At 37.9% G+C, this 72,089-nt stretch overlaps 2 protein-coding genes across 7 annotated transcripts; one reads left to right on the top strand and one right to left on the bottom strand.

Annotated features, from left to right (window-relative positions):
- The first annotated feature begins 21,362 nt into the window (after positions 1-21,362).
- On the top strand, positions 21,363-53,870 carry LOC129889097 (1-acyl-sn-glycerol-3-phosphate acyltransferase 2-like). Of its 2 annotated transcripts, none has more exons than XM_055964238.1 (11): positions 21,363-21,579; positions 21,820-21,942; positions 28,944-28,983; positions 29,089-29,162; positions 46,367-46,426; positions 46,825-46,902; positions 47,168-47,326; positions 52,037-52,162; positions 52,984-53,076; positions 53,239-53,325; positions 53,401-53,870. In XM_055964238.1, the coding sequence occupies exons 1-11, from the start codon at positions 21,499-21,501 to the stop codon at positions 53,614-53,616; spliced, it is 1,137 nt and encodes a 378-aa protein (XP_055820213.1). In that variant the 5' UTR covers positions 21,363-21,498; the 3' UTR covers positions 53,617-53,870. The 2 variants fall into 2 exon arrangements, with proteins under 2 accessions (XP_055820213.1, XP_055820214.1); XM_055964239.1 differs by having other exon boundaries at positions 53,435-53,525.
- A 1,257-nt stretch (positions 53,871-55,127) lies between these two features.
- Positions 55,128-67,805, bottom strand: LOC129889096 (protein FAR-RED IMPAIRED RESPONSE 1). 5 transcript variants are annotated; one of them, XM_055964235.1, is made up of 13 exons: positions 67,379-67,804; positions 63,893-66,102; positions 63,746-63,802; positions 63,459-63,527; positions 63,260-63,328; positions 63,103-63,171; positions 62,973-63,017; positions 62,777-62,894; positions 62,625-62,680; positions 61,651-61,807; positions 61,287-61,345; positions 56,531-56,722; positions 55,128-55,307 (listed from the first exon to the last, which is right to left on the bottom strand). In XM_055964235.1, the coding sequence occupies exons 2-8, from the start codon at positions 66,041-66,043 to the stop codon at positions 62,838-62,840; spliced, it is 2,517 nt and encodes an 838-aa protein (XP_055820210.1). In that variant the 5' UTR covers positions 66,044-66,102; positions 67,379-67,804; the 3' UTR covers positions 55,128-55,307; positions 56,531-56,722; positions 61,287-61,345; positions 61,651-61,807; positions 62,625-62,680; positions 62,777-62,837. The 5 variants fall into 5 exon arrangements, with proteins under 5 accessions (XP_055820210.1, XP_055820212.1, XP_055820207.1 ...); XM_055964237.1 differs by having other exon boundaries at positions 61,651-62,680; positions 63,260-63,322; positions 67,379-67,805; XM_055964232.1 differs by having other exon boundaries at positions 61,651-62,680.
- Between the last annotated feature and the right edge of the window lie 4,284 nt (positions 67,806-72,089).

Here is a 72,089-nt window from a genome sequence, read left to right as displayed (position 1 = left end):
CCTACATAAAGCAGAGTAAGCCAAGAGAAGGACGGACTATGATTGGAATTGGGCGCACTTTGTACGAATTATACTAGAATGATTATGCAACCTACGAATAACAGTATGCCAAGAGTAAGACTAGATGATTAGTCGATAAAAGAAGTCAGTAGTAACAATGTGATTGCTATATTCGAATACATTAAGGGAAAGTATAAGATGGTTTGAGGCCAACCTTCAAGGTATAATCAGTACTATGGACAAAAGCTATAGTGGAGCCCTACCACTAACTGAAGGAAGTAGAAAATGATACGGGTTTACATACAAACTAGTATGGCGAAACAAAGGCATCTCCCAGGCTGCTTTAAGCTCCTACACATTCATGTAAAAGGTGCAATGTGATGTGTGGTAAGAGAACTAGAAAGAAAATTTAATTAAAAGTGAAGTAGGACACGCCTAGAGCATTACAAGTTGGATTAAAAGAAATTATATGACAGCCTAAATAAAATTGAGCATCAGAAGCCTGGTAGCCTATTACGGGAGATGAAAATCTTGACTGGGATATAGACAGCAATTAATATGGATTGTAATACAGGCTTACCTCGCATTCTATGAAAGTATGAGTTCATATAGATTATTGTGGATAAGCTTACAACATCGGCCCATTTCCTCCAGCTAAGACTACATAGTCAACTGAGGGATATACGAGACTGTGTATCAGAGGAATAGTAGGATTTCACGAATTCCCCATATCTATTACCTCAGATAGGGAAGTTCAATTTACGGCTAACTTCTGGGAACATAGGTGAATCTTGGTACAGCATTTCACCCTAGAGTAATGGGCAGGCCAAGCGCACTATGCAAATGCTAGAAAATATGTTGCGGGCTTGGATTATTAACTATAAAGGTAGCTGGAGTGACCACTTATCACTTATTGAAGTTGCTTATAATAGCATCCAAATGGCATCATAAAAAAGCTTCGTATGGCAGAGCACCTATTAGGTGGTTTAAAGTTAATAAAGGTACACTAATGAGCCCGGGAATGAGCCAACAAGCTATTGATAAAGTGAAGCTCATTCAGGAGAACCTATTAACAGTCCAGAATCGATAGAAGTCATACTCAGATAATCGACATCGACCTTTCAAGGTCAGAATTGAGGATTAGGTATTCGTGAAAGCATCACCAGTACAAGGTGTAATGGGACTCGATAAAAAAGAAAAACTTGGCCTTTATCAGATTATTCATAGAATAGGAAAGGTTACCTATGAGTTGGACCTACCACCCAATTTGAAGTAACACATTCAATTTTCACGGATCAACGCTCCGCAAATATATAAGCGACCCTTCCAAAATATTTCCTGTGGATGAGGTCCACATAAAAGAGAAGTTATCCTACGAGGAATAACCTATCACCATCTTGGATCTGCAGATCAGAAGATTGCAAGCTAAGGATGTGGCTCCCGTCAAAGTATGGTGACGAAATGAGCACACAGAAGAGATGACCTGGGAAAGCTGGAAAAAAATTCAAAAAAATATTTGTACCTAGTCCCTATGCCTATAGGTAATCTACCCTCTTAAATAGATTATATGGGTTAATAAAAGGCCTATGGACAGCAACTAGTATGGAGGAATCCTGAAGCACTCGTGAGACCTTATGATACTAGTTAACATTCGAGGACGAATATTCTAAAGGGGGAAGGATGTTATACCCCTTACCCTTGTGCTTCAGAATATCTTCTTAAGCTTCTTAAAGGTTGCCCTGTGACACAGATTATTTATAACATTATTAAATAACTTTAAGGAAGGGAGGACGTAATGCCCCATAAGAGCGAAGGTTGGAAATAGGGTTATAAGGATTTGAAACGAGTTGGGGGCCAAAATAACAAGTCGTGGGACTCGACTTACTTGCATAAGCTACTAACTAGGAAGTATTACATATTAAGCTACTGGAATACATGTTGAGCTTCCGTAGTAAGGATTGCATAGGCTCCTAAAGTAAGACGAGATTACGAACCCACAGAAGAGATGAAAGGAGGCATAACACCTACTCGGAAGCAAGTAGGTGATGCACCTACTTGGACTAAGTAGGTGATGCACCAACTTGGACCAAGTAGGTGATACACCTACATAAGGTGGGTCCCACACTACCACATGGCAGCAAAGGAGTGGGCGCATGATTGAAGTGGCGCCTTAGGGGGCTGCAATGTGTCACCCCTAGGGGATGCCATGTATCACACCCAAAGAAAGGATACATATGCTTAATCTTATGAGTAAGCTTTCATTTTAAGCATTTTGGACTTGGAAAAGTTGAGAGAAAACTTGAGGAAGAGAAGAGAAAGTCACGGCAGCCACAAGAATAAGGTAAGCCCTCTATTTTTGATCCATGAATTAATTATTTAAGGTATCCTAGGATTATATAACGGTGTTGAATAGAGTAAATTAATTATTTGGGGCAGCAGGAAGTGCAGCGAATAGCCCCACCAATTTTTAGCACATTAAGGGGTTTCCGAAGTTGATTTTTAGCAAAGTATGGCTTGGTTCTCTTCTCCCACATTTTGGTAAGGGTTTGGACATGTTATGAAGGTATAAATATGGATTGGAAACATTAAAATATACATGTTATGACTAAAGAATGTTGCAGGTCATGTAGGGGCTGATTTGACGCAATTTTAACGGGTTAAAGTTTGGCTAAAGTCGTTGTTATTGTGGTGTTGTGTTGGGCATTGTTTTGTAGTGTTGCAGGGATGGAACATGACAAAAAATGACTTTATATGCTGCTGGTTTCAGCCACATGACACCCCATTTCGTGTGGTTAAAGGTTTTACGAAATAGAAATTAAAAACTCTATTTTGGTATCGTTGTTTTAAGCGAGTTGTTTGGAGTCTGTATTGTGTAATGTTGAAGTGGTTTACTTGTGTACAAGCTACTGATTATTGTTGTTGGTTGGCTATAGTAGTTGAGGTTGTAATTTGAAGTTCAGATAGGGCGAATTATAGAGGAGATGCTGCCTGAATTCTGTTAACTTCTAACTACCTAATACACTCGTCGAGACTAGTCGAGAAAGGCGAATAAGGAATTGGTTCCTATTGATAGTTGGTGGTAGAATTGCAAGTTGGAAAGTATAAGGTTACTAACCTTAGTATTACCTTCATGTTAAATAGGTTAAAGAAGTAACGAAGCGAGCTTGGATGCGAGTAATCCATAACAGGTATGTAAGGTTATCCCTTCTTTTCTTTGGCATGTCTTAGATATAAGTTACGATTGATATGTATATGAAATGTGAGGATAATTCCACTCATAAAACTCCAAGTATGATTCATAAGTCTTATCCACTTCTTGATGTTAAAACTCCTGCAATAGCTGAGTTGTTGCTTTTAAGTCTTCTATGAGATGAAAAATAGTACATGTAAAGCCTGTCTCTTCTTTTCTTTGGAATGGCTTAATTGTAGGTGAAATGATATATGATATGGGTTTAGAGGTAATTCCATTTATGGGCTCCGAGTATAAATCGTGACTTGTAGTTACTTCTGAACATTAAAAGTCTTAAAGTAGTTAAACTACTATTCTCGAGCCTTCTATATAGTGAATAGTAAGTGGAGATGTCAGCTCCTCTTCCTAAAGGCTCTACAGTGATAAATGTTTTTGATTGCATAAATTGTGTCTTTGCTTGCATGAGCTATGTGGTATTGTCTTGATGCATGTCTGTGATTCCTGAGGCCCCAATTGATGTAATTCCTAATTATATCTAAAGGGTACTTCGAATAATACTTTCTTGGTCTTCAGGTGACGGTTCACTTTTGTCACGACCCAACTCCGTAGGCCGCGATAGGTGCCCGAATGGGTCACACACATGTACCCCTGCCAACTATACATAACCCATCTCCTGTCTATACTCAAAATGCACTAATAGGTAAAACAAAACATACAAGCCGACAAGGCTGTTATAACCTATAGGGTCGTTTCATAATACACATATACATGAGCCGACAAGGCCGCCACGACACAAGGAATGCCCCAAATCATAAGTTATATCAGTACAGTTGTACATACATACATATACAACCTATAGACCACTCATATACAGCTCATGTACAACTCACGTACACATACAACCCACATACGTACAACCCACATCTGTACCCACAGACCTCTAAGAGTAAGAAAAGCAGTAACATAAGGCGGGACAGGGCCCCCACCGTACCCGTTAACAAAATAAATATATACATTAAGGTTTAGTACCCAAAGTGAGGCTCCAGCACAATGGAGCACTTCTGGACTGTTGAGTGGGACTTCTACGCTGGAGGATCCCCAGACTGTGTACCTGTACCTGCGGGCATGAATGCAGCCCCCCCGAAGAAAGGGGGTCAGTACGATATACGTACTAAGTATGTAAAACATAACATAATACAACTGGAAGTATATCTGAAATAGAGAAGTAGAGGATAAAATATCGAATTAAAAACCTGTACCTGTACTCTGTGAATCATAAAAACATGCATGCTCAAATTATACCATATAGCCGGCCCTTTCAGGGATCCGGTGAATCATATCTGCAGTATCAGGCCCCATGCCATTGCCACCTTATTACAACACATCATTATCATATATATACATAGGTATGCCGGCCCTTTAGCGAGGGGCTCGGTGGATAATGCAGTGAATTTCATGAATCTGATAACCGGCCTGGGACTCGGAGAAGAAGTGTTACAGTATACACAAGTAGAGTAGTGAGAAACAAAATACAGTTCAAATCATTATCTGAGACTCAATGAAGTCGTCAAGCGAATCATCACTTGGAGGTCAGGATGTAATTGTTTCAAGTGCCCTCTAACTGTCACTCGGGGCTATATCAGTTAGGATCTCAGGGACCCTAGACGCATACTAAAGTAAGTCCAATTCACTTATGGAACCAGAACATTTGTTATCAAATAGTTTTAAGACTTGGAGTCTATACTTTCGTACCTCTTTAACATATAGAAGTTTCCAGGGAAATAGTTTAACTACCATAGAGTTCAACATCCAGTAGTAATTAAGAGATACTTAAGAATGAAATTACCCCGGAGTTCGTATCACATTCATCTTACAACTAGGACATGCCAACAGAAGAAAGAGAAAGAGCTTTACTTACCTATGCCAAAATATGTCAAGAGAAAGCTTCACATACCTCTTACGGGTTACTCGTCATCCCGTTTGCCTCATCGTTTTGTGAACCTAGGTAACATGGAAGCAACACGAGTATCAACATCCTTAAACTTTTCAGCATCTTACATTAGCTATGAGTATTCATAAAGTTCATTTCCTCGCTCGCCTTCCCGACTAGTTCCTTAGTTAATTAAGGAGTTAACGGAAATCGGACAGCACCTCCCTTATAATGTGCCCTATCCGAATTCCCAATTATGTCCTTAATACCTACATCCAACCAAAAATATAACCAGCAGCTCATATATATATAAAACATGGCAATATTACACAATATAAAGTCCAAACGACTCGCTTGAAATTACGATATCCAAAATAGAGTTTCTAGTTTCTATTTTGTAAAACCTTTAACCGTACGAAGCAGGGGGTCATGTGGATGTAACCAGCAGATCCCCCACCTCATTTAGAACATTTTTAGTCCCTGAAACACGCCACCACACAACCAGCAGCATCCCCCACACGCACAATACCTTATTTTGACAATAATTTAATTATAACAATTCCAATTTAGTTTATTTCGAACGTCGAGTATTTCCATGACTTTCTTAAACTTCCAGCAGCCTACAAGGTGTATAATATACCCTATAATGACACCATAAACATCAAATTGGAAGGGAATACCTTACCTTTCCCGAAATTGGTCAAAATTCACTAAAATTGCGCCTTGGAACTTCTTTAGCGCGCTTTAAACGCCGTGGCTGCTTTCTGTCCGTTTTGGGCTGCACCAAACCATGATTTTATACTACGAATACCTACATATCATCGTGGTATATTCTATACAATTAATTTACAGAGAAAAATTGGGACTTACTTATTTTTTCCCCTTGGCCGCCCTCTTTTTCTCTCTAGTTTAGGGTTTTTGGTTTTTCTTTTGCCTTGGCTGATTTTTGGGTTATGAACTGAAGTATATCTTACATATACTTACATATGGGTGGTCCTAAGAGATGACACATGTCATCCCCTAAGGGGGACACGTGTCCAGCCCCTATTGGGCCACCGTGTCCATGCAAGCAAGGAGGGGCTGCCACGTGGAAGTGGGGCCCACCTCCCCCAAGCAGGTGGGTCACCTACTTGACCCCAAGCAGGTGGGTCATCTGCTTGCTTGAGGTGCTATAATGTGTCACTCCTCCATTGGCTGCCACGTGTCCTCTTTTCCTCTTCCTCGTGGGTTCGTAATCTCTTCTTATTTTAAGAGCCTATGTAACCCATGCTACGCAAGCTTGGTACATCCTTAAGTAGCTTAGGTATGTAAGACTTCTAAGTTAGTAGCTTACATAGGTAAATCAAGTCCTACAACTCATCACTTGGCCTCCAATCCCTTCCGACTTCACTTGACCCTATTTCCAACCTTCTCCATTGTGGGGTATCAAATTCTCCCTTCCTCAGAGTTATTTGATGTGTGTGGATAGTAGGGGTCTCATGGCCATTTTCAAGAAGGTTAGGAACACGTCTCAAGGTTCAAAAGTGCGGGGTGTAGCAACTTGACTGCTTTATTGAGTCTCAGAGGGTGACTTATTGCATATGGTTTCTCACTACTCTACTCGTGCATGCTGTAATCCTTTTTTCTCCGCATCCCACGATGGGCTAGATAATATATTGAGTGCAGCTTTACTACTTATTTCACCGAGTCTCAGGCCGAGTACGTATAATTCCATATATGAGAAGATGATTTCGTACATAAGGCATGGTAATATGTTATGACGATATAATTATTCATCGAGTCCCAGGCCGGGTACGATAAATGATGGTATGTATTGTAATATGATGGTACGTGTGTGATGGTATGTGTGGCGAAATAAGGAAGGGGAACCGAGTCCCTCACTAGAGGGCTGGGTACATATGTATATAATGCTGGTATGCTATAGATGTACCCCACTCCCTTCACTGAGTCCCTCACTAAAGGGCCGCATACTTTGTGTAGGCATGCATATGGAAATATAATGATACATTTGTGACCCCGAGCCCCATAATGAACAGCATGTAATGTGATAACCTATACGATAAGATTATACCGTATGCGATGATATAATGTCATATACAATAATGTGATGAAGTGACATACATGATGCTATGATGACATGTTAAGATTATGAAATGATTATGACACCAAGTTCACTAGAGGGCCGGGTACAGCGTATGAGAATGTATATAACTACATGTCCTAAGATGCAGGTACAGTGAGTTGTTAAATGTTATATTTATTTCCTGCATCCCTATTTCAGTTGTTATGTCAGTTATGTTATGTTATGCTTTATATACTTAGTACATATATCGTACTGACCCTCCTTTCTTTGGGGGGTGCATTTCATGCCCGCAGGTACAGATGTTCATTTCGGAGATCTGCCGGCTTAGGATTTCTACTCAGCCATGTTGGAAGTGCTACATTGTTCTGGAGCCTAGCTTTTTGGGTACTAGTCCTCCTATGTATATATTTGTTTGTTCAAGGGTACGGTGGGAGCCTTGTCCCGCCATATGTTACCACTACTATTCTTAGAGGTCTGTAGACATGTGTGTGTGGGTTGTTTTTAAGTTTGTTTCAATTATGCCTATATGACGTGTAGTAAGTGTTGTTATATTATGGCAGCCTTATCGGCTTGCGTGCCCTTTTGTGTTATGATACAAATAAAAGAGGCTACATGTATAAGAAGATGTTATGACTCATTGGGGTGCTTAGGTATAGTTTTTATATATAATAGGTGTGTATACGGGGGTCCAGATTGGAACCCGGTCATGGCCTATGGGGTTGGGTCGTGACACATTCATTCCACTATATTCATGCTAGCTTAATTCACATTCGAGGATGAATGTTCCCAAGGGGGAGATATTGTAAGACCCTGAATGTTTGAAAGTCGAAAAACAGAATGTAAGGATGAAATGTTAGAAAAAATTCACCTGTTAAGGTTCACGAAGCCCATCACCTGCCGTATTCAGCACCACAGCTCGTGGAAGGGAGTCATAGTAGTGTTAGGGAATGAAAGTGAGATCATGAGAGGACCACGATCGGGTTCATGAACCATAGTCATGGTCACGGACCATCAAGTGGTCCGTGGAAGCCAATAATCTAAACTATAAAGTGGTTCAGCATCACGAGGGCCACTATGGCCCGTAGAATCCATCACGGCCAGTAGTTCCCTTCCGTAAAGAGTCCTTGTCCAAATTTGGCCAAGGCAATCTTCAGGACCACCCCACGACTTGTGGAGCTTTTCACGAATCGTGAAGATGGTCCATCTAGGGGTTCATTTTTATCTTAGGGGTATTAAGTTCAATTCTTTAGTGTGGGGATATATTTGAAGATGTTTTAAGGTCACAAGAATCCTTTAGCACATACTTAAATTGAAAGCTTCCATGTTGATTGAGTTTTGATGTAAGATTTTACATAGGTCAACTTCAAACAAGCATATCTCCAAGATTATGCAGAAATAGGTGGCCCATGACCTATCAAATTAAAGTTCTTTGTTTCCTCTTTTCAACGCCATCAAGATTGCCTTATTTGGAATTTGGAGTAATTTAGTGAAGCCATGTCAGCCAGTCGCATATTCACGACCACCCAGCACGGACCTTGAAGACCTTCAAGGGCTGTGAAGGCTTCTATGAAGGCTTGCTGATATATTTTTTCAGCAATTTTCTGCATGCGTCCCAAGGTTAATTTGGTCCTTTTCAAAGTCTTTTAACCCTATTCTAAGTCATTTTTGGGAGTTTTGAAGGAATATATCATCCCACAAACTAGTTTTCCCCTCATTCTTACCCAATTCTCAAATCATAAATGTTACACCCCATACTTTTGTACCTTGGAAGGTTCCTAAGTTACTTAAGCTTCTTAAGTTTGTTGAAAGATTCCTAAGTTCTTGAAATCTTCTTAGAAGTTACCATGTGAGCCAGATAGGCTATAACGCTATCAACCAACTCTAAGGAAAGGAGAATATGATTGTTATACCCCGTACTTTCGTACCTTGGGACATTGTATTAAGTCTCGTAGAAAATGTCATATGATCTAGATTATCTACCATGCTATCAAATAATTCTAAGAAAGGGAGGACATGACACCCCATAAGACTGAAGATTGGAAATAGGGTTAAAAAAGAATCCAGAAGGAGTTGGAGGCTAAGTAATGAGTCGCAGGACTCAATGTACTTACGTAAGCTACCGACTTAGATGTCTTACATAACTAAGCTACTGGAGTACATATCGAGCTTACGTAGCAAGGATTACATAGGCTCTTAAAGTGAGATGAGATTATGAACCCACGGAAGAGGCGAAAGGAGGCGTAGCACCTACTCGAAAGCAATTAGGTGATGCACCTACTTAGAAGCAAGCAGGTGATGCACCTACTTAGACCAAGTAGGTGACACACCTACTTAAGGTGGGTCCCACATGGCCATGTGGCAGCCCCTAATAGGTTGCATGGATGAAGTGGCCCAATGAGAGTTGATGCACCTACTTGGACCAAGTAGGTTGATGCACCTACTTGGACCAAGTAGGTGACACACCTACTTAAGATAGGTCCCACATGGCCATGTGGCAGCCCCTAATAGGTTGCATGGATGAAGTGGCCCAATGAGAGTTTGACACATGTCACCCTTAGGGGCTGACACGTGTCACTTCTAAAAAAGGATATATATGTTCCCTTTGATGACTGTCATCTTATATTCATTTTACACTTAGAAAAAAATAGAGAGAGTTGAGAGAAAAACTAGAGAAGCCAAGGGAGGGAGCTACGTGTTGGCAAAGACAAAAAGGTAAGGCCCAATTTTATTCCATGAATTAATTATTTCAGGTATCCTACGGTGATATATAGGTGTTTAATAATGAAAATTTTCGATTTGGGGCAACGAGGAGGTTTTTGTTCTTGTTAACAAATCCATTTTTGAATGATACTACTATTAGTAATACTAGTATAACTCCTTGTGTAAAGCTTCATTTTAAGTGATTCAAGATGTTTTGGAAAGATATTTCATAGGGATATAACTTTCATGAGCCTCTAAAACCTAGTTTTGCTTTTCTCTGCTCGAAAAAGGGTGATGAAGTGGAGGTGTTGCCCAGATTTTGTTTTGGAAATCCTACATGACTGTTGTTGGTATTTTAGGCATATTTTTTTGTACAAAATTGTTGTAGAGGTGATTCAAAATTTTATGCGACCTTAAGACACATGTCTATAACTTTCCATGAGGGCACAAATCTTTTTTCCCTCAATTACCCCTTCGAAACTAAGAGACAAAATAAGATAGTAGGTTGTCCAGAATTCACGTTTTGATAGTTTTGGCGAGTTTGATCAGTTTAACGTAAGGTAAGGTCTTTTATTTCAATTTGGAGTTTATTATGTTGTTATGAAGTGTATTACATGTCGTGTGGTGGTTGGAAATGTAAAAATATCATAGAGATGCTTGACGTTAGAAATAACCTAATTTGGAGTCGCTATAGCTAAATTGTAGTCGAAATAAGGTATTGTGAGTGTGGGGTGATGATGAAAGTATGTGGTGTTGTGTTTTAGGGCCTAAAAGTATGCTAAAACAGGTTTGGGAGCTGCTGGTTGCAGCCACACAACCCTCCGCTTTGCACAGTTAAAGGTTTTATGAAATAAAGATTAAAGACCCTATTTTGGTATTGTGATGTTAAGCAAGTTGTTTGGAGCCTATGTTGTGTAATGTTGCCATGTTTTATGTGTATATGAACTACAGGTTATTTTTATTGGTTGGCTTTAGTAACTAGGTATGTAATTGGAAATTCGGATACGGCATGTTATAGGGGAAGTGCTGCCCGATTTCCGGTAACACCTTAACTAACTAAAAAGCTAGTCGAGAAGACAAGCGAGGAAATGAGTTCTATAAATACTCGTGTGCAACTTAAGATGCTGAAAGGTCAAGGGTTGTTGATACTCATATTGCTTTCATGTTAAATAGGGGCAAGGACGACTAGGCGAACGGAAGAAGGAGTAAGCCGTAAGAGGTATGTGAAGCTTTCTCTTGGCATATTTTTGGCATAAGTATGTAAAGCCATTCTTCTTTCTTTCTGGCATGTCTTAGATATAAGTTACGAATGGTTTGTATATGAGACATGGGGATAATTCCATTCATAAAGCTCCGAGTATAGTTCATAATTCTTATCTATTTCGTGATGGTAGAACTCTTGTAATAGTTGAGCTATTGCCTTTTTAAGGCTGTTATATGATAAAATGTAATGCAGGTAAAGCATCTGTTTCCATTCTTTTGGCATGTCGTAGTTTTAGGTGTGATGTGTATATGAAATATGGGGACACACCTACTCAGAAAACTTTGAATATGACTCACGACTCCTACCTACCAATTGAGGTGAGAGCTCTTATGTTAATTAAGTTAGTGTCTCCCACTATCTCCTCAATGATGAAACATAGAGGGTATGTAAAGCTATCTCCTTTCTTTTGGCATATCCTTGATAGAAGTGCAAGGTGTATATATATGTGTGCAAGTTGGGGATGATCCCATGCGTAAATCCCCGAGCATACTTCCTGATTCATATCCACTTCTGGATACTAGAACTCCCGCAATAGTTGAGTTATTACCTCTCAAACTCCTATAGGATGGGAAGTGATAAATATGTCAAGCCTATCCCTTCCTTCTTTCGACCTGGCTCAAGGATAGATGATATATGACACAGGCTCTAGAGTAATTCTATTCTTTAGCTCTGAATGTGATTCATGTCTCTTACTCACTTCCGGGTGTCAAACATTTAAAGTAGTTGAGCTACCTTCCCTGAACCGTCTATATGTCGATTAGTAGTGGGATGTAAAGCTCCCTTCTAAAAGAATCTGGGATGACAGATGTCCCTGATTTCCTTAAGCCAGTTGGCATTACCCTAAAATATGTCTACAACTCCTAAGACTTCATTTAATGTATCCCTAGGGGCACTCAAAGGGCACCTGAGATGATTATTGTCCTGATTCCCGAATGATAGTCTATATGACTACCTTATTAAGTTTCAGATAATAATCCATCTATGCGTGGTTAATAATGACACCGAGTCCCATAAAGGGCTGGGTACGGTATATGATAATGACACTGAGTCCTATAAAAGGCTGGGTATGATATATGATAATAACACCGAGTCTCATAAAGGGCCAGGTACAGTATATGATGATTATGACACTGAGTCCCCTAGTAGGCCAGGTACAGTATATGATGATATGATTATAACACCGAGACCCATAATGGGCCGGGTATGGTATGATAAGATATGATGGTATGAGAGGGTAACGGTATGATATAGATGCACATTACTCTCTTGACCGAGTCCCTCACTAAAGGGCCGGATATGATAGATAGGCATGTATATGAAAACCTAATGATGTATTTGTAATGTATGAGATAATGCCATATATGATTGTATGATGCCGCATATGAAGATATGATGACACCGAGCCCCATTACGGGCTGGGTAAACTGTTACACTTGTGTCCTGCCTCCTTATTTTAGTTGTTGTCTTAATTATGATATTTTATGCTTTATATACTCAGTACATGTATCATATTGACCCTCTTTCTTCGAAGGGCTGCATTTCATGCCCGTAGGTACAGGTACACATATTGGGGATCTGTTAGCTTAGGATTTCCACTCAGCTATATTAGAAGTGCTCCACTATTCCGGAGCCTAGCTTTTGGTGCTGATCTTTTAAAGTACATATTGGTTTATTCAGGGGTACGGAGGAGGCCCTGTCCTGCCATATAATACCATTACTATTTTTAGAGCTTTGTAGACATATGTTAGTGGGTTGTTTATGAGTTTATTTCAATTGTGCCTATATGGCATGTTGTAAATATTTTTATATTATAGCAGCCTGGTCGGCTTGCATGACCTTTCATGGTACGATACGAATGAAAGAGGCTATATGTACATGAAAAAGTTTTAACTCAGTGGGGTTTTAGTTAGTAGTATCTCTTGTTTATAGTTCGATTTGACTATAGTTGATAGGTATGTATATGGGGGTCCAGGTCGGACCCCAGTCGTGGCCCACGGGGTTGGGTCATGACAGTGATACCCCATGGCAGGGAAAATTGGAAATAAAGTTATAGGAATTCGAGAGGAATTAAAGGCCAAGTAGTGAGTCGTAGGACCCGACTTACTTGTGTAAGCTATTACTTTGGATGTGTTACATATGTAAGCTACCAACTAGGAAATTTTACATACTTAAGCTACTTGAGTACGTACCAAGCTTACGTAGCAAGGATTACATAGATTCGTAAAAGAAGGCGAGATTACGAACCCACGAGGGGGGGAAAGAAGGTGACACATAGCAGTATGAGAGAGTTCCATGTGGAAGTAGCTGGAGAAAGGGGGTGGGCCCCACATGCCATATGGGAGCCCCGGATTGGAGGAGGTGATGTGTTGGCCCAATGAGGTCTTGACATGTGTCACCATTTAGGGCTTGACATGTGTCACCACTTAGGGCTTGACATGTGTCACCCCTTTAGGTGGACTATATATGTGTGTCTTAAGACTTATCAAAGTTCCATACATTTCTAGAAAACCCAAGAATAAGAGAGAAAGGAAGAGAAGAAACTAGAGAGGTAGAGAGAGAAGGCCAGTGATTTGGAGAGGAAAAAGGTAAGTTCTCCGATTTTATTCCATGAATTAATTATCTAGGGTAGACCATAATGTTATGAAGGTATTGTTAATGTAAATATATGGTTTGTATAATCCCCAAAATGTTAACAAACAACCCCGAAGTTTCAGCTACACTAAAGGAAATTTCGAGGCTAGTTCTGGTAAGTTTTGGCGAGTTTTGGGTAAGGTAAAGTTTTCCCTTTCGAAATGGAGTTTATGATGATTTTATGAGGTATATTACATGTATTAAATGAGGTTGGAAGTGTAAAAATTTCATAAGGACACTTGACATTAGAAACAAACTAAATTGAAGTCGTTATAGCTAAATCGAAGTCGAGTAGTGTATTATGATTATGGTGCTACATTTGCAGCTGGTTTGGTGGTGTGTTGCGGGGATGAAAAGTGTTCTAAAAAGGGTGTGAGTTATGGTGGTTTCAGCCACACAACCCCCCGTTTGGTATGGTTAAAGATTTTACGAAATAAAGGTTAAAAACTCTATTTTGATGTTGTAGTTTTGAGCTAGTGGTTTGGAGTTGTATTGAGTAATGTTGAAGTGATTTACTTGTATATATGCTTCTGGTTGTTTTTTTGGTATGGTTGTTGACATGGTGGCTGAGTTGAAATCTCAGGGATATTGAAGTTATAGGAGAGATGCTGCCTGATTTTTGGTAACTTAAGAACTAGTAATGAACTACTCGAGAGAAATGGATAAGGAAATGACCTCTATGGAGACTTGGTTGTAGAGTTGGAATTGGAAAGTGAAAGGTCATTAACCATAGTATTACTTTCATTTTAAATAGGTTCAAGAGACGATGAGGCAAACATATTAGGAGTAATCTGTAAGAGGTATGTAAGCTAACCGTTCCTTCTTTGGGCATGTCTTTGGCATAAGTATGTAAAGCTAAGTGTTCTTTCTCTTGACATGTTTTGACATAAGTATATAAAGCTAATCTTCCTTTTTGGTATGGTTTTTATGAAACAAGTATATGACTTTTATATGATTCCAAGGAAGTTCCTATTTGTAGAGCCACTAGGATGGCCAACTTCTTGATTTTCCAAAAGATATTTTATCGTGCCTATATACATGTATATGATTCCAAAAGTTCTATTTTGATATAACTCATAGTGATATTCAAAAGGTACTTGATACGAATCTTGTCTTGATTTTTGAATAATAGCTCATTTTGTTAACTCCATCGAGTCTCAAACATGATTTAAAGTGCATTTAGTTTCTCACTACTCCACTCGTGGATGCCTCAATGCTTCCTTCACCAAGCTCGGGTCAGGTTTTGATATCGTGCATACTTCGCTGCATCATTCGTCGTGCCCTGACGTGAGGGGGCAGGTACGCCTTGTACATGGGTTTGATTTGTGGAGTTATGATGTGCCATGTACACATATGATATGATATGATCTGATATGACCATCTAATATGGTATGATTTGTTACAGAGATATTCTCTATTCTAGATTTATGATGTATTGTGGTGCCAGTGATGGAGCGGCGACCACGATTTGTTCATTGAGTCCCATAATGGGGTCGGATATGGCATATGTTTTTCTGCATACATTATCTGTGGTTATGAAAAGTATTTTGATATTCTGGATATTTTGCTTATTTTTGCACCTTCTGTTCTGGTAATGGCTTTACCTATTACAGTCCATGCTTTACATACTCGATACATTGTCCTATTGACCCCCTTTCTTCGGGGGATGCTTACATGCCCGCAGGTATAGACGCTCAGTTTGTTGATCCGCTCGCTTAGGACATTCACCAGTTGGTTGGTAGGGCTCCTTTGTCTAGAGCTCTATTTTGGTACTAACTTTTCTGTTGTACATTTGTACATATTGGTTAAGGGTACGACGGGGCCCTGTTCCGTCATATGAATAGGCTACCATTCTGTAGAGGTCTGTAGACTTGTGATATGGGTTATGTATATATATTTTGGGTTTTGTGTTCCGTGATGGCCTTAATGGCCCTCTTGTGCTATATCGGTTTTCATGCGCTCTCTAGCGACGCCTTTTTGATTTCTACTTTTGTTTATTCTGCTAACACTCTAAGTGGGACTAAGGGTACATATGGGTGCCCAACTTGGGCACGAGTCACGGCCTACGGAGATGGGTCATGATAATAAATCCTCTCTCTAGAAAACAATTCTCTCAAGACTCTCATCTTCTCCTACAAGACTCCATAGAAGGATCAACTAGGGTTTTCAATTCTTCTATAAATTTTCAAAGCTTCAATCAAGGAATCCACCCAAAGTATGTGGGCATTGATTCATGGACATCTTCTACCCATGGAGCCCAAAAGATATTCAACTTTTCAAGTGATTTCAAGTATAAATTTTATGAGATTTTGGTCAATTCTTATTTCAATTCATGAATTTAGTTATATTACATGATTCTCTACTCAATATGCATGAATTATCAATTATTGCATGACTTCCATAAAGTATTCCTAGACCCATGGATTTAGCTAATTTTCAAGTATGAACTTCTAAAAGTTTTGATGGGTCTATCAATTATGATTTAAACTACGATTATGATACTATTTCAATATGAATTAATGATTATTCTACAGAATTGAAGTATTTTCTATTAATTTTCTAACTACTTTCTCTAGAGTTCAGGGAATGAATTATGGGTATTTTTAATTATACTCCTATTGATGTTTATCTTCATAAATTATGTATTAGTTGATATTAAGTATATTATTATGCATGTTTTCAATCAAATTTCTTAATTTTCAAGTCAATTGATCATGTATACATGTCTTACCCTAATTTTAAGTATAAGTTATGATCATGAATTTTCAAGTTATATTCTATGAGAGTTTTATTAATGAATTCAAAGATACTTTACGCAAAAAAGTTTATGAATGATCATTATAAGTATGTTCATATATGAATTAAATGATTTAAAATTGAATTATGATTGCCCATGCATGAAGCCTATTTTCTATGATGATATTATGAAGTATGATTATGAATTCAATGATTTCAAATGTATTATCATAATTCTGATTCAAATTGATTATGCATTTGAGTTTTACTCTAAATTCAGGTATGAATTGTGATCAAGAATCACAAGTACGTTCAAGGTATGAATTTCATGCAAGTTAGGAAGTAAGGTGACTTAGGGCACTATGTGGTGACCTAGGACCTAACTATATGAATTATGCAAATATGATTGTAATGATGAAAGGACAATTCTCACATTACAAGTACATTATGAAATGAGCTATTTTATGAAATATGAAGTTTATGAACAAGTTATGATATATGCTAAGTATGTTACTAAGTTATATGTTCCATTGAGAGATAACCTAGCAGCAAGTGGACCTTGGGATATGCATTCTCTCCGTAATTGAGGCAAGAGATCCGTAGTAAGATCACATTGTCCCATAACTACGCGCTACCATAGTATAAAGGATCACCAGTAGAAGAGGCTTAATTCCCTTAAGGGTCACCCATAGTAGAGGCTCGATTCTTTATATAACTTAGTGGATCCACTTAGGCATTTAGGAGTCTACCTTGGCAATCAGTCTTCCCTTTGTGTAGGGGTAAAATCGGGACACCATGTTATTGCTCACATGGTTTATGTCGGATAACGGTCGCTCTCACAAAAGGTATGAGGTCCCTCTTTCAATGTTTAAGGTATTTCTTACCATAGCTATTATGTCTTTTACAAAGTAAAATATGTTCTCTCACCCATGGTTTTATGACTTTCAATATGATTTAAGGTCTTTACTACTACTTATGAAAATTTTTCATTTATGACTTATGACTATCCATGCATTGTACAAGTTCTATTTATAAGATTACATTATGATTTTAAGTGAAATTAGCCTTACTCATGATTCACTATTACGTATAAATGGTTTACTTATCATATGTTCTGACCTTGAGCTTTACATTATTGCTTTTATTGCATGCATTGTAATCCTACATACTTAGTACATTCAAGGTATGAATTTCATGCAAGTTATGAAGTAAGGTGACTTAGGGCACTATGTGGTGACCTAGGACCTAACATATGAATTATGCAAATATGATTGGGATGATAAAATGACAGTTCTCACATTACAAGTACGTTATGAAATGAGCTATTCTAAGTTCTCACATTACAAGTACGTTATGAAATGAGCTATTCTATGAAATATGAAGTTTATGAACAAGTTATGATATATGCTAAGTATGTTACTATGTTATATGTTTCGTTGAGAGCTAACCTAGTAGCGAGTCGACCTTGGGATAGGCATTCTCTCCCGTAGTTGAGGCAAGAGACCTGTAGTAAGATCACATTGTTCCATAACTACGCGCCACCGTAGGATAAAGGATCACCCACAAAAGAGGCTTGATTCCCTTAAAGGTCACCCATAGTAGAGGCTCGATCCTTCATGTAGCTTAGTGGATCCACTTAGGTATTTAGGAGTCTACCTTGGCAAGTAGTCTCCCCCTTTCTTCCGGTGTAGGAGTAACATCGGGATTCCATGTAATAGCTCACATGGTTTTATCAGTTAACGGTCGCTCTCACAAAAGGTATAAGGTTCCTCTTTCAATGTTTAAGGTATTTCTTACTATGTCTAATATGTCTTTTACAAAGTAAAGTATGTTCTCTCACCCATGGTTTTATGACTTTCAATATGATTTAAGATCTTTACTACCACTTGTGAAAATTTCTCATTTATGACTTATGACTATCCATGCATTGTACAAGATCTCTTTATAAGATTGCATTATGGTTTTAAGTGACATTAGCCTTACTCATGATTAACTATTACATATAAATGGTTTACTTATCATGTGTTCTAACCTTGAGCTTTACATCATTGCTTTTATGTCATGCATTGTATTCCTACATACTTAGTACATTCAAGCGTACTAATGCATACTTTCGCCAACATTGTCTTATAATGTAGGTCTCGGCGATCACCCTACATATTCTCGTGGCTAGATAGAAGACTTGTTCACTTGATTTGGTAAGTCCACATGCTTCGGGGACTACCTATCGAGCTTATTTCTTTTGTTGCTACACTTAGACTATGTTGCTATTTTGAGACGTTTCTTTCTTGTTTAGGAAGTTAGTGGCTTGTTCTATTCCCCCACCTATGTTAGTATGATAGAGGCATGTTTAGACATAGAGTTGATGTAGTCCGTTTGGACATATGACTTGAAATTTCATTTTTATTTCTAGACTTTCATGTTTGAGATTATTTTTTTGCTTGTTTTTATAATGTTTTAACCTTACCTTATGAATGTAATGTATGCTAAGAGGCTTGGTTGAGATCCTCTGGGATTTCGATTGCTGTGTTACGACTAGGCCCTAGGTCGGGCCATGACAGATAGGTTTGAAATGTTGTAGAGAAGTTATTCATATTTTAATTTTGTACGGTGTTTGGTTGTGTTTTAGTAATTCTACATAATTAATACTCACATAACTTATAAGAAAATCTATGTATAATTTTATGCGGGGTAGAAGATGGAATAAATTATGCAAATATTAATTATACATGGATTAAAATAATAAAATTACATATTTATCCCTATCAATTTACTTTCAAAATATTTTTTAATTATATATACTTTCTTATAAAAAAAATTATACTACTATTTATTTAATTTTGTTTTTCTCTTTTAGTACTATGGATAACCCGGATGTAGTAATACTCCTTTAATTTCTCCACACGTTTCGTTCTAAATAATGAAACTCAATGTCTCATTTGTTCTCACTGATCTCTCTCTTTCCTCGAGTTGTTAAATATACAGAAATACTATTTTTTTTTCAGTTATAGAGATATTGAGCCCGTTTGGATTGGCTTTAAGTTGGTCAAAACCAACTTAAAGCCCCTTTTCAGCTTTTGGACGTGTTTGCCTAATGCTAACTTTAAGTCAGAAAGTTCTTAAAGTCAGTCAAAAATGAAAAGTTAGGATTTCTAACTTTTTTTTTCTAAGTGCTTAAAGTCATTTTCTTTGACCATGGAAATTACTTTTATATCCCTTATATTTTAACTAAATTCCCAAACTACCCTTTTTATTCTTTTAATCCTAAAATTCAAGTAATTTTCCTCATTTAAGCACTTTTATCCAAACACTCAACTGCTTATTTATAAAAATAACTTTCAGCACTTTAAAGTTCTAAGAGCACTTCATACATAAAAATTACTTTTTAAGCCCATTCAAACGGGCTCATTGTTTCCACACTTCCAAAATATGCTTATAAACAAATAAATTTACAATACATATATTTTAAAGATCGGTTCTTCTCATGATCTGTGCACAATGGACATAATTAAATCCTACATAAATAATATCTACATAACTAATACTTACATAATTAAGCCTTGCATAATTAAATCCTGTATGTCTAATACTTGCATAACTAATACATGCATAATTAAACCCTACATAACTAATACCTGCATAACTAAACCCTACATAACTAATACCTGCATAGCTAAAACCTACATAATTAATATCTGCATAACTCTAACCAGTAACCAAATGGCCCCTCAATGTACATCTAATATACATGATACACAGACGATATACACCGATATACAATATTGATATACAAGGCATAAATGGGCTAGAAAGGCCCAAAAATGCAACAACATGCCCAAGTCACTGGTCCAGACGGACAGAAACCAGTCTTGGGCCCAATTTTATTATGGAAAATTTACATAAATGTACTAAATTAAGAAAATATTTACTATTTATGGCAATAATATTTTTTTCACTGAACACTTATAATACAATTTTAATACATATTGACGAAAATAATTTATAAAACTCATATAATACAAATTTTATTCATGAATAATATATTTATCACATACTTTAATACACTTATAATACATTTATATTGCATGCACAATTCACTTTTAATACATGACAAATATATCATAATATTGCTATAAATGGTAATAAATAAAAAGTATCGCTAAAATCAGTAATTATTTATTAAAAAGTATTTTTCCTAGTAAGTTTTCCCTTTATTATTTGATTTGTTTTTTGCTTAATTATTTAGTTGTATTTGTTTATCTTGTATTGTTTCTAAATTTAAATGTTTTAAGAACTTAGTTAAATTCCCCAAAATGATAAACCATCTTCTGTTTGTGTTGAGTTTTTATTTAGTTTTCTAAACCCTCTTATTTCAAATGTTCTTAATCAAATCTGTTAGTCAAAATCTCTATTCAATTGCCTAATTTGATTCAAGTTATTATCTTTTCAAAATAATAATTCAAATGCTTTCTTTCTTAGTCATTTTTTGACAAAAGTTTACTCTTTCCCAATTGCTTCAAGTGTTCAAGTTAATTTCTTTTCAATTTGTTTTTATTTACTTTAGGTAATTTTTCCTAAAATGTTATTCAATATTTTTAGTTAAATTGTCGAATAACTGCATGTTAACGGATACTTTAAGTGTTAACACCTTTTTAAAATAAAAATATGAATTTCTTATCATTTTTTTAAAATTTTTAAAAATAATTTATTAAAGTCTTTTTCAAATTAGATTTTCTTAATTTCTTTAAAAAAAATTAATTGACGAATCTTTCTAAGTATATTTTCTTGATTGTTTTGTATTTAGAACATTTCGAAGTGGTTTTAAAAAAGTAAACCACGACACATCATAATAATCATCACACACTCTCTCTCTCTTCTAGTTTTCTTCCATTAATTCCCCCGATCTTTTTTCTACATCTACAGATTACTTTTCTTGTGGGGTTGCTTTTTTGGAGTGTTAGTCTATGGCGATTGCAGCTGCAGCTGTTATCGTTCCGTTGGGCATTCTCTTCTTCATTTCGGGTCTTGTTATCAATCTTATTCAGGTAATTCTTGGTTCCCAAGATTTGGGTATTCTTATTTTTTTCCCTTTTTCAATTTGATTTGGAATAACCATTTTTGAGTGTGCTGGAATCTATTTATTTTACTATTTGGAATCGCCATCTGGGTTTTCTATTTTTTTATTTTTTCTGGGATCTTGGTTTGTCGTCTGCCTTTTATGATTTAAACTAATACGAAATTGATGAAGCTAATGGATTGTGCTTTAATGGTTGAATCACACAAAGGCTACTTGCTTTGTCCTTGTACGACCAATTTCGAAGAGCACATACAGGAGGATTAATAGAATCGTTGCAGAGCTCTTATGGCTGGAACTTGTGTGGATAGTTGATTGGTGGGCAGGTGTAAAGGTAAGTAATGCACTTGGGATGTTATGCTAATATGCATGAATTGATGAGAATTCTCATGATCCTAAAATTCACTAACGAGGGGGTGATGTTTAGTTTAAATGTTTGATTCATGCTCCAGTATAAACTTCATGACATCATTTACTGGTACTTTCTCTTGGGATATTTGGACTGTGAGTTATTTCCTTATAGCTTCAAAAGAGAATATTCATGATCCTAAAAATCACTGGTAGCAATTAGCTAGAAACAAATCCTTTTATATATTTTGATGGTTATGTTTGTAGTTTTATCTGTTGCATAGCCCTCTTTTTAGCTTATTTTCAAACAAAGTACTGTATGGGCTGGTGTGCCTCATCTCATTGATTTCACTTGTAGTTATATTATCTACGGGACCTATAGTGATTTCACTTTAATTTTGTTATCCAAATAGAAGTGTAGACAGACCAATAGATAAAGTTTGGAGCTTTTGGGGTTGGAAGCTAAGTTGGTGTTGGAATGTTTCAAAAAGCTTTCAGTATAGAATTTGCTTGAATGGTTTTCTATGTGATCGGAATGTTTTCATCTTTTTGTTGCAACTCTTATTATAAACAAGAGGAATACTTAAGAAGTATACCAGTAATACTTAAAATCAAAAACACATAACTGAGACTTTCCTCCTATGAAATCATAAGTAATTTTAAATACTAGGGATATCCTCCTCTTCTTGAGGATATTCATGTTTGCACTAAAAATAGAAAAGAACCAAACAATTTAGCTTTATCTTCTCCATAGAGCAACTCTTCTCAAAACATCTCCGGTTCCTTTCCAACCAAATAGTCCACCAAATGTAAGCTGGGACAATCTTCTATCTCTCCTTGTGCCCTGACTGATTTCCATCCCTATTCCAACATGCCAAAGCTTCTTTTATGTTCCCTGGCATAGACCAACTGATGCCCCTTGTGTTGATGAAAATCTACCAAAGTTTCACAGTCTACCTACAGTGTAAGAAGAGATGATTTATTGTCTCTGCCTCACTTTCACAAAAAGAGCACCTGGAGCACAACTGGATACCCCTCTTCATAAGGTTATCCTGAGTGAGAGCAGCCTGTTTTGCTAGAAGCCAAGTGAAACATGCCACCTTGAAAGGTACCTTAACTTTCCATATCATTTTCCATGGCCAGTAGCTTAGTTGAGTGTGTGCCCTCTGTGAGTTTCTGTAAGCTGATCCGACTGAGAATTTCCCATGTTTGTCTGGAACCCAAAATAGTTTATCTTCATTGTTATTGAGGCCCTTGTATTGCTCCAGGATTTTTAAAAATTCAACCATCCTGCCCGCCTCCCAGTCATTTAAAGGCCTCCTGAACCTTAAGTTCCAGCCCTGATCATCTCTCATCTCTTTAACAGTGGCCATTTTCTGTAGAATCAAGTTGAACAGGTCATAAAAGCTAACTTTGAGTGCCTCCTGTCCCACCCAAACTTCCTCCCAAAACAGGGTTTTCCTTCCATCTCCTATCTTGATTTTGCACCTGTTTATAAGTTTTGGCCATAAATTTCTGATTTTCCTCCAAACTCCAGTGCCATATGGTTGTGTTGTTACTTTGGTGATCCACCTTGTCTCCATTCCATATCTGCACTTTATGGTATCTTTCCATAGTGATTGTTCTTGAAATGAAAACCTCCACAACTATTTCATTAGCAAACTGTGATCTGTAGCTTCAAGTTCCTTGTTCCCAAACCCCCCTTCTTTCTTGCTAACTAGAACTTGATCCCACTTGACCAAGTGAAACTTGTGATTGTTTGGGTCACAGTTTCCTTGCCAAAGGAATTTCTTCTGATGGCATCCATTCTATCTCTTACACTTGCTGGCATAGGGTACACAGACACCATGTAGGTAGGCAAAGCATCAAGGACACTGTTGATGAGAGTAACTATGCCACCTTGGGATAGATCTTGGTTTTTTCAATTGGCAAACTTCTTCTCACATTTCTCCAGTACATTGTTCCAGATGCCCTTTGATTTGCTCGTCTCCCAAAGGTATTCCCAGATATATTGTGGGTAGTTCTCCAATCTTTCCTCCCAAAATATTTGCAGACTGTCAATCATAGGTACCTCATTAACTGGGTAGATGAAGCTTTTGCCCCAATTAATGTGTAAACCTGAGGTTGCTTCAAACATTATCAGTATAACTCTTAAAAACTTCAGTTGGTTTCTATCTGCATCACAAGAAATTAGAGTATCATCTACGTATTGGAGGTGGGAAATGACTAGACTTGATCTATCCTCCATATTAGCATTGAAACCCCTTATCCAACTGTTTGTTTGGGCTGTTCTTAGCATATCATTTAGACCCTCCTTTACCAAGATAAAGAGAAAAGGAGATAAAAGATCCCCTTGCCTTAGGCCTCTCTCAGATGAGAAAAAACCTGTGGGACAACCATTAATCAAAACTGAGAATTTCATTGTAGTGGTGCAAAATTTGATCCAATTTATCCATCTTTCTCCAAAGCCCATGTTATTCAAAGTTTTCCAAAGGAAGCCCCAAGGTCATAGGCTTTCTCTATATTTTGCTTACAGAGATTACCTGGGACCTTGCTGATTTGCCTCACATCTATACACTCATTAGCAATCACAATAGCATCCATGATTTGTCCGCCCTCAATAAAAGCCATCTGATGTGCATCCACCAATTTGGATACCACTTTTTTCAACCTTTCAGTTAACACTTTTGAAATGATCTTATAGATGCTACCTATTAGGCTAATAGGTCTGAAATCCTTCAGTGCTTTGGCCCCCAACTTCTTTGGGATCAGTGTTATAAAGGTGGCATTGAAGCTCCTCTCAAAGATGTTCTGATCATAAAAATTTTGAACTGTTGCCACTACTTCCTTGCTTACTATATCCCAACAATTGGTGAAGAATGACATGTAGAATCCGTCAGGTCCACGTGCCTTGCCCCTAGCACATGCCATAACAAATCTTTGATCTCATACTCACTGAACTGACTTTGTAGTATTATATTGTCTTCTTCACTGATAACAAATCCTGATCTATGGTTAAATTAAGGTCTCCATCTCTCTGATCCCGTGTACAAATTCTGATAAAATTTGACAATCTCCTATCTAATCACTGTTGGATCCCCTGTACACTCACCATCCACAAGGTGTGTGTCTATATTATTGTATCTTTTGTGACAGGTTGCAGTTTTGTGAAAGAACTTGGTGTTCCTGTCACCTTCATTCAACCATAGAGCTTTGGACTTCTGTCTCCATGCCACTTCTTCCCTTTTTGATTCTCCTCAAACTCTACAATAAGAACTATTCTTAGATAGATCTCATCATCAGATAACTGTCTTTGGTCCTGAATTACCTCAATCTCTGCGAGCTAGCTTAGGATACTCTGTTTTTCTAGTCCCAGATTGCCACGACTAGTTCTACTCCACTCTTTCAGGCCTGCCTCTGCAATTGTGAGACTCCCACCAAAAACTTTACTTTCTCCTTGAAATTTTCTGTCTGCAACTACCAATTCTCGAATTTGAAAAATGAATTTGATCTTTCTCAGTTGCCACACTCAAGAATCAGAAGACAGTGATCCGAGGTTACTCTATGTAGGATTGATTGTTTAATATTCCTAAAAGAGCTTTCCCATGCTTCAGATATCAAAAATCTATCTAGTCTGGCTGCAACATCATGGCCTTCTCCTTTCTTCCAAGTGAAAGCGTTCCCTGCTAGCTGTAGGTCCACTAGCTCCATATCCTCTATGAAATCAGAGAAGTCCATCATAGCTTTGTTATATCTTGAGCAATTCTCTTTTTTCAGTAGGAAATCTAACAGTGTTGAAATCTCCCACCACCACCCAAGGACCAGAGAAAAGTCCTCTTACAGACCCTAGTTCCCACCAGACCTCCTCCCTTTCTGATCTTCTATTTGGAGTGTAGACTCCTGTGTTTTGCCCACAAATTTGCAAGTTATACTGTATGTCCCGAACTCGCAAATCTGCCCATCCCATAGTAAAATTCCCCCCCCCCCCCCCCCCCCGTGCCACTTGCTTCTAGTTGCACATACTTCACCCATCTGTTTGACCACAAATCTTTGATAATATTCCTTATATCCCCTCATAATTTTGTCTCTTGAAATCAGAAAACTGGGTTACTTTAAAAAAATCTTCAGAGCACAGTTCCGATCAGCGCACGGGAAGGATCATTGGTGGTGGAATAGATTCAAGCGTATCCGATCAAATAACAATAACCCGAACTCAATCAAAAAACGAGAAAACCAAATTGAATCCACAAAGAGGGTAACTCGATGATTGATTAAGTTAGAAGAAGTTAACACAAGCATTATCGGGAATCCACCATAATCACTCAACTACAATTACCGACTAAGAACTACACTAATACTACGATTCACCTAGAAACTACAAGTTTCAAAGCTTTCAAATTTCAATTAATCATAATCTAAGTCTTTTAAAATGACAAAAGACTACTACATATACTGAGAAAATAAAGAAGACACTTTCTTTACAATTTTACCCTTAATGAGATAAGGGCCTTGTTTGGTTGTCTTCTTTTGTGAATTCTTGAATTTGAAGATGACCACTTGCACACATAGCCTCTTTCTTCTTTCTCTTCACTTTGATGGACCTTCCACACATTGTATGTCTTTATTTGGTGTCCATCAAGCTCCTCTAAAGCTTCAATGTGATCCATGCTATCCATGACGCTATCAGGGAGTCATCGGAATCAAGACCTTTGCTTCTTTAATGGGGCTTTGTCTCTTTCCATCAATCTTCACGAACATTTCCTTCGCTATCTCCTCAGAACCCTGAAAATGGACCCCAAATTCTTCACCCAATTATGAGGATGTTGTCTAATCCACGAGGATACTAATAAATGAGAGTCTGGGTCCATATTCTCTGTCAATTCTGTTGAATTCAGTGGAATAGCCTCTTCTACATTTAGTGCCCGAATTTCCTTTCTTCCTTCCTCCCTGTTCGACTATATCACTTCTGTCGTCAATATGTATTATGGTCATGGCATTCTTGTCTACAGGTTCCTCAATTTGAATTGCCTGCTCACCACCTCTTTCATTGATTTGACAGAGATCTGATATGAGAAGGCCCTATTCTTCTCTACTGTTTCGTCGAAGAAAAATCTTGTTAATCTGATTTGCTTCAGCTTCATCACTTAAAGGGTCTCCTAGAATTTTTATTACTGAGGCCTTTTTAAAAACATTTGCCCATTGGGCCATTGGATCTTGACCCAAATATTCCAAGCCCATCCTTTTCTCCTTGCCTTCATTTAAATTGAGGTCATATGATGTCCCATGTGTTTCTGACCCCACTACATTTTCACATGTGAAGTCGCATGTTTGGACAGTTGTTTGGGAATCAGAGTTGCCCACATACCGTCACCTCTCTATGTCCCTAGCCTCCTCTTCTTTTTATGTTACAGGATTTCTCTATGGACCGTTGTGCAAAGGCTGGATTTTCTTTTAGACCTTCAGTTAATACTCTGACCAAAGCTTCGATCCAAATTTGGATCCTGAAGATCTTTCCATCGTGTCTCAGCTCCACCACCTTCGGTACCGACACTTCATACTCCTCTTACCTTTAGTCTTGCCCATTTCAGGTGGTTCCGAAGCTCGGTTTCCTCTTCTGTCTGAATCCATCCACTGCAGATATCACCTATTTCTTGGTGAATCTTTTGAGACCAGATTTGTAGTGGTAGCCCTACCAGCCTGATCCACACCTGCTTCAGATTTTCTGTTATCGAGTTTGATGTCGGCGACCACCAGTCGAGTTGGAGTTTGTGATTCTTCCAAAACCAGGTTCCTTTCATGATGTAGTCCGCATCCATCTTTGTGGGGAGTTCAAAATGAAACTAGTTTTGACCCATCTCTTATATGTTTACACAGATGCTTCCAAGTACTCATCGACCATCGGCGGATCTCCGACAAGACGACACTTGGAATTTCTATTGGTAAATTGCCTACTACACTTCTAGCCAGAAGTTCATTCTGGGTTCTCCCTGCCTCATCAGAAATCACCAGCGAATTTCCTTGTCTATGGTTCTAGCATCATTCATTTCTCTTGTGGACCATTTATTATTTCTGACTGTATCAGCATACAATAACCCTTTCTCTGTATTTCGCTGCATTAATGTCACTGTCCTTTTACTCTTAACATTAATGAAATTCGTTATTTTGAGAGCAATGTCCAACCACTCTGAGTTGAAAGACCATTCAGGAATGATGATTATTGCTTTCCTTTTCCCTTGCATATTAATAATGCCAATGTAATGGCCAAATTTGTTGAAGTTTCTAGAGCAAAAGAATACGAAGGCATGATCATGAAAATTCCATCTTTTAACTGAATTTCCTTTGGTTTTCGACGCTTCTCTGAGGACATGGGCTATCCATTCCATCGCCTTCTGGCTGAAACTCGCTCTTGTCATCATGTTACGCCCTCTTTCCACCCCATTGTACCAAGTCTCAGCTTTTGAGACCGTCCTAGTGATATCGTATGATTTAAATCCTGCTGCGAAATATATGACATCTTCACCCATACTTGAGGAGAAAGAAAAAGGATGCTAGAAAAGAAAGAAACGGGGATCAGTAGGTTGATTCCGGTGATCGAATACCACCGGAAAAGGTCTCTATAGGCCCATAAGGGACCTTAGAGGTGGAACTCGGGAAGAGGGCCTGGAAGCATATTGCTCTCTCTTATTTACTACTTTATTGAAATATTCATGTCTCACTTTTGCAATTACAACAAGGTTTCCTTTCTTCTTGCTTGTTCTCATTTGTGTTTCTAATTTTTTCGATTGTCCTGTATACTGGTTGCATTTTTATCCTTTTTTTTTAAATGTTGAGTTGGCGTCTAGGAAAATAGAATTCTTTCAACTTCATTTGAGCCAAGAGAGACATGATTGAGATATTAAATTTGACATTCTTTTCCACTATTTTTTTTTCTTTTAATGCATGTCATATGAGATTTCTTTTTACATTGGTGAGGTTCTGTGGTTGCAGATTAAAGTGTACGCGGACCCAGAAACATTTAATCTAATGGGTAAGTTAAATTCTGTTTCCATTTTTATGCTGCAGATTTTATGGTAATATTTTGTTAGCTCAGTTTCATGCGATTGTTATGATTGGCGAACATTGATCTTTCCAGGTAAAGAACATGCTCTTGTCATCGCAAATCACAGAAGTGACATAGATTGGCTTGTTGGTTGGATCTTAGCTCAGGTTTGTATTGAAAGTTGATAGTGTCATTTTGGATATGTTAGAATGTTCTAGATTCATTGATGTGTTCAAGCTAATAGCATAAAATATTCTTCCTGATTTTGATACAATTAGTTTAGTGTACTTGCTTGGGTGTATCACGTCAATAAGTAAAAAAATGTATTTTATGCTTTTATTTATAGACAAACTAATCTGCTACAAATTTATCAACAAAAAACCCATATATATACCTAAAAGGGGTACAAAATGGTCGAGACTTTTCTGGCGTGAATTGAAAGTGACTAAATTTATTATTCCTAATGGAGTTAAAAGTGAATTTTATTAACAAAAAATAACCCAAAAGAGTGGACGAAATTTTCCTATATGAATTGTAAAGTGAATTCTAGTTGCAAAAGGACTCTAAAAATGAAATGAATTGGAAATGAATATGTCTAAATATTATGAAATAATTAAATGATTATTTCGTCTAATGTGAACTCTGTTTTCAAGAGGTAAAAAGCGAACCATAAAGGCAGGCTACATATGCTCAATTAATAAGCATCGACTTAAGTAATATAGTCATGAACACACAATAAAAAACAAATCTTATACAAATATTTTTGCAGAACCTTAAAACCAGAAAGAACCCAACTAGAATCAATAGATCACAAAATTACCTTTCAAAAAATTTAAAATAGATTCTTAGACAGAGTTGAATAAACAAAATTACTTTCCTTCTTTTTAAGAAAAAGTCGAAACCTACAAGAATAATGCAATATACAGTACAACAACAACAACCCAGTTTGATCCCACAACGTGGGGTCTGGGGAGGGTAAATTGTACGCAGACCTTTACTCCTACCAAGGTAGAACAACTGTTTTCGGGAGACCCTCGGCTCAATAAAGCATAAAAAGAAGTTAGATAAGTCTAAAAAGTGAAGTGGTCAATAACTACAAAGCTATATGATAAGGCACAGAACGGAGATGCTACAAATAAGATAGAGTAATCAAAGTATGAAAAGTACGGTGAGTAAAAAATAATAAGATAATAGCAGACATCAGAGAACAAAAGAAAAATTATAGTGTGCTAAAGCGTCTACTAATACGATAGACTACCGTGACTATATACTAACCCTCTACCCTAATGTGGGTCCTCCACACCCTTCTATCTAAGGTCATACAGTATAAAGGAGATTTAATGAAGACTGTAGTCCCTTTCTTTTTAATAAGACTGTAGTCCTATTGACCATTTCCTTCTAAGCTTACCTTTTTGATTGGGAACATATGAAGTAATAAAGAAAATTGTGCAAAATCCACTTGTCAATATTTGCAAAATAAGGTACAAGGCAGTTATTTTCAGAATATATTATTAATGTCACGACCCAAACTACCACCTAGGCGTGACATGGTGAATAGGATTCCAAGAGACCCTAAACAAGCCACTTGACATAAGTATGACACTAAGATAAAGACGTAACTGAAATAAAGAGATAAGTGGAAGATAAGTTCTCAAATAACAATCTCATTAGAGCAAAGAAAATCTGAACGAAGACCGTAAGTGGAATCTATTTGTCACACCCCGAGTCTACACCCAATGTGTGGCCGATACTCAGAAACCATTGTTGGTCCCAAGAGAACCCTTGACCTGGCTAACTAACTTAGCAGCAGGCTTAACTCAATAGCAAAAACATAATAAGATGGGCATGCAAGGCATAAAATACCACTCTCAATAATAGTTTGCAAAATATTCTAAATATATAGAAGGAAATCAATGTTCAAACATAAACATTGAAACACTGAAATGACTCTCTACTCTGTCTATGAAGCCTCTAAATAAGTATGAACAGGTGTCGGAACGCTCCCATGGGTACCTCAAATGAACTACTAACAGTGTTATCAAAGGCGAAAAGCGCAAACAAACTCTAAGGTCTGTTGGGGCTTTAAGCGCAAAGCACAAATAAAGCGTGAGCTTTAATGAAAAAAGGCGCAAAGGGACAAAATACAAATATATATGTTTACTGCAAGACTAATAATTATAAACATGAATGACAAATATATGACCAAAGAAATTGAAAAACAAAACTATGATAAAGTAAGATATCAATTGTTTAGTATCACTTCTTCAGAAGAGGCTCATTGGCAAGGAAAAGTTTGCCTTAGAACCTTGATGACGACACTGAAGCGCACATAAAGCGAGGCGAAGCGCTCAACATGTTTTGAGCCTCGCTTCAGGGCTTAAGAGCGTTTAAAGCGCGCCTTTGACTACACTGACTACTAATAATGAAAGAGTCCTCCGAAAGCAAGGAAGTCTCACCAAAAGCTGACGAAGTGCGATCTTCAATGAAGCGTCTGTTGAAAATCTCTAACACCTGTATCTGTATCATAAAACGATGCAACGTTGAGAGATGTTAGTACATGGAATGTTTGGTATGCAAAATGGCTGGATAGGTAAATAACTAGATTGGATACTCCCAACAAGAAATACTAGTCATAACTCGACTGAAGTAAAGCAGGCAAGTATAATGAAATATCAAGATTTTACAGTAAAAAAATAGTAAGGCAATGAATGCAACTCAAATAAAAGTAGTATTTTTTTTCTTTTGGAGAGTTTCTCTAACTGACAACCATCACTATGAGCCTCGTGATGGTACAATGTGTTGCTCACGTTGCTAGAGCCGTCCATTACCTTGTCCAACCACATGATCCTATCCTACACGGGCAACGTAGTTTATGGAGTTTGAGTTGTCTAAACTTTTACCCAAATCGGTGTTCAATACTACTCTAATAAACATGCAATAATGCTCATATATTAACTGCGAGTAAAATACTCAAAATACATCTCTTTAACTCTAATTGAACTTAACTCGGTCTGCTCAATTCTTTCTCAAACTCATTATACTTTTCTTTTAAAATAAACATACTTTCTCTGTCTCAGTAAATGCATTTAAAATCACTCGTGTTTCTCAAACTCATTCTCAATATAAAAGTAATGCATACTGCTTTTAGTTTACTCAAGCTCTGAAAGTAATGCATAGTATAAATCAATGTAACAACTTTAAGAGGTCGTTTGGTTTGGATACAAGTTATGATGTGATTAGTTATGTTGAGATAAGTTAAGGTAGGATTAGTTGTGCTGAGAGTAGTTTTTATTGCTTGTTTGGTTTGTCACATTTAAAATTATATTCATTGCATAATATCTAAGAATAAGCTGTTTGTTTACTTAAAATACCCTCCACCTTACTTAGATATTTTTGTGTATGCATTTTCATGATTATGTTGTGCATTTTTAAAATTAAACTTTCATCTTATTTAACTTAAAAATAAAACTTTCATCTTATTTAACTTTAAATAAAATTTCCATCTTATATAACTTAAAAATAAAACTTCCATTCTAAGTTTATTAAAGTAAAATAAATCTTATTATTAACATTATCTACATTTTAATTGATAAATAAAATATATTTTTTAAGTGTGTAATAAACTATTTAATTAAAAATATGTATTTTAGTAGTGGAGTGAACATTTTAAGAGAAATCAAAATATAAATAAACATAAGAATTAGACAAATAAATTCAACTTATAGTATATTCATAAATTGAAATTGTATTTTACAAAATGTAATTTTTTAATAGGAAAATATATTATCATAAAAACAACGATTAATTAAGGTTGTGAATGTTACTATAAATGTTTTTAAAAATTATGTTAATATACATGAATGAAAAAGTGGTGTATAAAAGAGAGTTTAAGGGGGGTATTTTTGTTATTTTACATACTATATCCCAGGATAGAGATTACTATTCCACCCTCAGGGAGGGATAACTTATCCCAGTACTAATTGTTAATTCTGTGATAAGTTATCCCAACATTTGCAACCAAACAAAGAATTAAAGGGCACTCAAAAATTATCCCGGGATTAACTCCTCTTATCCATAACCAAATGACCCCTAACTTCTCAACTAGGTAGGGTTCATGTGAGAAATATTCATGAACTATAATCCAAGAAAATCAAAATTCCACACAAAGAAACATATACTCAATAATAATACTAAAAAATTCACTAGAATGAAAACAATTTCAACTCAAGAATTCAAGGGAACTTGGGTTAGGACCCTAGGTTCATTTTCTACTAACTGAATTTAGATGTAGGGCGTGAGGACGAACTTAGTCCAACACTCTGAGTAGCCTTTCATACTTGGAAGAACAAAGTTCTTTACGAAACTTGAAGAACTCGATGAATGCTTTTAGAACCCTAGCTTTTCTCCTCTTGAAACATCGCTCTAAGTTAGTGAAGTAATTATAAGGAGGGAAGGGTTAAATGATACTGATAAGGGGCTTATTTTGGTCTCAAAATATGAAGGCTTGGACTGAGAAAGGGTGGGAAAAGACCCAAATACCCTTTATTAAAGTTGACAAAAGTTGTCTACGGTGCCATTTATGGTCCGTATAATCTTTTACGGGCCGTAGAAGCTCTCTCGTAGAAGGTGCATTGAAATTTGGGGATTTCTAATGTCTGGGTCTGTGGGACCTTCTACGGTCCGTAGACCCACCTACGGGTTGTAGACACTGGTCGTGGAAGGAGTGTGAGGTTGTCTTCAGGATCTTGGTCTATGAGACCTTCTACGGTCCGTAGACCCCTCTACGAATCGTAGAGTCCCTTCGTTCTGCACACTTAGAGTTTGGGTTTCAGGACTTGGCCTACGGTCAGTTCTATGGTCCGTAGAAGCTTCTACGGGCGGTCCATAGACTTCACCCTCATGAAACAGTGTCTCAAGTTCCCTTCCACGAGCCTACCTACGGTCCATGGGAGCTTCTACGGATCTTAGGTGGCATTCGTAGAAAGTCATCTGAGGCAAAAACTCCAACTTTCCTGGTTTTCCGATTGATCTAAGTTAGAATATTTTGGGGTGTTACACTAATGTCTGACATAAGCCTTTTCTAACATAGTTGAGTTGCTAGGACATGTCCCTAGCTAACTCAAAAAATCTGAAACTAAATCTGGAATGAACATAAGAAACTCATAAACGGCATGTCTCCGAACCATGAGGACTCACCGAGTAGTGCAACACTGATAAGATCCAATACTAACCGCAAGCGTGAGAGAGGGCATCAGAACCTATGTTATGAAACAATATAGGCAAAAGTATGCAATTAGTACTCGGAATATACTGAGTATCAGGAAAGATGCATGAACATGAATAATATAGCATGATAAGTTTGAAACATGCAATGACTAAGCTAAAACATGACATAATCTGATAAATCTGAGTTAAAAGCATAATACATGGTCAATGCAATAGTCATAAGAAAGTCATAATCTTAACGTAATATAAGTGAAAATCATAAGTCTTTGTGAGAGATACCGTTAACCGACATAAATCATGTGAGCCATAACATGGAGTCCAGTGTCTTCTCTACACCGAAAAGAGGTTGTCTTACTTGCCAGGTAAGGACCATGAACATGAGCTATTTTAGATCTACTAGCTAAAGCCAATTAAGGCAAAGTCCTACGAGGGCACGTAGTTATGGGACTAGGGGATTGCTTCTAAAAAATTCCGCCTCTACTAACGGGTGAACCTTAATCCCAAAGTTTACTCGGTTCTAAGTAAACTCTCTACGGAATATCATACATGAACTTATCATAATCTTTGAAAATGATAAGAATCTAGTAATACCAAGTTCATCATAACATAATTGAATCATAGGAATAACTCTTTTAACATATCATGATTTCAAAACATATTCATAAAAAGAAACATATCTAAAGCATCTGGATCATGATAACATAATTGAATCATAGGAATAACTCTTTTAACATATCATGATTTCAAAACATATTCATAAAAAGAAACATATCTAAAGCATTTGGATCATGATAAGTTTTTCATAGAAAATCACACGTCAAATCGGAAGTGGCTAAATCATGGAGATCTTTCATAATGAGAATACTTCAATTCGAAGCAACTTTGTTTTCATAAAACATACTTGATACTTTATCTAAAAGCATTCTTAAATCAAAGTTTTCTTCAATCATGATGCATGCATAATCTCAAAACATTGTTCATAATCATAAAATAGGCATAATACATTGGTTCATGAGAAAACCATTGAAAACATGCAATTTAGATCGAATCATGCATAATAAGATCAAATAGGATGAATTTAGACATAAGCAATTGAATCCATTAAAAATTTGCCAAAACCCTAGAAATTTTGATTTGAAAATCATGGAAAAAGTAGAGAAATTTTTAGGGCTCAATGGATGGAAATGATTCATTGATGAATTCCCACATACCTTGAAGAACCCTAGCCAAGGAATTGGAAGAGGAGACTTGAATCCTTGAAATCCTAGCAAGCAGAATACCTTGAGAGAATTTCTTGAGTGCCTTAGGGGTTTTGAGTGAATGAGAAGAGGGAATGGGGGAAATTTGAAGGGTAAAGATAGTAATAGGACTTAGGAATTGACATAGTTTAGGTGTTAAAAGAATAGAAAATGACTAAAATATCCCTAAAAAATAACAGGTGGAGTGATCCCACAGATCGTAGGTCCTCCTGCGGACCGTCTTGGTCGCCCATAGGTCACTTACTAAGACCCCAAATCCCAGACCAAAACTACGAATCCCTCTATGGTCCGTTGACCTCTTTAAGGGCCGTAGACCCTCTCGTTCTGTTGAAGTCCAAAAATCAACTCTCTAAATCTCAATCTACGACCTCTTCTATGGGCTGTACAACCCATCTACAGACTGTCCCGTTGATCAGTAGGAAAACTTTTGAGGATTCCTACTACGAACCGTAGGACCTCATACTGTCTGTAAGTTGACTCGTACACCAACTTCTGAAACTCAACATTTTTCCTCAGCACCATGACTCACCTACGACTGCCTTCCTACAGGCCGTAGGACCTTGTGCGGATCGTAGGACTTTGTACGGTCCGTAGGTGGCTTCGTGGGAATGCACTAGAAAATTTTCTAAAACTTTTCTTTCCAACTAAACTTTCCAACTAACGAGGTGTTACAATTAATGTTGTTATATATATTAGTGTTTGTGTAATTAAAATTTCATTGCCAAAACATAGTAATATTATAAAGATAATTAAATATTAATTTAAGAAAAATAATAATGACAATTTTGTCTATAAAGGGCAAAAGTTCAATCAACATTTTTAAAGAGCTTCATGCTTTTAATTTAATAATATAGATAATAATATAGATTAGGATTCTGGATATTTAGGTAGTTGTCATTGTTTAATAACTTTTCTTATTTCATATGTATAAGCTCTCATCATTTCAAGTAGTCTAAACTTTATATAAGGAACTATCTTGCATATCTTCTACAACTAGTGGTGGCAAATGGGTGGATTGGATCGGATCTCGAGTTTCGAACTCTCCTCACGCTTTTTCCATCACGATTTTCTCTTCGAGAACACTCGCCTCGTCGATTCTTTATCGGATTTGGGCGGATTGAACTAAAGTAGATTGAATTTCATTTCACCTATGTAAATATTTGTAAAATATGGATTGGGTAAAATGATTTTAACCCACTTTAATCTCCTAAAAGCAAAAAACTTAAAACCTTCTATATGTTAATTTCCACCAAACGTTAAATTTAGCTAATTGTTAGCTATCAAATTAGACTGTCATGTTGTCTTTATTGTTGCACACTTGCATTTCAATTAATTTTTTTTCTTTCTTCAAAAATAAAAATGCATATCAACTTGATATTAAAGCCAAACTATTTAGTACTCCTATATAATAAAGGAGTGATTCTACATAACTATTTACCATAAGTTTATCCAAGCATAACAGACTCTAATTATCCAAAAATGCCAACTTTCAAAACAAGTGTAACATGATTCAAAATCTTGAATTTAATCCTTTACTAATGCAAGCAACAATTGCTTAAGAATTGAGATTAAAGTACAAAACATCTAAAAGAGAAAGGGCAAGGAAGAAAACACCTGACAAAATTGGCTTTGAGACACACAAAGATGAAACAGTTTTTTTTTTGACAAAGGTAAAGTTGTATTCCTCAGCAATAAGGGTGTGCTGGCAACCACCAAAAAGATTTACATCAGTGACCAAAAACAAAACAGCTCAAGAAAGCTGCTGCTAAACTTATAAAGAAGAAAAAAAGTTTAGAATCTGTCCAGCATCCTCTATACCCTCCTCTTTACACCAAAAAAAGAAAGTCTTCATACAATGCCATTTAATCTTTTGCACTGATTCTGCAATATATTGAAAGCACCTCTTGTTTCTTTCTCTCCAAATAGTCTACCATATACAATAGGGTATCATGTTCCACCATTTCCTCTGGCTCTTACTCCCCCCTCTCCTCACCCAGCAACTGAGAAGGTCGGCAGTGTGTTCTGGCATTGTCCAGTTTGTGTGTGTTCTGCTAAGAAAAATGGCCCATGGTTGAGCAGTGACTTTGCAATGGAGGAATAAATGGCTATTAGTCTCATATGTCTCATTACACAGTGAACACCAAGAAGCTATTTGAAAGCCTCTTCTTTGTAGCTTCTCATGAGTTAGGCATGCCCTTATTGCCACTAGCCATGTAAAGCACCTCACTTTAGTTGGCACTTTATTCTTCCATACCTTGCTCCATGGTCCAGAGATTTCCCCTGGAAGTTCCTTCACTTTCCTATTGTACAATCTGCTGACTGACAATATACCATCCTGATTGTGTTTCCAAATCATAACATCTGCTTCCAGATTTGTGCCCTTGAAATCATCTAGTGTTTGTAGCATCTCGGCTACTCTCCCTATCTCCCAGTCATTTAGTAACCTTCTGAAGCTTAAATTCCACCCATGTTCAGACCATACCTCATTTACCATGGCATCTGGAGAAGAGCTGAGAATATATATATCTGGATAGGAGGACATCAAGGAGTCTTGGCCAATCCAGTGGTCTTTCCAGAAAAGAACCCTGGTCCCATTCCCCACTTTGTATCTAATGTTGTGCTGTATTTGGCTCCATAAATTTCTCATAGTTCTCCACACAGAGACACCATACGTGTTATTCACCATATTGGAACACCATGGGCTGTTCTGTCCGTACTTGTTACTGATAACTTCCTTCCAAAGTGCTTGATCCTCTCTTCCAAACCTCCACAACCATTTTGCCAACAAACACTTGTTTTGTAGCCCCATGTTTCTGATTCCCAACCCCCCTGAGCTTCTACTTAGCAAAGTAGTTTGCCATTTCACAAGATGTATTCTTTTACCTTCCTTGATTCCCTACCAAAGAAAGTCCCTCCTTAATTTATCAAGTCTTTCTTCCACTTTGGCTGGCATAGGGAATAGGGACATAGCATAGGTATGTAAGGAGTCTAGTACAGAGTTTATCAGAATGGTTCTCCCACCCAAGGATAGATACTGAGATTTCCAGTTTGCCAGTTTCTTCTCTGTTTTTTCAATTATACCATCCCATATCACTAGCTCTTTATAACCATTTCCAAGTGGCATACCTAGATAAACAGTTGGGAGTTTGTCAATTCTGCACCCCAAAGTGTTTGCCAAGGCCTGGATCTGTGTAACCTCTTTGATAGGATATATACAACTCTTCCTTCAATTGACTGCCAAGCCTGAGACAGCCTCAAAAACTACCAGGATCATTCTGACAATTCTAATTTGCTCCTCCTTAGCTTCACAACATATGACTGTGTCATCAGCATAAAGCAAATGACAAATCTGCATATCCACCCCTGAGATACTACCAACTTTGAATCCTTGCAGCCATGAGTTTTGAGTGGCCATCCTCATCATACTGTCGAATCCTTCCATGACTAATATGAAAAGGAAAGGGGACAGAGGGTCTCCCTGTCTGAGACCTCTCTCTGAGGGGAAAAAAAAATGGAGAACCTAACAGTTTTTATACAAACCTCAATCCGTCTCAACCACTTCTCACCGAACCCCATTTGTTTTAAGATATTGAGCAAGAACTCCCAGTTGACATGATCATAAGCCTTCTTGATGTCTAGCTTGCACATAACTCCAGGGTCAGCCCCTCTGAGTCTAGTATCTACACATTCACTAGCAATAAGGGAAGCATCCATGATCTGTCTGCCTTTTATGAATGCCATCTGATGTCTGTTAACCAGTTTGCTGATTACTTTCTTCAACCTCTCGGCCAGCAGCTTAGCTATAATTTTGTATACCCCACCTATCAAACTTATGGGTCTGAAGTCCCTAAGCTCCACTGCCTCTGTCTTCTTGGGGATAAGAGTCCCATAGGTGGCATTCAGGCTCTTCTCAAAGACCTGGTGATCATGAAAGTGTCTGATGGTATTCATGATATCTACCTTGAGCATATCCCAAAAGTTCTGATAAAAGCTCATAGGAAAGTCATCAGGGCCAGGGTCTTTGTCACTTGGCCACAGTTTGATTCCCTCTACCACCTCTCCTTCCTCAAACTGCCTTTGTAGCCAATCCTTCTCCTCCAAACTGATGCTTTCAGTGCCTTGTAAGTTGAGACCAGGCCTCCAATGATCAGTTTCTCTGTATAGTTTCTGATAGAAATTAGTAATCTCTGCTTTGATCTCATCAATATCAGTCAACTCCCTGCCATTTACTTTCAGTTTTTCAATTGAATATACTCTTTTGTGTGCTGTAGCCATCCTATGGAAGAACTTGGTGTTTTTGTCTCCCTGTTTGAGCCATTGAAATCTTGACCTTTATCTCCAAGCTATCTCCTCATTCTTGGAGACTTCGTCAAACTCCCTAGATAGATGAACCTTTTGAAGGAGTTCATCATCAGTTAATGTTCTCTGCTCCTGTATCTTTTCCAGACCAACAATTTGATTAAGTATCTCCTCCTTTTGTTTCCAGTTGACTCTGTTCTCATATCCCCATTGCTTCAACTTTCCTTTCAGTAACTTCAATTTGGAAGCTAAGATAAAAGAGGGGGTCCCATTAACTGAGAAGGAGCACGACCAATTATTTATCTTCTCCCTGAAACCTTCTACTTGCATCCACCATTGTTCAAACTTGAAATAAGATTTCTTCAAGTTCAGCTCCCCGCATGTTAACATCACTGGATTGTGGTCAGACTCCAGTCTTGGTAGAAGACTTTGTCTAATTTGTGAGAAAATTTCGTCCTCCAATCTGGAAGCAGTCGAATGGTTTTTCCCCTTCTCCAGGTGTACAATCCTCCAAATAAAGGAGGATCAATTAGCTCCATTTCATTTATCCAGTCTGTGAATTCAGACATAGCCCCTGTTAACCTCTGTCCAGTTGATCTCTCCATGGGATGTCTTGTCACATTGAAATCCCCACAGAACACCCAAGGACCTGTGCATTTGTTCTTTAGATTGGTCAGATCCCTCCACAATTCCAGCATAAATTGAACTTAGGATCCTGCTTAAGTTCGTATTAATGCCTTCAAATCTACATGTGATTACTTGCCCAGAGGCCTCCACCAGTTCACCCTTCCACATTCTCCTGTCCCATAACACTAGCCCCGGTTCTCCCCACCGCCTCTAGATGTAATTCTCCCAGCCTTCTGTTAAACCACAATTGTTTGATCAATTGTGTATCTGCTCCTGTCAATTTTGTTTCCACAAGGACGTATATATCTGCACCCCACTGTTGAAGAAGACTCCTAATTAATCTTCTTTTATTCTCGTTATTTACCCCCCTAACATTCCATGTCACAACTTTAGTCATTGACCACTTGAAGTTGTTATTCTCCCCCTTCTTCTCGGTTCTCCGTTTCTAAAATTCACATTAAAAGCCAAATTCCTCACCTCCTTTGGGATGTTATTGGAATTATTGCCCTTCTTGTGTTTCTCCTTATTTTGGTTGAAAAATTCCCTCTTTTGATCAATTTTCAGAAATAGTTCAAAAGCAGTCTTATCGCATCCTTTGAAGGCAGCACCAAATAATCTGCTGAGTATAAGGACATTCGCTTGCACCCATAAAGAAGCTCTGTCATCAATGGTTTCCTCAGACAGAGGATCATCACTGGCAATAGGAAGAGGCTCGTCCAAAATTACCAATTGGTCCTTGGTAGATTCACCTGTGTAAACGTCTTGGTCATCTCCTGTGATAACCCTATTCTCGTAATCTAGGGGAAGTATTGTATCCTCTGCATGATCTGAAGGATTTATCGCACGCTGCATGTCGACAATTTCAATTGCGCTGTTGTTTGGTGGATTCTGAGTCACTCTCACGAGTTCTTCAAGTTCTGTAAAAGAGGTCATGAAGGTCTCTGTATAGGCTCTGGTCTTGAAAATATCCTCAATAAAAGGTTCTGTAAAATAGGTCATTGTAGTTTTTGGGCCTAAGTTAGTGGGCTCAGCCCCACTACACTTTGAACATGATAAAAACCGACCTGGACTCTAAACCAGAGCCTCCACGTGCCTTTTCTCAAATGACTTTTCACATGTCACGTGTCCACCACTGCCTCAGATTTCATGCTATTGAAAAGCATAGCTTCAGAATCTTATGGGAAGAAGGGATCTGTTAGGGATTTGGAGTAGAGGCTAAGGGCCAAGGATGTGCTATACTGTTATTGGGTCTATATGGGTATCCATATTTTACCCATTTTCTCCATAATTTTATGAGTTTTTTAAAATATGCTAAGCTCATATTTATCCACTTAAAATATAAGTGATCCAACTCATTATATATGGGTTAAATGGATTGATTTCTGTATAATGATCTGAAATTGCGAGCCTCATGTGCAACCAATTCAAGTTCCTTTGTGTTTTGTCCTCTATTTTCACAGTTTGCATCATGTTCCTCACAGAGTCGGGATGTATGAGCTCAGATACACCCTTAATATCATGCCTCAAATCCCATTTAGATGGAAAGGCACTCGATGCCCTAAAGACCCGAGAGAACCAAACCATGCATATAACTATGACAATCATGAAGCTTGACAAGTATATATAAGATACAGTGGTAAAAGACCAACATACATAGGCACAAAACTTATGTACATGACTTGGCCATTGAGGCCACAACCGTTAAGGAACCAAACATAACTCCACTTTATACATAAACTACGAAGCCTTTATAAGATAGACAAACTTAGTCTTGGTTTGGACAGGCCCCACCTTGCACTTAACTACTACACAATACCAAAACGCATCTATTAAAGACTCAGTAAAGCCATGAATCAACCTGGAGCTCTCCCAAATGCAACTAAGTTTGCTCCTATTGAGGAGGTCTAGTAGTTGGAGTACCTGTACCTGCAGCATGAAATGCACCATCCCACCATGAGGAACGTCAATATGAAAGAATGTACTGAATATGTAAGGCAGTAGCATGTGTAAAACGAGGGCTCAGATAAAATCAAGTATCAATATATAAATGTATAGGTAAGGTCGTAAGGATGAAAGACCACCTTTGCTTACTCTTGTGGGATCATGTGCATTTTATTATTTTCTTACTCTTCTTTACTTTATAATCTTTGTAAGGCATGTGATTCAAATTACCAACTGATCAGTGGTATAAGAGGATGACCCATGCTAGGCATTTTAACACCTGGGATTCTGTCCTTGTATATATAAATTGGGATCGACCCATGCTAGGCTTTCACCCCTAGGCTGCCATCCTTATACACAAATTGGGATCGACCTATGCTAGGTTTTGCCCCTGAACTGCCACCCATAAATAGACAGGTTGCTTCACGTAGTTCCTTTAATCTTTGAGATTATTACTTTGGCGGTCACAACATTTTTGAGCTTGAGAACTATGGACTAGTAGTAGAAGACCTTTTGAATATGCACTTGGGGCAGTAACAATGACACAAGGAACAAATGTAACATCAATGAATTACTTTGGAGCTGAAGTGACACAATGGACCTCATTTGATTAAGAGGACAAATCACAAAGCTTGATGTTGAAACTACCTTTTTTCATACTGATACTTGGGAGAGTAAAAATGCAGATTCTAATAATAAACACATATTGAAGTAATTCGACACACTTAAGAAGAGAGGAAAACATCATTAGTTGCGATGTACGCTGCCACTATGTATCCTTTACTGGGAATAGCACTTAGGAAACTCACTTTGTTTATAGTAATCACAAGTATTAGACTTCATGCCAAAGAATATGGAATCGAATAGCCTTACATACCTTGTTTTCTGACCAATACAACTATGATGTTTCAGCCTCCCTTTTTAGGCATTAATCTACTAGAGGAAATAACGATTTTAGTCTCTGTGTTATTGCATAATTCCAGTTTTAGTCCCTATGTTATTTGACTATGCACATTTAACCTTCATTTATTTGAAGTGTGCGATTTTAGTCCTTGAAGTTAACAAAAGTTAACTATTTAACAAAATGATTATTTGATAATATATAAAATAAATAAAGGGTTGGTGATTTTAAATGCTTGAAGAATTATGTATATAAAATTAAAATTGTATTTTACTCATTAGCTCCATTTTATTCAAATATGCTCTATTTTTTATTCCTAGCGACTTGTTCTTCCTCTCTTTTTCTATGGTTACTAATTAAGGTCAAATACGATTACATTTGAGGGTTTAGTATGTGGACAGGCTCCTTAAGGCTATCAATGGTATCCTAACAACTTTCACTCTTTAAAAAAATTAACATTTAATTTTTATTAAATTTAATTTTTTTACCCACATAATTCTTCAAGCATTTAAAATCACCAACCCTTCAATTTATATTTCAAAATAATCATTTTGTTAAATAATTAACTTTTATTACCTCTAAGGACCAAAACCGCACACTTCAAATAAATAAAGGTTAATGTACATAGTCAAATAACACAGGAACTAAAACTGGAATTATACATAAACACATGGACTAAAACCGCTATTTCCTCAATCTACTATATAAGTCATGATGAAACTAATATTAACAGCTAATCACACTGTGGGCCTCGTAAAACAGTAGCTAACACTTGACGGACAGTAAGCCCATACAACCCTTAAACAAAAGTGTATCACCACACTCTCTTTCTATACTTCAGTACGAATTTTATGTCCTTTGCCAAAATCACCCAAGGTGCCCCCAACAACAATACACATAAAGCAAATTTTATGTCCAAGTATGCCAGCTTCATGCCCGCCATGGCAAGTTGCACTGCTAAGGAGGCCGCCAGACTATTTTTCAAGAACGTGGTGAAGTATTGGGGATTGCCAAGGCACATCATTAGCGACAGAGACCCACGCTTCACCGGGAACTTTTGGAGAGAATTGCTCGAGATTCTTGGAACGAAATTGCACTTCTCCACTAGTTTCCACTCGCAGACCGACGGACAGATGGAGCGAGTCAATGCCTTGCTGGAGTGCTACTTGAGGCACTTTGTGAGCTCACATTAGAAGGATTGGGCGAGGCTGCTAGACGTAGCTCAATTCTCATACAACCTGCAGTGGAGCGAGGCCACAAGGCGGACACCGTTTGAGCTAGCCACAGGTCAACAACCACAAACTCCACATTCACTACCGGCCGCGTTCGAGTGCAAGAGTTTGGGGGCCTATCACATGGCCAAGGGCTTTGAGGAACAGCTCGACACTGTCAAGTCTTATTTGGACAAGGCAGCGAAGAAGATGAAGAAGTTTGCCGACCGCAAGTGTCGTCCCACGGGTTACAAAGTTGGAGACATGGTCTTGGTCAAGTTCAACCCAAGGCAATTTAAGGCATTACGAGGCATGCATCAAAACTTGGTGTGAAAGTACGAGGGCCCGTTCAGGATCATTGCCAAGGTTGGCAAGATCTCCTACAGGTTGGAACTACCACCGCATCTTAAGGTCCATCCAGTCTTCCATGCTAGTGTCCTCAAGCCGTACCATGAAGACAAGGATGATCCTAGCCGAGGAGAATCAAGTCGGGCGCCCCTCACAATTACCGCCTCTCATGATCGAGACATCGAGGCCATTATGGACTACCAGGCCAAGCGGAAACAGGGACAACAGGCCACTGCTATGTTCTTAGTCCATTGGAAAGGACAATCTCCGGAGGAGGCCACCTGGGAGAGGTATGAAGACTTGTGGCAGTTTAAAGACAAAATCCGGGAGTTCTTGCAGCAGCAGTGTGCCGCGGTCGTCGCCACATCAGGTGGGGGAGAATGTTATGACCCGCCACTTGATCTTGAAAAAGGTGGAAGAACCTATAGTCTTGGAGAGGTTAGTGGAAGACTCTAGATTTTTGTAGAAGCTTGTAGAGAAGTCTTGAAAGACTTGGAATTCTCTAGAATGTATAGAGAGTTCTAGAGTAGGGACGTCTTTGTAAATATGGAGGGACTTGTATAGTAAATTTTATTTACACTTGGGCCCCTTAGGAGTAGTATAAATAGAGGGGGCATTCATTTGTAGCAAACCATCAAGCAATCAAGCATTCTTCCAAAAACAATACAAAAGCCTTCTTCATAAAAACTCTCTTGTCTTTCTTACAATCTAGCGTTCTCTTAGCGACCTAGTCTTAAAGGCTTACTTGAGCTTACAAGATCGTGAAAGATTCGTGAGTAAGTTGTCAAGTGTCGCACGGAAGTCTTAGTTGAAGTCTAAGTCCGTGACACTTGGCTGTCCATTTTTCTCTTTTTTCTTTCACTTGGTTTGGGTCAGTTTTGTCAAGTAAGTGGTGAGTTTATGTGGCCTTATAAGCTGTTCAAAAGAGTCTTAGTAGGTGATGCACCTACTTGGTTCTTTAGGCTGATCAAAAAGTCTAAGTAGGTGATGCACCTACTTGTCACCTACTAGCTTAGTTAAGTCATCCCAGGGATTTTTTGGGGAATCTGCTCCCATACTGCAAACAGTCACTTATTTTATTCTACTTTATAAATCATACTTATTGCTTTAAGTCAACACTTCACTTTAAACTTTAAGCTCAAATACTACCTTACTATCTCAAGTTTAAATACTTCCGGTGAGATTAACTTGGCTGTTATACGTGCAGAAACGTGCAGGGCATCACAAAACCTTCCAATCTAATTTAAATCATCACTACTCATATAAGAAACTTGGTTCTTCACTTACGACAAGGCCATGTCAAGTGCCATATGAATAAAACTAGCATATGCGTACTACGAGGTGTTATCCTTAAGTTAAGTGATGTGATGTAAACCTATTTGCATTCATGCATGTAATTTTGAATCGTCGGTAAACAAGCAATTTTACTCAAAGTTCTATGGTTACTAAGTCCATTTTGGAAGATGCAATGATGCATAATGACTATTTGGTATTTTCACATAACTCAGCTGTTTTCCTATTGATTTTTCCTCATTGATTCTTGTATCTTTAAAATGCAGAGATCTGGTTGCCTTGGTAGCTCACTTGCTGTAATGAAGAAGTCATCAAAACTCCTTCCAGTAAGTATTTAAAGTAAATGTATGAAAACATTGCTTCTTTTTCAGACTGCAGCTTATTTTATCCTTGGTAGCTCATTGCTTTTAGCATATGAGAAGCTCTCAATTCCAAGATGATATCCTAGTTACTCGTGTATCTGAATGTTAAAGATGGACAAATGAATGATGTCTTAGAAGTTTATTCTCCACAGTAGTATTAGTTTAACCCCAAGAAAAAGAGGCTGTTATCTTCATTTTATTTGATAAAAACAGATGATCCTTGAAAGGAAGAAAATCATGATCGTTCACTATTATAAAACGAGAGACGGGGAGTATATGTGTACTGTATACACCCTCACTGCTGTTGGTTTATGTCCTTGTTGATTTCTATAGTATGGTCACTAATATTTTGTGTTCTGCAGGTAATTGGTTGGTCTATGTGGTTCTCTGAGTATCTTTTCCTTGAAAGAAGCTGGGCCAAGGATGAAAGAACATTGAAGGTATAGTTAAGCCAAATCATCCCAAAGCTTGTTCATTGAGCATTTAAAAATACCTTTGGGTGTCTTAAATCTTAAAAGAAGACGTGGCTATAATCAAGCAAATCGAAAATATTGTTCTCTAACTGCTTTTATTTGATTTGTAACTCATATTTGGATATACTTTCTGTTTCTTTTGGCTCATTGATGTGTGTTTCACTATCTGCTTTTATTATTACAAATTACCCCAACTAATAGTGATTTTATACACGGGTGACCCAATCTGCAGTCAGGTCTTCAACGGCTAAGCGATTACCCTTTGCCGTTCTGGCTGGCACTTTTCGTTGAAGGCACCCGCTTTACACAAGCAAAGCTTTTGGCTGCTCAAGAATATGCTGCTTCAGCAGGGTTACCTGTTCCAAGGAATGTATTGATTCCTCGTACTAAGGTGGGCTTCTTATTTCCTTCTTTCTCCTCGTAGGTCATATTTCTAGAAGTAGAGTTTGTAGATTGTTTCTGTTAAATTGTTTCTCGTAGGTCTCCCACATTCAAAAGATGAAAGTAACCGAGATGAGAATGTTGAGATGGATGTGTGGGCATACCAGGAGTGACAGGATTAGAAATGAGGCTATTCGAGACAAGGTAGGAGTGGCCTCGATGGAAGATAAGATGCAGGGAATGCGACTAAGATGGTTTGGGCATGTGAAGAGGAGAGACATAGATGCCCCAGTGAGGAGGTGTGAGAGGTTGGCCATGGATGGTTTTAGAAAAGGTAGGGGTAGGCCGAAGAAATATTGGGGAGAGGTGATTAGACAGGACATGGCGCAATTACAGCTTAACAAGGACATGACCTTAGATAGGAGGGTGTGGAGGACCCATATTAGGGTAGAAGGCTAGTACATAATCTCGTTATTCTTCCGTATTAGTAGGCGCATTAGCGCACTATAATTTCTTGTGCTCTGACTTCTGTTATTATCTCTCTATTACTTTCTGTACTTTGATTACTCTACTTTACTTTATCTGTGTCGCTTTCGTTATTTGCGTTATTCGTTATTTGCTTTCCCATATCGCTTTAAACTTCTTAGCCTTATCTGACCTCTTTTTATGCTTCTTTTGAGCCGAGTGTCTCTCGAAAACAGCCGTCCTACCTTGGTAGGAGTAAGGTCTGCGTACACTTTACCCTCCCCAGACCCCACGCTGTGGGATTTCACTGGGTGGTTGTTGTTGTTGTTGTTGTTTCTCGTAGGTCATTGATCTTGATCAGTTATAGAAATATACAAAGTTACCAATTTCAAAAAAATTGTCATTATGATGATAGATCTTTCTTTCTGTAGTGCCTCTACCAAAGGACCTTGCGAAACATTTATTTTGTTGGGACACTCAAATTTAATTCTATCCTCCAGTTTTTCCTCAATATGTTCCTCTTTTTTTTTTGAATTGGTTATTTAGATTTTTCATCAAATGTCGTACTTCTTCACATCTATTTGAATTCAATGACTGTAATACTGTTATTAGTTTACGGACAATCAAGTCGCTGCTTTGCTGTGTAGTTTAATTTGGGTGATCAATATTCTTTTTTTTTTGTTTACTCTTTTATTATGATGGACAATCAGATGGGGGAGAAATCACTTGGCGGTTTTTTGCTTCCCTAATCATTATCTTTTGAAATTCTTTATTCAAGAAGAATACTGTCAAACAACCCATTCCCCCGTTGGAAGAAGCTAAGTGTGCCATGAGGAACTTAGCCTAGAGAATTAGCTGGTGGGTGTAGTTACTTCTTCAGTGTTTTAAACGTATAAAAACTTTCTATATATCAAAATCGCAGTTTGAAATTCGAATAGTTGCGTATCTTGAAAAAGGTAAGAACAAACCTGCTTAACAAAATGGCAGATTTGGATTCTTTGCTCAACAACAGAGCATTGACAGAAGAAGAGGCTACATTGAAGGCAGAGATCTTTATGGAGTATGAAGAACTGATAAAAAAAATGAGGAATGTGCTTGGAGACAAAGGTCTAGAATCTTGTGGTTGAAGGAAGGAGACAACAATACAAAGTTCTTCCATAATTCTGCAATGGCCCATAAAAGAAGCAAGCATATTGACCATTTGGAGGTACAGGGAAAGATCGTCAAGGAACCAGACAGCTAGGGAGGAAATCATACAATTTATGAAAAACTGTATTCTGAAATAGAAAGATGGAGACCTGATGGAAATTTAGTGAATTGTCCTTCGATATCAGAGGAAGAAAGATCACAACTACATGCCAGATTTGATGAGCAGGAAGTTTATAAATACTTGAAGTTGTGTGCCATTGACAAATCCCCAGGACCTGATAGTTACACTATGGGTTTCTTCATCAAATGTTGGGAAATTCTGAAACAGGACATCATGGAGGCCTTCCATAATTTCTCTGAGCAAGAAATGTTTGAGAAGAGTTTTAATGCCACCTATAATGCCTTGATCCCAAAGAAAAAAGGAGCAAAGGAACTTAAAGACTTTAGACCAATAAGCTTGAAAGGCAGTTTCTATAAACAATTGTCTAAAGTTTTAATTGAAAGAATTAAAAGGTGATGTACTGGTAGACTCCCAACAAATGGATTTCATCTAAGGAAGATGAATCGTGGATGCGGTGTTAATAGAAAATGAAGCAATAGACTCTAGACTGACTGGATCAAAAGAAATCAGGCATCCCATGCAAACTGGACATTGAGAAAGCCTAGGATCATGTTAACTGGTGGTTCCTTCTCAAAGCCTAGGATCTGTTTTTGCATTTCAACAGTAAAGTTTTCTATCCTCATTAATGGTGCTCCTGAAGGTTTTTTTGAAGCTCAAAGAGGAATCAGACAAGGGGATCCCTTATCTCCATTCCTCTTTATTCTTGCCATGGAGGGACTTAACAACATGATCAAGACAGCTAAAACAAATAGGTGGATCACAGGATTTGAAGTGTCTAAAAATAATGAGAGGAGTCTGGAGGTAACACATCTCCAATATGCAGACGATACTTTGATTTTTTGTGATGCATATGAGGAACAACTAAGGTACCTCAGGTCTTTTTGGTGCTTTTTGAAGGCTGGGTCATTCTGGTTCTTTTTGAAGGCATGTTAGGTCTTCACATCAACTGGGGAAAGAGCCATTTATATTCCATAAACTTGGTCTCTAATATGGAGCTTCTGGCCTCTGTGCTAGGATGTGAGGTGGGAGCACTGCCTGTTGTCTACCTGGGGATGCCACTGGGGGCAAAATCAACGTCCAAAGAAATTTGGAATTCTGTCTTGGAGAAATGTGAGAAAAAGTTGGTCAGATGGAAAGCACAATATTTATCAATGGGGGCAGGCTCACTTTGATAAATGCAGTCCTGGATGCCCGTCCTACTTACATGCTAACTTTGTTCCCTATACCTACAGGCTACAGTAGTGGTACAGAGATTGGATAAACTAAGAAGGGATTTTTTTTTTGGCAAGGAAACAAGAAAAGAAAGGGACACCATCTGATAAAATTGAAAGTTCTGATCACAGGAAAAAAACGAGGATTAGGCATCAAAAACTTGAGGAACCAAAGCAAAGCTCGAAAGCTGAAATTTTTGTGAAGATATGCTCATGAACCACGGAGCAGGGTGATTAAACTGAAGTATGGAGAGATGGATTCATGGGTCACCAAGGAAGCAACCAACCCCTATAGTGGTACTGTTTGGAGATCAATTAGGAACTGGTGGCCTTTCCTAAGGAATCATACTACTATGACAGTACACAATGGTATCAGGACAGGATTCTGGAAAGATAGATGGCTTGGTAATAGTAGTTTGTCAGAGATCTTCCCAGACATCTTTGACCTAGCACTACATAAAGACAGAACAGTGGCTGAAATGTGGTCTCCCCAAGGATGGGATCTATCTCTCAGAGGGAATTTAAATGACTGGGAAGTCTGTAGATTAGTTGAGTTCTTTAAATGGTTTGAAGGAAGGGGAGGGTTGCCTATGGTGGACAGAGCACAACAAAGGAAGATACAAAGTGAGCTCTGGTTACAAGGTCATAAACAGGGCTCCACTAACCCTCAATTGGCCTTGGAGACAAATCAGGAAAGCCAAAGTTCCACTAAAGGTGTCATGTTTCACTTGGCTGCTAGCAAAGGAGGTAGTACTAACACATGAGCATCTAAGGAAAGAGAACATTCTGGTGACATACTGTTGTTTATGTGAAGAAGCAGCTGAGACAGTTAGACATTTGTTCTTATATTGCAAAATAACTGATCAACTGTGGAAGATTTTCATCAATCTCAGAGGCATTCAATCGACAATGCCTAGCAAGATTGTTGACACACTCTCAAGTTGGGAGGAAGCAGGAATTGGGGCAAAGAACAAAAGTTATTGGAGGACCATTCCAGCATGCATCTGGTGGACCGTTTGGAGAGAAAGGAATGCTAGAAGCTTTGAGGATCTAGTAGATCCCTACAAATGATCAAAACAGATTGTATTATGTTATTATGGTTTTGGTGTACAAAGAGTTCCCCTATAGTCGGGCTATAGATGCAGAAGCAATCCTAGAAGTATTAGAATCATGCTAGGCTTGCTGTTTTTATTCTTACATTTTCATACTTTTTTGTAAAGGGGTTTTCAGTACTACCCAAGTACTGATTTATAACACCAATTGTTATCTTCTCAACAAAAAAAAGGTAAGAACAAAATAAAAGAGAGAAAAGGTCACTTCACTTGCTTAGGAAATCAGATAATCTTGCCAATTGCATGGATCCCAAAATTAGCAGCCAACTACAAGAGATGGTGGATGACTTGTTTTACTTTTAAATAATTGGGTAATGAAGAACTAGGAAATCAGATTTTCTAACTTACAAATTGTAGCAATGTAAATATGTTGTAGATGTTTTTGACAACTCCTTGTTTCTATGTTAATAATGCGCTCTAAAGAAAAAAAGAAGAGGAAATCATGGAAATATAAATAAGTAGACTGATTCTTTCAAATTCACATATCACACTATTGTATTTGTCAAGGTTGCCTCTAATGCAATACACCGATTAAGGCATGCCAAACAGATTTTTCCCAAGTTTATAATGGATTCTATTCCACTTTAACTAGATCTTCCGTTGCGTTGCTATCTCTTTAGTGTATATCCTGAAGTGGTTGCTTTGTATTTTGTTGATTTCAGGGTTTTGTTACTGCAGTAAGTCATATGCGCTTATTTGTTCCAGCTATTTATGATGCAACAATATGCATCCCCAAAAGTTCACCTGCACCTACAATGCTGAGACTCTTCAAGGGGCAGCCTTCTGTGGTAAATAAAACTATCCATTAAGTTGGAACTCTGTCTCTTTTTTTCCTTCTCTGCTGATGGATATTGACAAAAAAATACTCCTGTTCCAATTTGTTTTGATATATTTGACTTGGCAGAAAGGTTTAACATGCCATAACGGGTGGCTATAAGACTTTTGAAACTTGTGGTTTTAAACATGCCATAACATTTGTGTGGTTGTAAAAGCTTCTCGTTAATGGTAAAATGAGAGTTTAAAGTTAATTGTTTCCGGACATAGAAATTTGCTTTTCTTTTTGGATTGGGTCCAATAAAGAAGTAGTAGTGCCAAACAAGTTGGGAAGGAGGGAGTAGACTTGATTATTATTTTTAGTGATGACTCTAATTTGACCCTTAATGACATAATTGCATCCTGTCAATGTGGCTCAACAGCTTTTTTGTAAGATCCAAGTCCAGAGCCTAACCTAATAGGATTCTTAAGCTTGTTTGGGACTTTAAGAGGGGCTTCAGTAAATGTTCAGAGGAAGCTTAATAGGGACAGTGAAGTGGATCTCTTGTGGATGAGAGTGGAAGTTCAGGTTAACGACCAGTGCATTTTGAAAGAACTTCTTCCTTGTGATTGCCACAACTGGTCTGTGATGTGGGAATTCCTATGGATGCCAATGGAAAAAGAGGAGTTCACCATATCCTATTCATAGATGTTAATGAAGCCACAACATTAAGCCTCGTATCTTTGTGGTGCCTTATAGTACTTAAAAATGTGTTGGGATCAAAATAACAAGTGGTTTATTTTCTAGTTGTACGCGGCCCTTTTTTATTTAGTTGTTTATTTTGCTTTTGTGTAGGTGCATGTGCACCTTAAGCGGCATGAGATGAAGGATCTGCCTGAAAATGACGATGCCATTGCCCAATGGTGTAGAGATATCTTTGTGGCCAAGGTTTGTCCTTGTTAAATATCCTTTACCAAAATTCTATCAATAAAAAAATATTTCTGTGGAATGACCCTTTCTTGTGCTAATTTGTGATGTCTGAAAAGCATTTGATCTCCTTGGAATGAGTCTCATATCTTTCGTGTTGTCTTGTGACCTGCTTTCCACCAGGATAAGTTATTGGACAAACATATTGCCGAAGACACTTTTGGAGAAGAAAAACTGCAAGACATTGGCCGCCCAATGAAATCCGCTGTGGTAAGATACTTTCCGATTATGCCGGGGGATATTTCGATTCCTTTTTGATATCAAACTGTCTCTCCTAAATAACAGGTAGTCGCATCTTGGGCATGCATTCTTATCTTAGGAACCATAAAATTTTTACAAGCAACTGCCTTGTTGTCGTCATGGAAGGGTCTTGCAATATCAGCTGCTCTCATGGCTGTTGTTACAGTTCTCATGCAAATTTTGATCAATTTCTCGAAGTCAGAACGCTCTACAGCTGCCAAGGTTGCACCAGCAAAGGAAAAGAATGTGAATCAGGCTTGAGGAAATGGGCAGGAGGACAAAACACACTAATTATGATTTTTCATCTGAATGGTAAATGAACCCTCAGTTTGTAGCCTTGATCACGAGAATTACAAAGATGATGTTTGTATTATATAGTAACTTGCTTATCTATTTTAGACCTGTAATTTTTGGCCAAAGTGAACTAATTTGTGTTCATTTTTGTTTCTAAAGATGCAGATTCCATGTTTGGTCAATTTATTAGTTGTTACAGTTATGCCTATGATGTTGGTGAACTGCATCTTTGTGTCGATGTCCATGAGAAACAGAAATGACTTTTAGAGTGAGAGCAGTAAATAAATAATAAGTAGATGTTTGAAAGATTGACATGAGCAGTCAACATTTGATTCCTTGAGATGTAAATGGGCTAAGGAGAGAATTGAGCCTTGAACGAGAGTTAGTTTGTGTGTTAAAAATGTCCACCCATCACGACGTTAGACCAAATAATATCGACTTATTTTCATTGTTGGCTTAATGATTTTTTTTTTTACCCCCCATTTTGGAGGATTTATAGTGTTTCCACACTTCCCCTCCAGTGTGACTCGAACCCAGGACCTACCGGTCGTGGGTGGAGGTGCTTTAACCAACTGAGCAACCCTTACTTGTCGGCTTAATGATTTAAGTTCTTCATTGCAAGGATTTGTCGTTTGATCTATTTGAGAGATCTAAACCCCTTTCTAATCTAGTTTAGCTCTCAGTTGCTATCGTGATCTTTCTTCAATCTATTACGTTGTTACCTTCTATCACGAAGAGAGTTGAGAAGTTATGGTGTATATTGTTTGCAGATGACATAATTTTGATTGATGAGATTCGACGGTTGGAGATTTGAAAAACATATGTTGGACTCTAAAGGGTTTAGATTGAGCAAGTTCAAGAAAAAATACTTGCCATGCAAGTTCAATGCCAACACATGTGACTAGTGTGGAAGTGAGGGTTGATACACAATTATCTAAAAGAGAGTAAGTTCCTGGATCTATTATCCAAGGAAATGAGAAGATTGACGAGTTCTACAGAGTCAAAGTGGCCTTTTTGACTAGGAAAAATGTCATGCTTGCTCAAGAATTTGTTCATGGAATGTCAACCTAATGTTGGTGGTGATATTGCTATCAAATTAGACATTACTAAAACTTAGAATGTATTAAAAGTTTCTTATAGAAGTCCTTAAAAGATGGTTTATCAGACAAATGGATCAATCTTATATGGAATCTTATTTCTAATGTTTGTTACTCACATTTTGATTGACGACTCTAGATATGGCTGCTACTTCTCGTCCCAGGGTCTCATCAAACAGGGCCTAAGATTTAGTGGCAATTCTACTCGCCACAATGTAAATTATATTTTTGTGACGTTTCAGTCGTTGATAATTAATTTCTCAACAAAAACAATGACCAAAATTCTAATATGTTTACAGTTGCTCCCTTATTTTAAAAATTTGATATATAAGTATATTTCTATAATTGCCTCCGAATATATTAAAAACAATACTCAACAAATGCCAAAAACATTTCTCAAATTGAATGTTTTCATTCATTGTTATAAAGTCAACTAAATATATTATACACAATACTTCATCCTTCATTGTCATTTTATCTAATATACATATGGAAAAAAAAATACTAAGTGCCTTCGGGCTCCTCGGTTGTCTGTAATGACATTGTGTAAGAACTTCATAGCTGTTATTAAAGAAAAGAATACATACTAGAATTAAAGAGTTGCCAAAGAAAAGGCAATCTTTTTTTAAGAGACAATAAAGCAAGACAAACAAATTGAAATGGAAGGAGTAACACAACATAAAGGACCAAAAATCGCACAAAGATTATTTACTGATAAATGAATGCAACCTGCAGCAATTACCACCAAATTCCCTACATGATGTGAACCGGATCGCCTCTAAACCATTCACAAGAAGTCAAGCACGGGAGTTGCAAGCTCTTCAAGGTTTATTCTCGAAGATGGAAGTAGTTGAGTACATATCGGGACCATCAAAAGGATTCTACATCATGTTGGTGGAGTTGGAGGGTGAAGCAAGTAAGGAGGGCACATCGCCTCTGAGTGAAGGTCCACGTGACGACCGTCACTCAGACTGTCAGAGGGACGACGGACCGTCACCTAGAGCGTCAATAAGTGGCCTTGAAACCAGCCACAGCCTCAAGGTGACGGAGGAACTGATGAGGCATCGAAGGCCGACGGACCGTCACATGAGGCGTCAGTCAGTGGCTAAGAATTCAGTCACTGCCTTAGTATGATGGACCGTTACACTAAGCGTCCCAAGTCACACGGTCAGAAATGACTATTTTCGTAATGCTTTGATGGTCACTTTTGGGTCATTTGTGTAATAACTAGCTAAAACACTATAAATAGCCGGTTTAGTCTTCATTCTTAGGTAGATTATCTTGAATATTGGTGAACAATACTCCTTGCGAGAGTTTTGAGAGCTTGGTTAAACTTTAGTTGTCTTTTTTGCTTAGAAACGTTGGTTGCAAGGTGAATCTAATTTCCTCGAGGTCATCGTACGAGTTGGATGCTTCTTAGGAATCATTCGATTGAGGTTTTAGAGTTTAATATACTCTTTAATTGCTTTCGATTTCCTACTTTGTGTCTATCTAGCTATCTTTGCTTGTCTTTCAATTCCGTATTTTGTTCTTGTTTTCCTAAGTCGAATCGTGTCACAATACACTCCCCTAGTGAAGACTATTAATTTAACCATAAACAAAAGCAAAAGACAAAAGAGACCAATCCATAGCAAATCAATTCTCTGACTACCACAAACAAGTTACTATCACGTGAATGAGCAGCCAGTTCTAGTAAAGTGCAATAAAGCTTTTTGGATTCAAATTTGCGTTCACTCAATGCAATTAACTTCAGACAATGTAAGTTGGGAGATAAGTAAGCTTACACATTGGCGGAGACCATCTGTTCCTCCATATAATCCAAAAGGAGTAGAGGAACACCGAGAAGGATGAGCTGTGCTGGCAAGGAACCCAGTCAAGGCCCCCTTGGCGCCTTCCAGGCACAGGATAGAACACTACAGTCGAGTCTTCCATTCACATCTTCTTTCCAAGACTTAAATTCACAAACTAGATAGAAACTGCACAATTCAAAAAACAAAATAGATAGTTCACACATCATTCGCGTTAGCTCCACGAGTAAAGTTAGTAGATTTAGTTAACCTCCAGCTACTAGAAATCTCAAATTTCCCACGCAACACAAGTAGAATGAAAATTTGATAGAAACTGTAAAAAAAAAATTATTAAAAAAACCATTCACACAGCATTCACGTTAACTCCACTGTTTTCACAAGTATCATTCCTGGAAAACAATAAAGCACAATAAAAAAAAAGGTTGATTATACGCTAGTGTCTTTGTTTGAACAATACGACAATTAATATCCATAAGATGGTGTGCTAATGTAGAAAATTTATCATATCAGCTACAATTGCATCTCATTACCATGAGTTAGACACAGTTCTTACAAACCTACCTTAAAAGCATGGCTGTCATCATTATCAGTTATCAGAAGAGTGTTATTCTCTTTATCCTATTTTGATATCCACATTCTTTTACAAATTAACTTTTGCTTACAACTTAATGAGACAAATTAGCCAATCTATTTTTAATTGGTTAAAATAGAACATCATTTTATGATACACACAGTTAACATGTTATTTGATATATCAAAGAAATTTCTTATTCTTTTATGAATAAATATGACATTTCCTTTGATGTTATAAGAATATTTCCTTTTACAAGGCAAAAGCTTAGTTTAGACCAAGTATATATATATAAAAGATGCACACTTAAGGAACTTAAGGCTAAATGGTAATTGATTTAGCACTACTCAACATAAAAAACAAGTGATAAAAGCAAAATATGGTAATTGGATAGGTAAACTAAGAAGTTAGAGATAAACAATGCATGTAACTAACTCATGCAACTGAATTGGAATACGGTTTTACTATCAAAGAAATAGGGAAAAGAGGAAGTAGTTAAACCATATTAGTTATGTAGGTAAAGAACCACCATAATAATACATAATAGATCTAGTATATCATTCAACTTATGCCTTCTGCTTAAAATCATGTACCTAAAAAGTTAAATTGGTCTCAGTTAAAGATTGTAAAATCAGGTCCACTACAAAATAAAAATCAGAGGATTATTTATCCACAGCTTACGGATCTACCACGACACAACAACGAAACATCAAGCACTATAGGAATTAAAAGATTGACAAACTTAAATTTTATACCCCACACTTTTGGTACATGGGAACATTTATTTAGCTTCTCTAAAGCTACCATGTGATCCATGTCATCCATGACGCTATCAAATAATTCTAAGGAAGGGAGGATGAGGCCGCCCCAAATTTTTCATAAGCTAGCTCTATTTGAGTAGTGACGATTGGAAATAGGTTTGGAAGGATGTGAAAAGAGTTGGAGGCCAAGTAGTAAGTTGTGGTAATCGACCTACTTGTGTAAGCTACCGACTTGGACGTCTTACACAATTAAGCCACTTGAGTACATGTCGAGCTTAAGTAGCAAGGATTACATAGGTTCTTAAAGTAAGACGAGATTACGAACCCTCGAAAATGAGCAAGTAGGTGATGCACCTGCTAGGGTGGACCCCACCCCGCCACGTGGCAGCAGTGGAGTGGACGCATGGCTGGACACGTGTCGCCCTTAGGGCGGGCCACGTGTAGGGGATGGACACGTGTCACCCTTAGGGGCTGACAAGTGTCACCTTCAAAGATGAGGTATAAAAGTCAAGAATGACTAAGAACTAAGTCTTAGTTCATCCTTTTGCTGCACTTAAACATAGAAACAAATGGAGAAAGAATGAGAGTTCCAAAACCATGGCAAGTTCGGCCCTAGCTGCTCCAAGGTAAGGTTTCAAATTTTGATCCGTAAATTAATTATCTAAGGTATTCTTCGATTAAGGAACGGTGTTTAATAGCGTAAACTAATTATTGGGGCAGCAAGGAGGTCAACATGAATCTACAACTTTCGACAAGTTTCGGAAGCTCGTTTGCTAAGGTACGGTTTGATTCTCTCTTCACACGTTTTAGTAAGGGTTTAAACATGTCGTGGGTGTGTAAATATGGACTGAAAATATGAAATTATACCCGTTACTGTTGAAGGGTGTCAAAGCCGTGTAGGGGGCTGTTTTGAAGCTATTCTAACGGGTTAAAATTTGGCTAGTGTTGTCGTTAGTATGGTGTTGTATTTGGAGGTGGTTTGTATATGTTGCAGGGCTGGAAACGTGGTTAAATATGGGTATACGTGCTGCTGGTTGCAGCCACGTTGTGCTCCTTTTCGTAAGGTTGTGATTTTACGAAATAAAGATTGAAACCCGTATTTTAATGCCATAGTTTTGAGTGGGCTGTTTGGAGCTTGTATTGAGTAGTATTGAAGTAATTTAATTGTATATGGCTGCTGGTTGTTGTTGTTGGTGTGGCTGTACTACTCGGAGGTTACTTGGAAATTCGGATAGGGCAAGTTACAGGGGAGGTGCTGCCCGATTTTCGTTAACTTCTTAACTAATCGACATACTAGTCGAGAAGTATGAACAAGTTGAAGTCTATTCATAATAGTGTTACTTTCGTGTTAAATAGGTTAAAGAAGTAACGAGACGAGCTTGGTTACGGTTGATCCATAAAGGTATGTAAAGCTATCCTTCTTTTCTCTTGGCATGTCTTAGCCATAAGTGGTTTGTATATGAAATGTGGGGATAATTCCATTCATAAAGCTTTGAGTATGATTCATGCCTCTTACCCACTTCTTGATGTTAGAACTCTTACGATAATTGAGTTATTACCTCTCAAGTCTTCTATGTGATGAAAAGTAGTTAGTATGTAAAGCCTACCCCTCCTTTTCTTTCGACATGCCTTAGATATAAGTGAAATGTAATATGCGCTTTGAGGGTAATTCCATTCATAAGTTTCGGGTATAACTCGTGACTCGTATTCACTTCTAAATGTTAAAAGTCTTAAAGTAGTTGAACTACTACCCTCGAGCCTTCTATATGTTGAGTAGTAATTGGATGCATAAGCTCCTATTCCTAAGGGCTCTATGATGATAAATGTCTTTGATTGCATAAGCTGTGTAGCATTATCTTGATGCACGTCTATGATGCCTGAGGCTCCACTTGATATGATCCCTAGTGACCTTTAGAGGGTACTTAAGACAATTACTACCCTGATCTTCAAGTGACGGTTCACTTGACTATTTCATGAAGTCTCAGATGATGATTTAACTTGCATATGGTTACTCACTACTCTGCTCGTGCATGCTGTTGATACATCTTCCACCGAGTCCCATAATGGGCCGGGTATGTTAATCGTACACAACTTCACTACATTTTCACCAAGTCTCAGGCCGGGTATGATATATGTATACGATGATATGAAGTTATGATTATTCACCAAGTCCCTTACTAGAGGGTCGGGTATGGTATATGATAGATTCACCGAGTCCCTTACTAGAGGGCCGGGTACGGTATATATATATGGATCGGGCCATACGTTCCTCGGCATTATTATATGATATATGGATCGGGCAGTACGTTCCTCGGCATTATTATATGATATATGGATCGGGCCGTACGTTCCTCAGCATTATTATATATTTATGGATCGAGCCATACGTTCCTCAGCACTAACAGATATGATACGTGTATCTGACAAATTCACCGAGTCCATAATGGGCCGGATATGATATATGATATGATCATGCATGGTTTGATTTCATAAGGCACATGTACAGTGATTTCTTAAGTATCATACTTGTCTTCTGAATCTTTACGTCAGATATGATCTCATTTATGATATGTTACGCTTTATATACTTAGTACATATGTCGTACTGACCCCCCTTTCTTCGGGGGGTCTGTGTTTCATGTCCGCAGGTATAGATACTCATTTCGGAGATCCGCCAGCTTAGGACTCTCCACTCAGCTATTTTGGAGTGCTCCATTGTGCCGGAGCCCAGATTTTTGGTACTCAGCTTTGATGTATATATTTGTTTGTACAGGGGTACGACGGGGTCCCTGTCCCGCCATATGATACCGTTGATACTCTTAGAGGTCTGTAGACATATGTATGTGGGTTGGTTATAAGTTTGTTTCAACTGTGCCTATACGACGTGTTATAAATGTTGTTATGTTATGGCAGCCTTGTCGGCTTGCGTGCCCTTTCATGATATGATACAAATGAAAGAGGCTATATATATATGAAAATGTTATGACCCATTGGGGTCCTCATATATTGTATCACATGGTTCATAGTTTGACTAGCCTACAACTGATTTATATGTACACGGGGGTCCAGGTCGGACCCAGTCACAGCCTACGGGGTTGGGTCGTGACATTAAATTTATCGTAAAATATGACAAAATAAGAGTCTCTTTGACATAAGACCACTACCTTCAGTGCAACAGCCAATAATTTAAAAGGCAAAAGATATAATCCAAATTTCTCAACAAGAAAGAGTAAATAAGTATAAAAAGAGTGTATGCCTTGTAGATGATTATTGGAAAGAATATATTTAACATAAATTATTCGTTACTTTCAATAAGGTATGACATTGCATATGTTCACAAGAACGACGACAAACTATCATAGAGCTGTAATCCAAAATCAAAAGGGCGAAAAAGAAGTGACCTCGGTTGAACAGAGGGGGAACCCTCAAAACTTTTCTCCATATCGTTCCAGTTGTTATCCTGAAGAAAAAAAAACAGAGGTCGCCAAATCTTCAGTTAGTTAATTCATAATTTGCAATCCGGTAGCTTAACATTTATTATATTCCATAAGCAGGATTTCAGATTTGATTGTCTTTCTTCCACACCAATTTATAATACACATATAGGAAAGCAAACAAAACAAAAATTTAATAGAAATACCCATATCCACCATTAGAAACCAAATCGTGGCATGGCAAGGTTCGATATAAATTTATTAGAATCAAAATAAGATAATAAGCAGCAAAAATAGCAAGCAAAATCTTTGAAACAAAAAGAAAACTTACAATGCAAAGCAACCCTCAAAGCCGAAGAAAACGGCAAATCTTCAAGAGATGGGTTTAGCACTCCGTAGAGATGGGTTCAACCCCGGAATTAGAAAACTCCCGAAGAGAAGGCCCAAAAAGATCAGCAAAGGTGTAAAAATGGTGAAACCACGAAACTCTAGAAATATAAAGAGATGATCCTAGCTTAGCACCTTTGGCGCAACAACTTATGCGAGAAAAAACAAAACCCTAGAAATAAAAAATTGGGAGAAGCTGATATTGACAGAATCAGTTTATTCAGTTGATTTAATTGCACAAAACGTGAGAAAATCACAACTATTTCTTTTCAACTTTCCAAATCAATTTCTAAGAAAAGAACGTGAGGAGAATAGATGAGCTTTGGTCGTCTGGAGTTGGGATACAGTGTTGGGACTGGAGTCGGTTGTTTAAGTTTTTATTGGATTATATATATATATATATATATATATATATTATTTTTATTTTAAAATTAAATAAATTCAACTTCTTTGGCGACTACTTAATGGCGCCACCAAAGAATTATTATTTGAAGCGCGACTTCTAGAAAGTTGCCACTAATACATTTCAGCAAAATTTTATTGTTAGGCGGATTTAGAATCCGGATACCAATTTGTGGCGACCAAAACACAGTCGCTACTAAATCATCCCTTTTTAGGCATGCCTATCTTAGTCGCCACTAAATCCTTTATTTTCTGTGACAACTTCTTACCCCGCCACAAAAGCCCTTACCTTAAGTGGCAACTTAGAAGGTCACCACAAGAAGTTGTCACTATATGTCATATTTCTTTTAGTGAATTCTAATCATGTGAGCAAAGGTACAGCAGTATCCTAAACTCCAGCTACAAAATATGGACATCAAAATTGGAACTTGGTGCACTTTCAGCCTTTAATGTCAACTTCTATGATACACAAGTGAACTTATATCAGTTCAGAAATCCAAATTTATTTGGCAGTACCAAAGAAATCTCCTCATGCAGCAAATATTTTCCCAGAGTAATTCAGTGACGTCAAACTGGAAAGCACAATATGAAAAAAAAAATGAGACCAAGCAGTCTATGACATTCTGAAATTTAAAAGCTGTAGTGAAAGGACAACAGTGCAGTATTACCTAATCTAGAAACAGGAAACACTTGGATATCCATAAACAAAAAATTGATGAGCAATCATAATCATGCATGTCTAGCATTGTTTCCATGCAGCTGAGCAGCTCTTAGACTAGGCTCATCCTGAAGTGACATAAGATGCTGAATGTTATTCGTATCCTGTTAATTACGAAGTGCAAAACTGGAAGACAGTGGACAAACCTGCAAACCATATGTGAAACTCGGCTGCCTAAAATCCAAATGCCCCTAAATAAATGGAAGAATCATTTAAAAAAAGTCATGCTCTGAATCATAATTTCTAGCAAATAATGATAAGTAGCAGCATACATACTAGTCCTGGAATGCTTTGTTGAGACCCAAAAAAACCATCATGGCCAGGTGCAATTGTATTGAGTTGTCTCTGCAGCATGATTAGCAGAGATCTCGTTTACATGGATCATAATCTAACTTGTAAAGAAAATCTAACTTAATAGACCAATATCACATACCAATCCCTGCATATTCTGTTGGTTAACATAATAGCCATCATGGGGAGGTTCCATCAAATTTAACTGTATCTACCAGTGAACACTAATTAGAGATCGTAACAGTAGAATATCACAAAAAAAAATCTTGTACCGGCCCATTCTCTTTTTGCGAGATAAAGCAATAATCAGGAATGTGGTTTAGAGAAATATTGTAACCTACCAGTCCCTGCACATTCTGATGTGTACCATAATAGCCATTCAGCGTCATTCCACCCACAGTAAGATTATCCTATAACCAGCAAAGTAAAATTATTATACCACCAAAGTCTCACATGAGCAAATATATTGTCACTAGGGACAAAAAGGACATGTGGCAAGTCCCGACATTTCTGAAAGGATTAAAACTACCCACTGCTTGTAGAAAAAGGATTTATCATATACTGAAAGCATTTCTTATGGACTGGGCTATAGGCAACAAAAAAATAAATATAGTGCTAAGAAACAAACCATTTGTTGCAAGCTGTCTTGAGCTTCAACTATTGCAGCTTCTGGTTCAGAGTGCACCTGAGATACCATTATGTTAATGGTCATGTCAGTGGAGCCAAATTATTATAACAAGCTATGCTAAAGACAATCAATGATCCTACAACTAACCTTCCGTTTCTTATTTGTATTTTTCTTCCTACTTGTTTTGGTAGCATGAATCCCTTGAGTATCTTCTTCAAGATCACGAAGTCCAACAGCACTGCTGCAACATTCTGTTAATGCAGAAGTTCTATTGTTAACATTCACACAGTTCTTTAGAGCTTCATCTAGGGCACGAAAGGCAATGCCGTAGCTCTCCTCAGATAAAGAACCCTCCTCACCCAGTTCAATTGCCCTTCTACATAGATCATTGTATCTTTGTACCCTGGTTTGAATTCCTTCTGTCCCCTCAAACATTAACTGTATATTCTTCGCATTTTTGGTCCACCTCTTCAAAATATATTGGGATGGGATGCTTGAAAGACCACACATCTGAAGAACAATCATTGCATGCCTACAGAGGAAACCTTTGTATTCAAATAGAAGGCACGAACAAGAAACATCTGATCTTGCCTCATTCCACGTGACCATATAATTTTCTTCTTTCTCGCAGTCATCAACTCTAAAAGTTACATTTTCCCCATTTTCAGCTTCCTTCTTTGGATGACACCCAACTACACCCAATACTTCAACTTGAAATTTCTTAAAGATTGCATGTGTATAAATTGTTGACATCTGCTTTTCCCAAGGCGAAGGTGATTTTAAAGCTGGTTGTTTGTGCAATGTATCAAAGTCTGCTACTGCTTCCTCTTCATATCGATTTTGCAGAATCATTCCATATTGTCTCATAAACTCTTTGAGACTGATTTTCTTATGAATGTACTTGTCAAAGAAAGAGCTTATACTCTCCGACCGTTGAGCTGACGACATTCCAGCCATAAAGCTGCCTCTCATGTAAGCTGGAATCCATTTTTTGCGGTCCTCATACAGTGTATGAATCCATTCATTCTCTTGCAATTCAAATCTGCTAACCATCTTCCACCATCTTAAATCAAATTGTTCATCACTTACCGACTTAAATATACACTTGCTGAATTTTTGCATGAAATTCTCATGCTGCTTTATGACATGAGCAAGTATTTCCGTAATTCTTTCAAGCACATGCCAAAGCGCAAAGCAGTGACTTGAACATGGGAAAACTTCTTCAAGAGCTGATTTGAGTGACTTATCTTGATCAGTAATTATCACTTTTGGAGCCTGCCCACCCACTGCTCTAAGCCACGTCTTCATTAACCACACAAATGTGGGTTTGGTCTCATCTACTAAAAGTGCACATCCAAGCAACATAGGTTGACAATGATGGTTTACCCCAATTAAAAAAGCAAACGGCATCTTCTCATTGCTTTTCATATAGCTAGTATCAAAGAAAACCACATCACTAAAGCTGACATAGTCTTTCCTACTTTTGGCATCAATCCAGAACAAGTTCCTTAAGCGTTGATCTTCATTGAGATCAATTGCATAAAAGAAATATGGATTTTCTTTCTGGATATGCATGAAATACTCGAGCATAACTTGAGCATCTCCCTCTTCTAATGACAAGCACCGGCCTTTGTCAAACTGGTAATTTAAATCATTAGTCAGCAAGCCAACTTCTGGACTTCCACCACATTGTCTAGACATCTCAACATACATCTTTCTTGTTCGTTCACTAACAGCATGAAGAATATCTATGTTATTTTTCTCTGCAAGTTTAACATTCCTGTGAATTCGGAAATGATAAGCCAAGGCTGGTAAAAGCTCATGATTATGGTCCTTTATAAACTCATGGATATACCATTTTCCATCTCGCTTTCTCTTAACATGCATGCTCGCTTTGCAATCGGTCTTTTTGACACTAGGACGTCTACTACTGCCAGTATCTGATTCTGGAGTTGTGCCATATCTAGAACATGCAAATTTAGCATCGATAAATTCTTTTGATTTCTTGGAGCGACGGCTGTTCTTAATCGAGGTTGTGAATCCCATGGACTTGGCATACTCTTGGTAAAATGCATATGCAGCCTCATGGGACTCAAATTCGATCCCATCATGTGGCTCAAAATCTGCATGTTCCTCAACTCCAGTAATACTTCTCTTTGGAGAACGAGAAACTCCGCCATCCCTACTGTGACATGACTTATCTACAGCATCAACCATATCACCAATCAATTGAACACTACTTTGCACAATATCGCCATGATTTTTGGGACAACATTTCAGTTCTTTTTGCTTAATCATGTTGTGTGAAAAGTTCTTCAAGAGTTATTTCCATGAGAAATAATCTTCTCCAACAATAGCTGGAGAGAAGAAAATGCTAATTCAGTACTAAAAAATTTCTTTTCTTGTTGATAGGTCTGCACAAAACAATTTAAAGTATGCAAAAGTTTCAAGTAATCTAACTCTCCTTCGTGAAGAAACTTAAAAATCAACAGACTAAAGTTGACCTTAATCCTGTTTACAATACACAGTTCAGCAGCAGGTTGAAACCCAAGTCTAGCACCCACGAAGAGAAACGTTTCTACTTTATTTCTAACACAACAATAAGCAAATGAGTTCTACTTTATAAAAAATAATCTCATGCAAAGGATAGGCACTTAGACATACAAAGTGAACACTTGCATGAAGGACTAAATGCATGGTGCATAAGTTAATGAACTATGATTAAGCTTTCCTATTTACAGTAGCTCATGATGCAAACCAGTAGCAATAAACATCCATGAGTGTAGCACTTCGATACAGCCATATTATCATACCCAAAGCAACCTTAAATGCATAGGACTCAATGCTAATGACTCTCAAATAGATCCCATGAATTCATCAATAGCTAATGCTCTTTCGATTAAGACATATCAAAATAATGGATGAATACTTAGAATTTAAAGCTTAATAAGAAATCAACATTAAGGAATATGGGCTACTCTAACAGATAACAGAAGCAGCAGACATGCAGACGTCATGTCGGAAAGCTAATACAACCCAAACTTTCATTCTTAAAAATAACAATTAATCCAAATGGGTTAGCAACTGAAAGAATTCAAGCCAACTCACAAAACTTATCAAGTGATGATGATGCCTAAAAGAAGGCTATGATTTCTTAACAGTATTAAAATGGACTAGTAAATTTAGGACTTTTAGAACAACAAAGGAAGAAACACTAAGATCAAGATTGATAAATTCGGCTCAGCATAGATACTTGAATACAAATAGCTAACAAAATTATTCGAATCCGACTGAGATTTGAATGAACATTCCAAAAAAATTATCACTACTATAGCAAAAACATGGTGAACTGATAGGATTTCAACCCATGTGACTGCTAATCTAAAATGAACAGGACATCAAACTGAAAGGATAAGATCTTAAATTCTAAATAGCTGAACGACAGTGTTTGAACCAAAGTAACTAATGAAAGCATGATTTATAAGCAGAAATTAAACTATGCTTTTCAGAACAAGATTAAGCGACATAAAATTCATGAAACTGATTCACAATAGCATATCACCACTTCAGATACGTATATCCAAATCATTTTCTTAGCAAAAATAGAACTAATAAAGAAGCAACGAAGTATACCTCTTTCGGAGAAGCAACCTTGCAGCGATTCCACCACCGCGAGCGGCTGAGCTTCGCCGGAAAAGAAAGCTTTTGAATTCCAATATTTCCAGAGAGATTTAAGGATTTTTCCGAGTAGAATTCCTTGCTAAAAAAACGTCCCCTCAATCAGCGAACAGATTTGAGGGGAAATCGAGGGGGAATTTCTGATGAAATTTGAAATCCTTATCGGGTAAGGCCTTGCCAGCAGAGTAATTTACGAATTGAACTAATTCACAACGGATTTGGAATGAAATTTGAAGGGAGACGTCTAATTTGGGGAAAGGACGAGATGAAGAACGAGCGGTTCGATTCCGTGTCCTCTGCCTGCGATTTTACTGGCTTGGATGAGAAATGAGAGTGCGGCGTCGTTTCGTCGATTAGGGTTTGGGTTTGTGGTTTGGACGTGCGAAAGAAGAGAGAGGGTGTGGGGTCAGGTGGTACGTATATGAATATTGGAGAAAATGATCAAAATAGTCCTTAATGTATGTGGTTTGGATTATTTCGATCCATAATTGAAATTGTTCTTAGTATGTAATATGTGATCATTTTGATCTTAAACTCTAACTTTGTTAAAAAGGTAACAGTTTTGTAAGACTCCGAAAGTTGAAAAGTCAAAATGAAGGAAAAATGTTGCAAAGGTGTTCTGGTGTAGGCTTCTACGAGACTACTGTAAGATTCTGAAAGTTTAAAAATTGAACGCAAAAAAAATATTGCAGAAACAGTGATCTTATGCCAGTTCTACGAGTCGACCTACATGCCGTAGGAAGTCTTATGGACCGTAGGAGGGACTCGTAGCAAGGTCTGGAGGTTGGAAAATTGGCTAAGTGTTGGATTCAAGTTACGGGTGACTTTTACGGAGCGTATAAGGTCCTATGGTCCGTAGAAGGGGGTCGTAGGAAGGGCCCTGAGAAATGATAATTTTCGGTAACTCAAGTTAAGTTCTACGAGAGGTCCTACGGACCGTAGAAAATTCTATAAGTTGTAGGATGACTCGTAGTCAGAGAGTTGGATTTTCTTGGGGTTTTGAAGTTGTGCAGGATGACATGTCCTTTCAAACCGTGGGGAGTCTACAACCCGTAAACTTGGGTCGTAGGATTGAAGTCCAATTTCAATAGCGTATGTTTTGGTAACTTCTACGAACTTGTTCTACGACTCATAGGACTATGTACAACCCGTAGGACAAGGGTCGTAGAATTGAGGTGCAATTCCAGTAGCTCTGGAATTTGGGACATGGGTTGTATGAATGGATTTGAACGAACCGTAGGTCCTGTCCATAGGTTCACTCCAGCAGATTTAGTTCGGGTTATTTTGGACAATTCCCATTTTTTAAACTCTTAAACTACGTCGTTTTTGGATAATTTGGACGTCCTATAACTACCATAACCCTTCAAACCTTCCTCATCCCCTCTAATCTCTCAAAATCATCTAAGGCATCAAGGTTCTCTCTCCAAAGTATCTTCTTCTCTGACAAGCTAGGGTTTCAAGGAAAGTCAAGCTCCCTCTCAAGTTCCAAGCTAGGATTTAGTGAGGTATTTGAGAATTTCATCCATGGATCCTTTTCCATCCATGGAGTCCTAAAGATTTCTCTCTTGTTCCTTTTTTCTATAAATTTCAATCCAATGGTTCTAGGGTTTTGATGATTTGGTAGTGGGTTCACTCAATTATGCTTCTGCTCCGCTTCAATAATCTTATTATGCATGAATTGATGTTAATTACATAATTTCAAGAAGTTTTGCATGAATATATGTAGTATGCCTATTTTATGACTATGAACCATGATTTGAGATTTTACATGCATCATGAATTTATGAATTACAATTTCAAAGATGCTTTTAGATAAAGTATCAATGTGACTAAGAATCTAAGGTTTGCTTCGGAAGGGAAGTAATCTCATCATGAAGGTTTTCCATGATTTATCTACTATAAGTTAAGTGTGATTTTATATGATAAACTTATAATGATCTAGATTCTTTGGATTAAGTATCTCTTATGGTTTGATTAGGTCCAGGTTCATGATATGATTTAAGGAACTATTTTTATGACTTTCAAAGTATCTATGATGAATTTAGTTTTATAAACTTATTACCATTTTCCATGACTATGCTATGGTTTTGATTAGTGTTCCTGTTGAAAGTTTACTTAGCATCGAGTGGACTAGAAGCAATCACCTAGATCTCATAACTACATCCATTGTAGGATGTCAACAACAACAATAATAACGACCCAGTGAAATCCCACAATGTGGGGTCTGGGGAGGGTAAAGTGTACGCAGACCTGACTCCTACCAAGGTAGGACGACTGTTTCCGAAAGACCCTCGGCTCAGTAAAAGCAAAAAGCAAAAAGAAGTCAAATAAGGATAAGAAGTTCAAAGGAATATGGAAAAGCAAGTAACGAGTAACGAAAGCAACCCAGATAAGATATAATGATCAAAATACAGAAATTAATGAAAGTAATAAATAATAACAGGCATCAGACCACAAGGAAATTATAGTGCGCTAATACGCCGACTAATAAGGAAGAATAACGAAACTATGGACTAGCCTTCTACCCTAATGTGGGTCCTCCACACTCTCCTATCTAAGGTCATGTCCTCGGTAAGTTGTAACTGCGCCATGTCCTTTCTAATCACCTCTCCCCAATATTTCTTCGGCCTATCCTTACCTCTTCTGAAACCATCCATGGCTAACCTCTCACACCTCCGCACTGGGTCATCTGTGTCTCTCCTCTTCACATGCCCAAACCATCTTAGTTGCATTTTCCGCATCTTGTCTTCCACCGAGGCCACTCCTATCTTATCCCAAATAGCCTCATTTCTAATCTTATCACTCTTGGTATACCCACACATCCATCTCAACATTCGCATTTCAGCAACTTTCATCTTCTGAATGTGAGATACCTTAACTGGCTAACATTTTGCCCCGTATAACATAGCCGGTCTAACCACTACTTTGTAGAACTTGCCCTTAAGTTGTGGAGGCACCTTCTTGTCACATAGCACACCGGAAGCGAGCCTCCATTTCATCCACCCTGCCCTAATACAATGTGTGACATCATCGTCAATCTCCCCGCTACCTTGCATAATAGACCCAAGATACTTGAAGCTACTTTTCTTTTGGATGGCCTGGTCACCAAGCCTAACTTCCGTACCAACCTCCTGAGGTGTCTCACTGAACTTGCACTCTAAGTACTCAGTCTTGGTCCTACTCGGCTTAAATCTTTTAGGCTCCAAGATCTGTCTCCAATCCTCCAGCATAGCGTTAACTCCGCTACGAGTCTCATTGATCAAGACTATATCATCCGCGAAAAGCATACACCATGGCACCTCACCCTGAATTTCTCACGTCAATCCATCCATCACCAAGGCAAATAAAAACGGACTAAGAGTTGATCCTTGATGCAACCCCATCATAACTGGAAAGTGCTCTGAGTCACCTCCGACTGTCCTTACCCTGGTTTTGGCACCCTCATACATGTCCTTGATCACCCTAATGTATACCGCAGGTACACCTTTAGCATCGAAACATCTCCATAATATCTCTCGTGGTACTTTATCATAGGCCTTTTTAGGTCGATGAATACCATATGCAAGTCCCTCTTCCTCTCCCTATACTGCTCAACCAGTCTCCTCATGAGATGGATGGCTTCTGTAGTTGAGCGTTCCGGCATAAATCCAAATCGATTCTCTGAAATAGACACGTCTCTCCTTACCCTCATCTCCACTACTCTTTCCCACACTTTCATAGTATGACTTAGAAGCTTGATACCTCTATAGTTGTCGCAACTCTGGATATCCCCCTTATTTTTGTATAGAGGGATCATTACGCTCGACCTCCATTCTTCGGGCATCACTGCCATCTTAAAGATGACATTAAATAACCTAGTCAGCCACTCAAAACCTGCCGAGCTTGCACTCTTCCAAAATTCCATATGAACCTCATCAGGTCTGGTCGCTCTTCCCCAACGCATCCTACGAACAACACCCTTGACCTTCTCGACCGTAATACTCCTACAGCACCCAAAATCGTGAGGCCTCCTTGTATGTTCCAAATCTCCCAACTCAATCTCTCTGTCCCCTTCCTCATTCAAGAGTTTATGGAAGTAGGACTGCCATCTCTGTTTAATGAGGGTCTCGTCTACTAATATTTTCTGTTCGCATCTCCGCTACTATCCCAGGCCCCCATATCATTCAATTTCTCTCCCGTCTCCAAGGCACTAGCCGTGGTCAAACTCCCCCATCTGATCCTAGGTCGGTCATCCCCAACCCTCCTCTTCCTCATCATCTTAATCCCTAAATCCATCACCAAGAGCTTATGTCGGGTTGTAAGGTTGTCGATCGGGATGACCTTACAGTCTCTGGACAGACCTTTATCATTCTTCCTAAGGAGTAAATAATCTATCTGAATCTTAGTCACCGAACTACGAAAGGTTGCCAAGTGGGATCCACATATAGCTTATGTAAATGGTCCTCACCTTGGCAAGTGGGATAAAGTAAGACCTTAGAAGTAGAAAAGTCAAAACGGAATAGAAATATTGCTAAAAAGTTATTAGTATCAGTTCCCACTAGCCGACCTACGAGTCATAGGAAGTCATATGGACCATGAGAAGGTCTCATAGGGAGGGCACTTGGATTGGAAAATTTGACAAGTGTGATATTTGATCTACAGAAGGCTTCTACGAATCATACAATGT

This window comes from Solanum dulcamara, chromosome 5 (assembly GCF_947179165.1).
Source record: "Solanum dulcamara chromosome 5, daSolDulc1.2, whole genome shotgun sequence".
NCBI lineage: Eukaryota > Viridiplantae > Streptophyta > Magnoliopsida > Solanales > Solanaceae > Solanum > Solanum dulcamara.
This window is presented reverse-complemented; position numbering and strand designations above follow the sequence as displayed.

Bases quoted from the DNA above. Each gene is read 5' to 3' on its own strand.
- LOC129889097 (XM_055964238.1), top strand. From the start codon at position 21,499: ATGGCGATTGCAGCTGCAGCTGTTATCGTTCCGTTGGGCATTCTCTTC. The intron at 21,943-28,943 runs GTAAGTAATGCA...CTGTGGTTGCAG, and splicing joins ATTGGTGGGCAGGTGTAAAG to ATTAAAGTGTACGCGGACCC. The intron at 46,427-46,824 runs GTAAGTATTTAA...TGTGTTCTGCAG, and splicing joins AGTCATCAAAACTCCTTCCA to GTAATTGGTTGGTCTATGTG.
- LOC129889096 (XM_055964232.1), bottom strand. From the start codon at position 66,043: ATGATTAAGCAAAAAGAACTGAAATGTTGTCCCAAAAATCATGGCGAT. The intron at 63,803-63,892 runs GTTAGTTGTAGG...ATGGTATCTCAG, and splicing joins ATACAAATAAGAAACGGAAG to GTGCACTCTGAACCAGAAGC. The intron at 63,528-63,745 runs GTTTGTTTCTTA...TGCTGGTTATAG, and splicing joins AAGACAGCTTGCAACAAATG to GATAATCTTACTGTGGGTGG.